Source organism: Lactuca saligna, chromosome 8 (genome assembly GCF_052625555.1).
Source record: "Lactuca saligna cultivar CGN05327 chromosome 8, ASM5262555v1, whole genome shotgun sequence".
Lineage (NCBI taxonomy): Eukaryota > Viridiplantae > Streptophyta > Magnoliopsida > Asterales > Asteraceae > Lactuca > Lactuca saligna.
This window is the reverse complement of record NC_136424.1, coordinates 839,086-911,174: the sequence shown is the minus strand read 5'-3', so window position 1 is coordinate 911,174 and position 72,089 is coordinate 839,086. Positions and strand designations below refer to the sequence as shown.

The 72,089-nt window shown below is 35.0% G+C and overlaps 3 protein-coding genes across 4 annotated transcripts; 2 read left to right on the top strand and 1 right to left on the bottom strand.

Moving 5' to 3' along the window:
* Positions 1-24,633: 24,633 nt before the first annotated feature.
* MKK9 (MAP kinase kinase 9) lies at positions 24,634-25,798 on the top strand. The gene has a single exon (XM_078969424.1). It carries the CDS (start codon positions 24,673-24,675, stop codon positions 25,618-25,620), a length of 948 nt encoding a protein of 315 aa, XP_078825550.1. The 5' UTR covers positions 24,634-24,672; the 3' UTR covers positions 25,621-25,798.
* A 15,214-nt stretch (positions 25,799-41,012) lies between these two features.
* LOC145011754 (protein C2-DOMAIN ABA-RELATED 4-like) lies at positions 41,013-42,642 on the top strand. 2 transcript variants are annotated; one of them, XM_078970487.1, is made up of 3 exons: positions 41,013-41,166; positions 42,099-42,194; positions 42,261-42,642. In XM_078970487.1, exons 1-3 carry the CDS (start codon positions 41,056-41,058, stop codon positions 42,552-42,554), a joined length of 501 nt encoding a protein of 166 aa, XP_078826613.1. In that variant the 5' UTR covers positions 41,013-41,055; the 3' UTR covers positions 42,555-42,642. The 2 variants fall into 2 exon arrangements, with proteins under 2 accessions (XP_078826613.1, XP_078826612.1); XM_078970486.1 differs by having other exon boundaries at positions 42,090-42,194.
* A 1,793-nt stretch (positions 42,643-44,435) lies between these two features.
* On the bottom strand, positions 44,436-54,129 carry ABCD1 (peroxisomal ABC transporter 1). The gene is made up of 25 exons (XM_078972029.1): positions 53,945-54,129; positions 53,666-53,812; positions 51,839-52,103; positions 51,540-51,764; positions 51,264-51,461; positions 50,715-51,169; positions 50,512-50,647; positions 50,344-50,422; positions 49,711-50,254; positions 49,514-49,631; positions 49,263-49,421; positions 49,037-49,136; positions 48,848-48,956; positions 48,632-48,722; positions 46,940-47,064; positions 46,658-46,807; positions 46,463-46,535; positions 46,159-46,339; positions 45,873-46,031; positions 45,657-45,806; positions 45,293-45,541; positions 45,045-45,211; positions 44,905-44,957; positions 44,761-44,839; positions 44,436-44,664 (listed from the first exon to the last, which is right to left on the bottom strand). The coding sequence occupies exons 2-25, from the start codon at positions 53,728-53,730 to the stop codon at positions 44,578-44,580; spliced, it is 4,017 nt and encodes a 1,338-aa protein (XP_078828155.1). The 5' UTR covers positions 53,731-53,812; positions 53,945-54,129; the 3' UTR covers positions 44,436-44,577.
* Between the last annotated feature and the right edge of the window lie 17,960 nt (positions 54,130-72,089).

Sequence of the window (72,089 nt, the reverse complement as noted above, 5' to 3'; positions counted from 1 at the left end):
TAATTAGGTTTAAGATCATACCTTGATTGTTATGTAGCAATAACAATCCCAATTCCTCCTTGAATTTGCTTTGGAATGCTTAGAGTCACAAGTGTCACTCCTCTAATGGCTCACAAACACCATAAGCAAATGGAGAAGGTATAAAGAGAGAGGTGAGAGGTTAGAATTCGTATCTAGGACCTCTTGGGAAGGGATACACGAATTCATGACCCTAGGGGTGTTTATATAGGTGTAGAGATAGGGTTTCAGTCATTATCCTTATCTAGTTGATTATCCATTAAGCAACCAATAAGATAATCCTTGAATCCTTATCATACTCGAATTCTAAGGCTTTCCAACCTTAAATTCGTCCACCATATAAATAAGATAATCCTTACCTTATTTTGTAACTATCACATAATTACAAATCAGCCCCTCTAGTTTAATTAATTACATTTGATCACAAAACTAATTCTTAATTAATTATTGACCAATATTAATTAAACAAATATGATTTCTCCTTTAATATATTATTCTTATAACATATTAATAAATCATATTATCCTCTCTCTCTTTATTCATTTCTCCAATCAAGTTGCTTTGGTGAAGGCAACCCAAAAGGACCATGCACCATCGGGTCAAGTACATACCAAAATAGTTATGGACTTAGACACTAATCCAACATCAACACCCTCATTTAGCCCTGATTGTTCAGTCTTAACTGAAACTGGAACAAGGGGTTGGCCATACTTAAGATGTGCTTCATTTTCAATTTCTTCCTTAGTCAGAGGGGTGAAAGTGTAGTGATCATTGAAAGGAGGTGGAACATCATGATACCCTAGACCCACGTTTTGATTATCTTTAAATGTTAATTGTTTTTCTATCATGGACACAACTACCTCACTTGACACATCAAATTTCTTAAAGTTGAATTCAACATCTTTATATTTGGCTTTTAATGCATCAAGTTCGGCAGTCACAGCATCAAAATCTTTCTTAAGATATCTATAATGGACACAGTTGTCACTATATTCTACCTGTAATTTCTTATAATCATTTGTTTTGGCCTCTAATTAATCTTTCAATGGTTTCTGGCCTTTCCTAAGTTGGTACCCTTCGTATTTTAGTTCCTCGTTCTCTCTACGTAGTAATTCGTAATGTTCATGTAAATTCTCCAAAAAATTTCATTGACATTGATTTTTGAAGAACTCATTTTTATCAAAAATTTTCCTTTGACTAAAAACTCAAAATTCAACATAAAAGTCAAATTTAAAAAGTCCAATTTCAAAAGTCAAACTTGAAAAGTCAAACTGAAAAGCTAAATTTGAAAACTTGAAAATTAAACTAGAAAGTCAAAGATTAAAGTCAAAGGTCGAACTTGAAAGTCAAAGTTAAACGGTTGTTTTGGTAGAAATATGATGGGTATTGTTGTAGAAACATCATGGATAGTGTTGTAGAAATGTCGTTAATTTACAGGATAGGATGGTCTCAATAGGGTGGTGAAACGGTTTTTTTGGTAGAAATATAAAACTTATAACATGTCTGATTTTTAGTTGTATTAGGATATACTTCAACATGCAATCAACAATCAAACCAATGAAAATGCACTTGTCTGGCTTGACAATATTGCTATTTCGACAATTGCAATGTACTTTTTCCCTAAATCATGTTTCAATGCTTTGATAGTTGATATTAATAAGTTTGTGTTAAGGTTATCGACTGTTACACATGATTTACCGATAACGACTGTCATTGAGGTTATCTATGAGCAGGTGCAACAAGTGTTAATGACTCGATTCAACATGGGTAAAGAAATATTTAGAAAGTATTTTCTTATATTTAATGAAATATAACTACTTTGTATATATAGGGAAAAAAACATGGTGTATTGTGTGAGCACGCGATAACGATGATGAGATTATTTAACATGCAAAAGATTCATCAACTTTTTAACTATAATTTGACTTTTGTCGTGTATCGAGATGCATACTTTACTAAAATAGTGAAACATCTACAGCCTCCTCTTAATGGGAATTAACAAATAATGTTATCATGGTTTTGTCCCCTAACTTAAATATTTATATATCTTAAATATACATGTAATGTTATATGGGATCCACTGGTATGTGTAATGTTATATGTTATCCACTAATATAATATTATTTTAATGTGAACTCTAACAAACAATCCCTTAAAGAATAACACAACGAATAAAAATCCAAGCATCACAGACCATCGTAATTTGGAATTTATAAAAATATGACTTTCTGATATCTAAATATGGAGTGTGATGTTTCCATTGATATTTCTTATTACAAAGAACATATTGAAAAAGAATGCAGCTCAAACAGAGTTTGTATGCGAAATTTATGAATGATCAAGTTGACTTTTTTCATATTGCTTAACGAGTTTGTATGCCAAATTTATGAATAATCAAGTTGACTTTTTTCATATTGCTTAACAAGTACCCTATTGCAGAACTACATTAGTATGACTTTCGAACATCCAAATTAGAAGTGTGGTATATCCATTGATAACCATTGAAACAAAGAACACAATAAAAAATAAACTCAAATGTATTTCGTATAAAAGAGTTATAAAACTTCAAAATTCTAAAAAAAAAAAAACAAAAAAAAAAAAAAAACAAACAAACAAACAAACAAACAAAAACAAAAAAAAAAAAAAAAGATTTTCACAGCCTAGATTTTCGCAGACCATATGGATTTTCGCAGGCTGCAGCATGGTGCTATGTAACAAAGATGGCTATTATATATATATATATATATATATATATATATATATATATATATATATATATATATATATATATATATATATATATACTAGCCGTTACCCGCGCACAGCGGCGGGGACAAATAGCTTCTTTCAACGATATTTTTTTAACGAAAAATGTTATGTTCCAAAAGAAAGTTCATGTCGTGGGTGAGAGGAAGAGCGGTAGTCGTGATAGTGGTTGATTGAAGGCGAAAGGAGGCAGAGCGGCTGTGGTGGTGGTGGTTATACTGTCTTGGTTACTGGTTAGGGTTCTTCGAGAGAGTGTGCGTATATTTCTTACTTTGAAGGGATTACGAATATAGATATTCTGAGATTGTTTGTTACCAATGTGAGAGAAGAGATCCTCTATAAATTGTTGACATTTACCGCTTCAAATGGTTGAAGTGTTGAGATTGACGGGTTCAATTTGCAAATGAATTCTTCTATTAATTTGATACGAGATTTTTAAGGGATAAAGGATATGGTTAAAGTTTTAATATTATTATATTATAAATGGGTTGTACTTCAAGCTTAATAGTTTGGACGTCTTAAAAAAATAATATTATTATATTCAATCTATTTATAGAAATAGTTAGATTTCTTTTATAAGTAGTAAAGATATATATATATATATATATATATATATATATATATATATATATATACTATCTTATAAAAGATATTTCACTATTTCTATAAATAGATTGAATATAATAATATTATTTTTTAAGACGTCCAAATCGTTTAGCTAATAGTACAAGTAATCATCAATATAATATTCTTATATTTAAAATAGTCCAAACTTTATAACTCAAGGTACAACTATTTGATGCATAGAAGAATTGATCCGTCCCCTTAATTTGATTGAGTCTATGTTGAATACGAGATTTCTGCAAATATGGGTGCTTCCGAATCCTTTTTCGAACTTCTCCATCGTATCTCTTTCTCTCTCACACACATACAACCTTCCTCTGTCTCTTTGTACTCCCTCTAATGAAAAACCTAAATGCGACCATTTACCTCTATTTACCATCATCACAGGAATTTCATCATCACCATCAATTGTAGTCACACGTCGTGACTACTGAGATGGTTACCACCGTTTCTTAAAATGGTCAACGCTCCCAATTCTGTAGTATTTTCCAACATAAACCCTAATCCATTTTTCTCTCGCACACAAAGACGATGAGTGTTTTTATGTATATAGTTTCGATTTTAGTTTATTCTTATCATTTCATTTACTGTTTCGATTGGTTACAGGTTAGATCTATGGTGGGGTGAAGACAAAAAGTTGAATCCAACATATATACATCCTTTGCTTCTTCGTAATCAAATCCAACGATTCACTTTCTCTCTATCTCTCGATTAAAACCCTCATTACAGATGAATACCTCTCCCCTCCCTCATTTGAAATAATCAATTTTTCTATGTAAACACACGCTCTCTTTACCATGTCTAAAAACTCAAAACCCTAAACGCAACTCTCACCCGATAATCGAAGCTTCTTTCTCCTCTTGTGTTTTGGGGGTATTAGATTTATGGGGAAATCCACCGAGGTTTGTTTATATATTTGATGATTCTCTCAATCTCCAGGTATTCATCCATAATCTTTTATTTTTCTTTTTGGTTATGGAGATCGACTATCGCCTCTTTCTTTCTCATTGCAGTGTTTGTCACCCAAAAATTCAAATCATAAATACATGTACAAATTGAATCCATTATTTTTTTCCCGAAGGAAATAAGAATGTGTTTCTACTAAAATAACCTAATTTTGTTATGTAATGTAAGGTAATTTGTTCTAAAAGAAGCGAAGGAGAAACAAGTCAGATGATCATCTTGATCCATGTACCTTTCTCTGTTTCTGAAAGGTAATACACTAGAATTTTTTAATTTTAATGATGGAATGATGAATTTCCAAGCGTTTATAGATCTATGGAGTACCGGAAGCTTCAAAATGAGGATACAATGCTCTTTCAGATGAGCTCTCTTTTTCTTATTCTTTTTTTTTTTTTTTTTTTTTTTGTAAATTACTGGTCATATAATATTTCTAAGTTTTTATGATCTATGCATAAATCATCTATCATGTTATGTTGTTTAGGCATTTCGTTTTGAACATATTTCCTGATTTCATGAATTTCTTCTCCATATTAGGACCTTGCTTGAGGATTTAACTTGAATCGATGGAAATTCGAATATCTATGTACTCCAGAGGTATGTATCTTTTTTATTTTTACTTTCTTGAATATAGGTTATGTTCTTATAGGTAGTTCTCTTTAAAATATGTTTTGAGGAACTTCGTATATGTTTTTTTTGTTCTTTTTATTGTAAATTATGGGTCATAATAATATTTTTATTTTTTTCTGCTCTATGCAAAAATCATCCCTTATACGGTTTTTAAGCAAGTTTGACATATTAAAATAATTAGAATCCGATAATATGTGTTTAAAGAATTTCATTTTTGCTCTAAGGTTTCAAAAGTAAGTTCTATTGGAATCCGATGATATGTGTTTAAAGTATTTCATTTTCTGGTCTATGCTCATTCCATTACATTTCTTATTCCATTCCAACAATTCCTTATATAAATAGATTTTCTATTTCGTGATATTTTAATAAGTGAGAGGAGTTCCAATTGGATGATTTCTTCATTTTTTGTGGAAAAGAGGTTCAAAATCGTGCAAATATGCTTTTAGAGGTTTACCATTACATCTTTGAGAGGTTTACCATTACATTTAAATATGCTTTCAATTCCATTGTTTCCTTGTTCTATCTTTTATAAAGTTTTTTGATTGACTTTTTGTACACTTTGTGTGTCAAAAATTAATGGTGGCAGCCAACATTAATGTTGAATTCATCAGAAATGCATTCGGAGCATGAAGCTGTGGCATTGACCGTTACAAAACAATTATTGGAATCTTATTATACAATTGTTAGGAAAAAGATCCAAGATTTTGTGCCTAAAGCAATCATGCGGTTTTTGGTGAGTGCTAAATTTTGATAGATAGGTCATGTTTGATCTTTTATTTCAAGATATTTTTGTATGTGGCTCTTTGTGCGTCAAAGTAGTTGTGATTACAACTAATTTTCAATAGTCTGTGATTTTCTATTCTGTTAGGACTTGAGACAATATTTAAAATCTTTGGTTCTTGAGTTGATTGTTTTCAATGAATCATTCTGAAAAATAATAATGATGTTGTTTCTTTGGTGTTTTTTCTCGTAATTAGAGGTTATGGTTTACAACTTATTGTACTTTTGATAATCCGGTGGCTTTTTGGTATCTGATCTTTTAGAAATTTATTCATCTTAGTCGGTATTTTGATCAATTTTAGGTTGTGTGTTTTTTAAGGGTAGAGTTGAGCACTTGAATAAGTGAAACCAGTAGAAAGAGTTGTTGATGACAGAAAGTCGCCTCCATTCATTTAACAAAGTCTAATAATATATTCTTTGGATACAACATAGGCATTGTTAAATTAGTATTTTTTTTTTTTTTTAATTCCAATGACAATCAAGATGCGAGCTTACCTCTAACCGGGACATGAGTGGTAGTCAAAAGCTTTGGTACGGAATTAGGGTTGCAACAACTTTTTCATGCAAGGCTTGGTTTAATGACAACCATTGTAGTTTAATTCTATTTTTTTTACGTTTATTTTCATTTCCTTAGTATTTTGAAATTTGGTAGATAGACACATATATGTTGATTCTTTATCTAATGTTATGATTTAAAAGTGCTAAATGGTTCCATGAAATTTAAATAGCAATAAATAGCATATTTTGACGCCATTCCTTTGTCCAAAATCTCCAAACCTTATATTTTTATATCTTTATGTCTACTATGTTTCTTGGTGAAAGGGTATTTAAAATAAGGTTTTTTTTTTCTCCAAATCTAAAAATTGGCTCCATATATAATCCTCTCTCAGAAAATAATCGTATCATTTCCTTTGCTTCAAGATTACTTCTCAAGTTTTTTTATGTATTTATTTATTATTATTCCTTTTTGTGATAAGAGATTCCTGGTATATAATACCAAATTTTAGATCAATTTGAATAGTGGTAGTAATCAATTACGGGAGTAATAGCATAGTAGTTCGATTGATTTAAATGGGTTACAATAATAACCAAATCAAGTAGTAGCATAAGCTTTCAATCGACTTGAGTTTATTTCAATTTAAAAACACAAACCTTAAATTTGTTAACGTTTAAAATATATAAATTTTTTTCTCCGGTTCTCTAAGAATAATTTAAAAACATGAAGCACAGAAAGCCAATTTTAGAATGTCGTATTAGGTTATTTGTTTATTTATTTGATTAATTCCAATCAGTTTGTATCAATCATTACTACTATTCTATTATATATATATATATATATATATATATATATATATATATATATATATATATATATATATATATATATATATATATATATATTATTTAAAAACCATTTTTAATAGAGTTTTAGTTGATAAAGTTTTAATTTAATTTGATGAAACTTGACTAATATAACTGAGCGGGATTATCTCAAATGAAAACGCAAACATCAAAATACATAAAAGTGGAACTAAAACGAAAAAACTTAAGTTAGACTGAAAAACTTGAATTTGAACCGAAAATGATAACGTCAAAGGTCGTTGGACCAAGCTGCACTATAATGAAACCGAAAAAAATAAGCAACAAAATAAAGATCTGCCCCAAAAAAGGGGTACGAAAAAACTGCTGAAATTATATAAATGGTCCATGTGGTTTTCCATATATTTTGTTTTCAGCCTGACCTTTTTTTCTTTTTTTTTTGTTATATATATGGCCAGATGGTTTTCATTTCAAATAGAAACTAATTGCCGAAACATGATATTCGTCGCACGTCACATTCGCAGGTATACTTATCCATATTTTCTTCACAAATATTAACTAAAAGGGGACAATGTGATATTTTTTTTCTCAAAATACTTTTAGTTAATGTCAAGTTCATAGTAATTTTTTTGATCAAAGTTTTATTTTTTTTATCGATGTACTTTTGGTTATTAGCATTTAGCCCTTTTAAATGTGAAATCACAAGAAACTAAACATTGTCTGTCGAAAAGAAATATATATATATATATATATATATATAGGGAGTGGTTCAAATGAGAACCAAAAAATGTTAAGAACCATAAGAACCTCTAACTTTAGATGTTTATAAAAGGTTTAGGGTAACCCTAAACCCTAAACCCTAAACCTTTTATAAACACCCTAAACCCTTAACCCTAACCCCTAAACCATATACCTTTTATAAACACCCTAAACCTTAAACCTTAAACCCTTTATTAACATCTAAATTTAAAGGTTCTTAGGATTCTAACCTTTTTTGGTTTTCATTTGAATCTTTATATATATATATATATATATATATATATATATATATATATATATATATATATATATATATATATATATATATATATATATATATATATATATATATATATATATATATACACTAAAGAATAAAGTAATTTATTTAGAAAAAAAAACAAAATAAAGATATTGTTAAAATGTCGCCATCTATTTATTTATTTAGTTATTTATTTTTGTCATGAGTGAGACGGACGAGTTACGACGAACTTGCGTGACGCATGAGTTGTTAAGTGGCGGTAGAGAAGACAAGTTATGAAGCCACTTGCTCCTTGCCCAGCCCACGGCCCGCCAAAGTTGAAAAGACGCCTCAACAAACTAATATTTTCACAAAACCCCTTAAGATTTATCTTAAATGTATTTTCCACCTTATACATTTTCAAGTTTTTTTAAGTCTTATGTGAGTAATAAGTTTATTTTGGAATTTTTTTCATGACCCACGTTCCAAATAAGTGTCGATTACGGATGAACAAATAAGTGTCGATTACGGATGAATTATCTTCGACATAACATGCGTTTATATTATATACTAAGCGAGTAGAATATTATAATATAATTAATATATTATTAAAAATAATTATGCCTATATCATTGATTTTGAAAGAATATTTTTTACATTGTAATTACGATAAATATAGAATAAAATAGATACATATTTATACTAACTCATATCAATAACGTTTATTCTTAGATAACATAAAACTTCATTAACTTTTTGATTTATTGTATTATTTATTATTATGATAATTAATCAATTTGTATTACTATCTTTTAGAATTGTATTATTTTAATGACATATCCAAATATGCTTTTGTTCTCTAACAATAGTAATTGGATCTATCATTTTTTTCTCATAAAATACATCAATAAATATTTTTTTCTATTCATCTACATAAATATAAATTTACAATCTATATATAAAATCAATTAAATTTGAAAAAAATATTTAATTACATGTTTACATAGAGACAAATGTAAGTAATATTTTACCTAGATAATATCACACCACCAAATATACTTCATGTCATCGTGGCATGATCATCATGCGGGTAAGTCAGATTTCGCGTTATCTGTTTGATGTTTATCACTTAACCGAACTGTATTACTTCTGTTAATTCGCTTTTTCGTTATCTGGATCTAGTTTGAACAAATTTGGTTTCGTTACTCGAATAACACACTAAATCTAAATTGTTGCACTCGTCTTCTCTTACTCACGTAATCTCATCAGCTTGTTTAATATCATAATGGTTGTTATATTTTGGCAGTCATTAACTTTGTCAAGTTTTACACTCGCATACATCGAGTCATGTATAATTTACTATCATAATACTTAATCAATTTATATAACTATCCTTTAGAATTTTATTATCTTAATGATATATATGCAAACATACTTTTGTTCTCTAACAATAGTAGTTTGATCTATCAATTTTTCCTCTTAAAATACATCAATAAATAATTTCTTCCATTCACGTAAATAAATAAAAATTTACAATCTATATATAAAATCAGTTACTTTGAAAAAATATTTCAGTACACATTTACATAGACACAAATGTAAGTAATGAAGTTTTTTACATAGATAATATTACACCATCGAATATACTTCATGTCATCTAGGCATGATCGTCATGCGGGTAAGTCAGATTTCGGATTATCGTTTTCATGTTTGACACTTAACCGGACCGTATTACTTCTGTTAATCCGCTTTTTGGTTATACGGGTCTAGTTTGAACAAATTCAATTTCATTACTCAAATAACACTAAATTTAAATTGTTGCATTCGTCTTCTCTTACTCATGTAATCTCATCAACTTGTTTAATATCATCTTGGTTATTATATTTTTGCAGCCATTAGCTTGGTCAAGCTTTAGACTCGTATACATCGAGTCATTTAAATATATCATATATCATATATCATATATCATATATCAATATAGAGATATACTATATATAGTGAAGCATACGTAAATACTTATTTATGTAAAAATATTAAACCACCAAAGTCATGTGTTTTAATGAATTAATTAATATATTGCTATAACTTTTTTCAATTAAAAGTAATTATATAAACAATTATCACATTTTAAACATATAATGTATTTATTCAAGTAAAAAAAAATTAAGCATACAGACTTAATAAAAAAATGCTCTAAGAATGAGCAATCTTATGATTCTACTCAATTGGAAGAATTAATAATTAGAATCCTAATTATTATCTTAAAGTAAAAAAAATCTTATAGGTAGATGAATATATGTCTTAATTTAGTCGAAGTTGTTATCAATGCAAGTATAAGTTTTTCAAGATGAGAATACCTGGTTTCAAGATCCAGGAGGCTTTTACTTACATAGTATATAGGATGTTGGTCCCCAGTGAGATCCTTGTCTAGTACAACGCTTACTTCGTTTGAGGATACTGAGAGGTAAATCAAGAGAGGTTCCCCATCTAGGGGTTTTACTAGTAGGGACGGTGAGCTTAAATACTTTTTAAGCTCTTGAAAAGCATTTTCATGCTTCTGGGTCCACTCCAATCTTTTTTTTCTTCTTCAAGATTGTTTTGGTCAAAATTTACACAAATATTAATCAATCAAATTGAATGAGAGGTTGTGATGTTCGAATTGTGCAATAAAAAAGAGTAAAGAGATTGACACGATTGTTTACAAGGAAAGCCCTTGATCCTTGCTAGGATCTCCGACATAAAACCTTAGGAGATGATAATGATCACCTGTCTTGATGATTTTATTAGTATAAAGTGTTGATTACAGAGAGTATTCCAGTAAGAACTAATGAAAAAGTTCACCGAGTAAGCTAAGAGTCAATAGTGTGTGTCGTATGTGAGATACATGTGTCAATTTATAGTCCAAACTTGCTAATAAGATGTCCGATATTTCCAGGAATCTCTATGAACAACTTTGTGAACATTATTTTGACTTGGTATTCTAGGTCTTTAGCATAGTTGAGATGATTCTCCATTGAGAGTAAGTCTTCTCTTGACTATTTCTGCACATGTGTCAATTAAGAAGGAAATATAACCGTTATAAATGTTAGTAAATAATAATAACAATACTAGTTAGGATCCTGGATATTTGAGGATCTTGAATATTTTCAGGATCTTGACCCTAACAATTGCCCCCAAGTTATTCCTGAAAATGTAGGGGTTAATTTCAAGAATATTTAAAGGAATAACTTAAATTAAAATTAACGGAGGGAAAAAATTTATCCCTTAATGGATAGGTTTTATCCTTATCGAGATAATCAAGAAACAGTCAAATCATCTTTGTTATCTTTTCCTGGTTATAAATGTCAGTTTCCGGTAACTTCTTATTTACTTTCTTCAGTCCTCATCATCTTATTGTGAAGGTAAATTTATTCTTACTTATTTCCTATTGTCCCTCCAATTTCTCTCTTCATGGACAAGAAAGCTACGTTCTCGACATAATGTTGTTACCTCTCCTGAGAATGATTTTAGTGATCAAGCAATTTTAAATTGTGATGAGGTTTGCTACTTTAAGAATGAGGATATAGAATCATTGAAAGCCATTAGGGCTTTTCCTTCCGACGTAGTTTTCCGTCCTTTCGAGGCTACCGTTCAACCTGATTTTGTGTCTCCGACGTGGGCCTGTTTTCCTGAATACCCATTTACTCTAGGTTTAATCTATCCTTTTACTGTCATCGTTCGTGATTTCTTTTTTACTACCCAGATTTCTTATATCCAAACTATGCATGTGGTTTGGAGGATCCTATTTTGGATTGACCGCTTGAATCGTCTAAGAATATGGACATTGGATCGCCTGGGTTGGCTCTCATTATTGATCTCTCTACTTTTTGTTCTTCTCGTTTCCTTCTGAGAGTTAAGAAACAAACCCCACCTCATTCTGAAGTCTAAACAAAATGATGGTGCTTGGAAGGAAAAATACTTCTTTGTGAGATGTGACTCGATTCCTGAGGGGGATTCCCTACCAAAAACATGGATTAAAAAGGGTTGGATTTTATTTAGACTTTAAGGATCATGAAATTTACTTCCCTTATTTTGTTTGTTTTGATGCAACTTTTAAATTTGAGGAGCATGTTCCTACTATTAGCGATTCCGAGGAAAAGATTTCCAAATTTCCTGCGCCGCACTCAAGAGATCGTTCAGGCTCGAACATTCAAGTCTCTAAGAGGGTTCCTCCACTATTGCTTTTATGGCTACTGGTAACATTATTTTTCTTGGATGTGTTTTTTAGAGGATCTTGATTTTATAGGGATCTCTGGCAGGTTCTAAGACTATCGTGTCCAAGGCTCGTTTTGGTTTGGCAGATCTTGAAGATGATATGACCAGTGGTTCGATCAAGTTTAAGCAAGAAAAATGTGTCATTCTTCCTCCTCCTAATAGATCTCACATAGTCCATACAGGTAAGGCTTCAGGATCCCGAAAGCGAAAGACTTTTAAGGCTATAGACTTCAACCTAGAGAACCTCAACATCGAGGATGCTCTTGGGAAGTTGTCCTCATTTTCCCAAGCTGTAAGTATCCCATGCATAAGCATTACTTGTGTTAATCTATCATACCTACCTCTTCTCTTGCTAATGTTTGTGTTTCTTCTAGGTTTCCACTCATGTTTCTCAGTTCACCAATGATCTCAGGATCCGTGTTGAGAAAGTTGATTTTGTTTTAAAAGAACATGAGAAAACATGGAGGGCCATCAATGAGGATCTCTTTTGAAGGGTGGAGTTGTTGAGTAAACAGAAGGCCGAAAAGGAGGAAGAGCATTTTGTAGATCTCGAGCAGGGGATTGTTGATGTGAAGATAAGCTCCGCGATAGCCATCTTGCAGGCTAAGATCAAGTTGGCAGAGGATCTGGAAAATGCAGGTTCCTGGGATGTGGACAGTTGGTGGGAGGCGCTGGCCAAGTTAATTGACAAGCCTGCTACCGCCAATCAGGATCCTATATTGCTACTGAACGAAGGAGGGGAGAAGAAGTACATGGCCGATGATGACCAGGCTAAGGTCTAGGCCTACAAAAATTTAGTCTAGATAGTTTTTGTTTATGTCAGTGATGTAAAACAATTGAACTTTTGGTTGGGTTGGTATGTAACCCCTTTTCGAATGCAACAGTTGTTTTTTATATTTCTCGTCTTTGTGACTGTTATGATATTATGATTCTTTAAAGAATCAGGATCCCTAAAAACTCAGTTCCTACAAACAATCTTGAGACAAAATTCCCTTAATGAATCATTCTTAAATTCCGATTGCCAAGTGATTTTGCTTAGGATCCTAAGATTTAGAGTTTTTCAAGAATAAGGATAGATGGAACCTGATTGTCTTCAAGTTTTTCCTTAAGCTCCATAAGCTTTTCAGCCTTATAATTCATTGAGGACAAATCTAACCTTAGGAAAGAACTTAGGTCCAATGTCGACTTCTGGTGATAAGGTTCTTACTAGTGAGGATCCATGTCGATGAGGATCCTTAGTGATGAGGATCCTTGATTTTGAGGATCATTCGGGGGAATTCCCTTCTTAAGATAACATGTTTAGGCTATAGATTTTGACATAATTCTTGGGCAACACCATAAGTTCAATTGATAACATGTTAATGTTATATACCGGGGAGGATCCCAACTTGGGGTGTATTTCATGGTAAATATCCCTCCTTATGATAACATGAAAATGTTATGATTCATGTGTATTTTCCAAGGAAATATCTCGACGTGTGATTACATGAAAATGTTATAAACCTTATGTAATTTCTGGAGTAAGATCCCAACGTGTGATAACATGAAGATGTTATAAACCTTATGTAATTTCTTGGGTAAGATCCCAACTTGTGATAACATGAAGATGTTATAAACCTTACAGATCTAAACTTATGTTCAAAGATAAGAGGGCTACCAAGCTACTACATCGTGAAATGATCCCCTTATCAGTATCCCATAGTTAGATATCGTGCTTTCAAGCGAGGTGTATAAACCTTGGTTCGTGTGAAAGGGGTAATTAGTTCTTTAAACCTTAGAGGGGATTAAGTACCCTTAAGCGTACGAGAGATGATCGGTCTATAGCTTGTGTATATGATAGTTTAAAGATCATACCATGGAATTGTTTAAGTGTTAAGATGTTGAGATCTTTATGTGTCAAGATCCTTATGTTTCAGGATCTTCAACCTTGAGGATTCCTATGTATCAGGATCTTAAGGATCCTTATTATTCAGGGTCATTACTTATATAGATCTTTAGCTATACGTCGTTCTGCATGGCAAACGTTATCTAGGGTGGGCATTAGTCCAGCTAACGCTCCTTTGATGCTTAAGTTAGTAATGTATTCGAGGAGAAAATAAGTAATGATGAAAAGTTTAAGGTAAAGAACATGTGAACCTTGGTTTTGATGAAGATCAGTCGATCCTATGTACATATGGTATGCTTTGAGATGTATAGTATTCCAGGATCTTGGCAAAACATCTCCTTTGAGTGTTTCTATCCATTATGCTCCTTTTCCTGCTTCAGCATCTATAAGATATGGCCCTTACTATTTAGGAGCTAATTTACCTGAACTAGGATCCTTGGTGCTTTGGAATTTTTTCCTTAATACCAAGCCTCTTATTTGGAATCTTCTGAATTTTATGTTTTTATTGTAAGCCTTGGTGATCCTTTGTTAATGAGCAGTAATGCGTATCTTGGCAACATCTCTGAATTCGTCAACAGTGTCAAGATCCTAGGCCAGGATCATGTCATTGTTTTCATGGTTTTGGAATAGGTATCTCGCCTTAGGGATTACTACTTCTATAGGGATCACTGCTTCTATTCCAAATGGGGGCCTGTCTTGTGGCTACTTTGGAAGTAGTCTTATCTTCCCATAAGACGAAAGGAAGTTCTCCTGTCCATCTTCCGTTCTTCTTATCCAACATTTTCTTTAAGTTGATACTATGATCTTATTGCTAGATTTTGCTTGACCATTAGCTGGGTGATGGACATGAGTGGACATTATCATTTTGATTCCCCAACTTTTGCAAAAGTCTCTTGTCCTCTTGCTTATAAATTGGGATCCATTGTCGCATATGATTTCAGCCGAGAACACAAACCTATTCATGATATTATGTTTAATAAACGAGACTACCTCTTTGTCTCTTACTTGAATGAAGGCTTTGGCTTCGATCCATTTCGAGAAGTAATCGGTCATTACCAACATGAAGAATTTTCCTCCTGGAGCTATTGGTAATTTTTCTACTATATTCATTCCCCATTTCATGAATGGCCACAAGGAGATAATAGGATATAAAGAGGTTCTGCTGGTTGATGTAGGATGTTGTTGTGTCTTTGGCAGGCATCACACTTTTGAGCTTGTAGAAAAGAATCTCTCTTTATGGTTGGCCTGTAGTACCCTGTTCTCAATGTTTTGGTTGAAAACTACCTAATTATTAATCTACCAAATTGAATGAGAGGTTGTGATGTTCATAATACGAGATTGCAAGTGATAAAGGAAAGTGGCACGATGATTTATAAGGAAAGCCCTTGATCCTTGTTAGGATCTTAAGCATAAAACCTTGGGAGGTAATAATGATCAGCTGTCTTGATGATTTTATTGATATAAAATGTTGATTATAGTGAATTGTAAGTAAGAATGAGTGAACAATTTAGTAAAGTAAGCTTCTAGTCTAAGAACAGTGTGTCATGTGCAGATTATAAGTGTCAATTTATAGTCTAAACAAGCCAAAAAGATGTCCGATATTTTCGGGATCCTCTATGACCAGCTTCATGAATGTTATTTGACCAAGTATTCTGGGTCTTTAGCATTGTTGAGGTAATTCTTCGTTGAGAATTGGTCTTCCCTTGACTACTTCTGAACACGTGTTAGTTATAGACAAAATATGACCATTATAATTATTAATAAAAGTAATATCGGTAATTAACCGGGATCCTGAAGTAGCTGGGGATCCTGGATATAGTATGGATCTCGGTCCCAATAATTTCCCTAGAGTTATTCCTAAAAATATAGAGGTTAGTTCCGTAAATATTAAAGGAATAACTTAAAGTAAATAGATAAAAGGAAAGAGAGTGGTAATTTTCAATTTTAACCCTTAACGGCTAGGTAATTTGAAATCCAAAGGATAGTTTACTAGTCGTTAGCAGTCAAATCACATTCATTGGTTCAGTATAAATACGAGTGATTAGCCTCATAATCTTCTATTTGTTCTTCTTTGCTCTTCTTTTGCTATCTCAAAATCAGAATGCAATTCTTTTTCTTTTAGGCTTTTATTCTTTCCACCATGGGTCGAAAAATGGTTGTCTCTCGTAAAAACATTTTGGCCTTCCTCGATGACGATTTTACCGATCAAGGGATCCTCTCTTATGAGGATTCGTGCTCTTTTGGTGATGATGACATTGAGTCTTTAAGATTTAATGGAGCTTTTCCTTGCGAAGCTATATTCAGACCCATTCGATCCTCTTATTCAGTCATACTTTGTTTCTCCCACTTGGGTGTGCTTTCCTGGGTACGCTTTCTGTGACAATCGTCAATCTTGAGTCAAGTCAAGTCATCAAGTCAAGCCGGTCAACTCGATTAAACCTTGTGTATTAGGGTTTGTGTTATGTTCATACTGTATAACTTGCTATATTAATGGGAAAACATCACTTGAGAAAAGTCTTGTGTTAAAAATTTCCTAAGCCCTAGTGCTAATCAATGAACTAAACTGATAAAAACAATGATGCATACTCATCGGGAGTGTGTAAGATCCTTAAACAAGGCTTAACAGGGTTTACGAACCATGCATTGCGATGCCGGACACTCACAATTGTCACACATGGATCCTCTCTCAATCGTTTTCACTCTATCTCTCTCTATGTCAAATCTCTCCCAAATCTCTCCAAGTATGCGAAATCTCTCTCAAATATCTCTCTGTATGATAAATCTCTCTAAGAATGTCAAATCACTCCCAAATCTCTCCAATTATGTGAAATCTCTCTCAAATACCTCTTTGTATGAGAAATCTCTCCAAGAATGTCAAATCTCTCCCAAATCTCTCCAAGTATGAGAAATCTCTCCCAAATCTCCCTCAAATAGTTCCCGTAACTTTTTAGAATCATTCGGGTCATTCCGGCCCTTAACCGGGTCAAAAACGGCTTAAAACGGAGCGAAAACGCGAAAAACGGATCTTAGGAACCGAAACCCCTCTTAGGAACCGAACCCTCCTGATGAAGAAGGCTGCTGAACCGAACCGAAGGTACTGTTCACTACAGTTCATTCGGTTTTTGACTTCTCGCCTTCTATCTCCGAACTGAGCCTCTGTTGGCTAAGGGCGCGAGGACCGAGCCTCGGTTCTCGGTCGCCTCATCTGTTCCGCCTCTCTGTCTCTTCCCTTCTCTCGCTCTGTCTCTACCCGCCTCTCTGTCTCTTCCCTTCTCTCGCTCTGTCTCTACTCGCGCCCCTCTGTTCTCTCTTCTCCCCTCTCGGTTCCTTCCCTCCTTCTTCTTCCCTCTCGGTTTCTGCCTCCCTCTCTCTCGGTTCAGCACCAGAAGGCCGAACCTCGGCCAGACTTCGGGAAATTGTCACTTTTAGCCCATTTTTGATATTTTTAACATTTTAAGCCCGTTTTTCGTGATTTTAAAGCGGGATTTTCTCCAGAAATTATATTTTAACATAATAAACTCTAAATATTCATAATTTAAACATATTTTGATGAAAATCATTATTTAAATAATAAAGATCTAATGGGGGATTTATTTAAGGTGGAGTGTTGACTTTGCCTTAACTTATGACACAAGCAACCACCCCACACCCACTCTATGACCAGCCATACCTCCCCACCTTACCTATGTCACTTCAATGTCCCCTTACACTCAAATTTCACTCACTCCCACGTTTTTTTTTTGAGCTGGAACAAACAGTCACACTCTTCATTTTCTCTCATTTCTCTCATTCCACTAAGTAACAAACACCACTTTTCTCTCAAACTTTTTCTACACAAATTTTCGAGATTCAAGGCTGATTTCAAGTGTTCTTCCACTCTTGGTAAGTAAAAATTCATCCTCCCTATTATTATTTCACTTCCTTCTACTCAAATCTTTGATTGCTTACACAAACTCCATAACTATAATGTTAGATTCTCGAAAACCTTCAAGGCATCTCCAAGTGTTCTTGAATTAAACACTTCCATTCTTCAACAATCATCTACTGAAATCACTTAAGGTGAGTTCATACCCCTACATTTTCATGTTTTCTCAAGTTTTCAGAGGGGGGGGGGGGGAATACAAGTTAAAACACTAAGAACATAACTAAATTTTTCTAACAGCCTTCATCAGAAAAGTTCAACTCCATTCACGGACTGTTTTGGGCATCTTAAACATTTTTGTTTTCAAAACTGTACAAGGTGCAAATATTTCAAGTTTGTAGCTTTAAAATGACTACTTGCACATCTCCATACAATTTTTCTACAATTTATGGTGATTTTTACAAAACTACCTATCATTTCAAACAACAATCCGGACCAGTCTGTGATTATGGACATTTTCACCCAAGTTGGAGGTCATTAAAAATCGTGATAAAAATTATGAGTAAACTAGACACATTTTGTGAACTCTCAGAATTTACGGATCTAGTTTTCGACTTCGTATGATTTTTCTATGATTTTTCCAAAACAGGGCAGAATTGCTAAAGTTAGCCAACAGCATGTAAATATCATAACACTTTGTAATATGTTGAGCAAAGTGTATAATCATAAGTTCTAATATTTGGATGTATTTCCTTGTTAGTTTATCATTATGAACTGAAACTAAGTCATTCATATTAAATATTATTCATTCATTTAGAACACGTATTATGTAACTATAAAAAGTATAGTTTGATAAATTCACAACACTAATACATTTCCATAAAAGAATTCATACATATTATATACATTTTAGATAAACTATAATAGGTATAGTTTATGATACATCACTCAACACACTCGTACAAAAAGGGTACATTCATACAAGAAAGATTTATATCCACACACATTTCACGTAAACTTGTTAACCTATGTTGTGAGACTCTCTCTCTCCCCGTACATCCGAGTGCGGGATATAATTCCTGGTAGTTATAATCAGAATCTCCTTGAGGGAGAACGTGATACTTGTATGTAGATCTATATTGGGTTTGACACCCCACACCTTGCTGCTAGCTACAGTGGGACCTGCAGGTCTACGGGTGACTAATGTCATTTCATTTTCGCGACGCCTGAGAAACGTTGTGGCAGGTTCACATAGTCACAGTATGATTATAGCGACTCACCTAGGGAGATAACAATTCATAAAGTTTACGTGGTTTCATAAAACCGAAGTAGGTTTTAGGTTGATAAAGAAATTTACTTTCCATATCATTATAAACTCACGACATTTCTACTAAGAAATGATGATTTCTTATACATTTTAGTCTTTGGTTATAAGGCTACATTTTTCGGATTTCAAGGAAAATATCGGATTTTTCTGAAACAAACGCGACATTTACATGTGAAAGACTTCTACTAAGTTTATTAATAAAAGCTTATGAACTCACCAACCTTTGTGTTGACACTTTTCAAACAACTTGTATTCTCAGGAAAACACTAAACAGGTAATCAATTGCTTTTGAGGATGGGACGTTAAGGCGTCAAACTTTTCATATTTTGTCAACATATTGTAATTGATTTTGAAACATGTAATTCATACAAGTGATGTAACTTTTTCAATTATATATATGTTGGTTGTGTTTGCTTAAATTACTATTGAAATTGTGGTTATGATACTATACATGAAGTCCTCCACCCCCGGACGTTTCCGCCATCCTTGGTTTGGGGGTGTGACACTTTCACCTTGGGCTTGAGATATCCTTTCCCTGGGATCATCTCCAAGTTCTTTATGGTGACAGGGATTTCGTATATCCAGGACATGCCAATTTTCTGGAGGATCCTATATTAGGTCGACCAGATAAATCAATCAAGAGGTCTTGACATAGGCCCTTCTGAATTGGCTTATGTATACGATCTCACCGTCTTTGGGAATTCCCGCTTCCTCCTTTAGTTCAAGACTCTCAGATCCCCTCTAGTCTAAAAAACAAAGCACAATGAAGGAGCTTGGAAAGGGATATACTTCTTTGTAAGGCATGACTATGTTCCCAATGGGGATGTCTTACCCACAAATTGGGTTAAGAAGGGTAGGATTTCAATGTTTTTCCTTGTGATCTTGGAATATTATTCTTATTTTTTGTTTCTTTTAAGCCTTCAAATTCGAGTAACTTGCCCATGTCGCTGAGGATTTTGAAGAGAAAATCGAGAAGTTATTGGCCTTGCCTGAAGTTAAGAGATCCTTCCGCTTTGATCGAAGTGCCTTGCAGGAGAGCTCTTCCGCCACTCACCTCATTCTGACATGTAAGGATCTTTAATTCTTTTTGTTTATGATAAGGATCCTTAATAATCTTTTTACAGGATCCAAGGTCACTTGCTCCAGTGCTCACTTTACTCTCCCTGATCTCGATAAGGCCTTGTCAAGAGATCATTTGGCGGTGAAGAAGGAGAAGAGTTCATCTTCTCTTCCTTCTAAAAGATCAACCGTAAATTTGATAGTGAAGACTCCAAGATCTCAGAAAAGGAAAACTATTGAATCCACAGGTTTATCTTTGGAGAGCCTTGGAGTTGAGGACGCACTCCAAGAGTTGGAGTGTATGAGAGGCTATGATGTTGTAAGTGAAGTGAATATATAAAAAAAAAAGTGTATGAGAGGCTGTGATGTTGTAAGTGAAGTGATTAATGAAGTTAGAGTAAAATTACACAGGTGGTTTTCAAGGAATGCCCTTGATCCTTGCTAGGATCTCCGACATAAAACCTTGGGAGGTGATAATGATCACCTGCCTTGATGATTTTATTGAGTGAAATGATCGATTACAGAGAAAATGTAAAGAGTGTAAGTACAAATGTTATTGTTCTGCTAAGTCTCGTGTGTAGTGAGATGAATACAAGTACTTTATATAGTCAAAATATAATAATTAAAACTCCGAAAATTATGGGATCCTCCGAGATCAACTTATAGTCATTGCTTGACTTGGTCATCCGAGTCTTTTGCATAGTTGTAACGACTATTTGTTGGGAGTGTGACTTTGACTAGTTATTTATGCACATTTGAGAAATACAAAAGTATATATGGTCGTTATAAATAATAAAAATATTAGTTACGATCCTGAAGTATATTTGGGATCCTGAGATTCAAGGATCCTAAGACTTTGTGGATCCTTAGACTTGAGGATCTCAAAGTAGTTACGAGATCCTAGCCTTAACAATTAGAAGCACAAATTTTATCATAAAATTATCTTTGTAGTTACTTTTTTTAAACCCATCTTTTATTTATCAATCACATATTATTATAGACATAAACAATCCACTTTGTGCTTTAATCACATATACTTGCTATCTTTTATGTACAGACATATATTCAATCATATGTGATTAGTATCTGTTAAGAAAACATACATTCTATTGTATAGTTTTTTAAATCATTATGATTGATATATATTATAATCATAAATGTTTTTGTTGTTAATCACATCTTTTATTGTGTGACAATATCCTTTTCAAGTGATAATAAGTCATCATAACCAAAACTAGAGTGTTTCAGGTAAATTTTCTTTTTAACACTCTTTTAATCATATATGATTATATAAGGATTTTTTTTGTGTTAGTAGAAGTGAATATGTGTGTTAATATGTTGTTTTGGTATTAAATCTGCTTAAGTCAATTGTTAATCACAAGTGATTATTCATGTTTTGGTGTTCAATAAATATTGACACATGCTTAATATGGACACATGTTTAGTTGATCTATGCTCAGTTGTCTTATATAAATAATCAACATCAATTTAATATATTATCATAAAAAGACAAAATACTATAACAAAATTTTAATTTGGTTTTACCTTTTATCGGACAAAATTCTAAAATCTCCTTTAAATAGAATACAATTTCTTCGTTAATTTCAAAAGGAAATAAATCAAAGTTAATTTTAAAATATCACAAAAATAAACAAATATTGAATTTTTATTCTGAAGTATAGTTCTGAACCGTTATTCCGAAATTGATCTTCGTATTCTGAACATCGTTCTTCATATTCCGAAGTGATACTACCATTCTGGAATCACTTGTAATGGCTAATGTACATTTATCTCTCATTAAAAAAAAATGAGGTTGAACACATTTTAAGGTATTTATATGGTTCTTATATGTCTAAAACATTAATAAAAAAAAATTTAAAATTTTAAAAAAAAAACTGCAAATTTAGTCCTTGCGGTTTGCAAAAAACATTGGATAGGGTCCAAAAAGTTTCCGACTTGCATGAAAGGTCCAAAATCAAAACATTTCTGTGATTTGGGTCCAAAAAAACTTGAAAGGATAATTATGCCCTTTGATTTCTTTTTTATATTTTTTATAATTAATCTAATATGATTTTAATTAAAAACTAACGAAAAAAAAAGTATTCGCCGCCTCACCCACCGTTCTCTCTCTCTCTCTTTCTCTCTCTCTCTCTCTCTCTCTCTCTCTCTCTCTCTCTCTCTCTCTCTCTTCGTCTTCTCAGATCTCATGGACTTCATCTTCTTAAGATTTCCCTAAATTGATGAACAATATCCAAAATCAAGTCATAGAAAGAAATTGAAACCCGAACACACAGACACACACATTCACATTCTAACGCAAAGCACCCACATCGGTTGGAACCAATCTTATAAACATGATTGAGTCCAGAAAACATATATATTTGTATCGATTTCTTACACATCCCCACCCTAAGCTTTTTCACCTAAAGAAGTAACTGCAATCATCCATTGAAAGTCATCTGAGGAACAAGATTGTAGGGTTCAAATTTGTGGATGAAATCGCATATAAACTATACACACCAACAACAAGTACCAAAGAAATTAAAACTCATTCATCCCAAAATCTTTCCTCCCTTCTCTCTCTCTCTATCTCTCTCTCTCTCTCTCTCTCTCTCTAAAACCCTTCTTCTATTACTAATCCATGTGACAATCAATTTTCAAAAGAAACGTCGTAATACCGTCGATTCCAAATCAAATCCATGTACAATGGTGGAATTGATAATCATAACAGAATCTAGACAGATCTGTTTTTAGATGTTTCGTCTGCCACCTCCGATCATCGGATCATGGTTCTCAAACGAAGAACCCAAACAAAATTTTAAGGAAGTGCTTAATCGAAGTGGGTTTTCTGAGAACTTAAATAACTGAATCTATATATAGATCGATCGGAGATGGATATGTAAGGTTTATTTGGGTTATTTTTTCAGTTGGGTTTTTTTGTTAATGTGTGTGTGTAAGTTTTGTTTATGAAGATGATTTGCACGTGGTTATTCATCCCAAAAATCTAGAGAAAAAGATAGAGAAACATGAGTCTATGGTGTTACTTCTTGATGACATATCCAAAAAAAACTTTGTTCTTCATGGAGTTTTGTAACTTTAATGTGTGTGTGTGAGAGAGAGAGAGAGAGAGATGGGTAGGCGGGGTGGGTGGGGGATACTTTTTTTCTTTTTTCTTTATTTTTTAATGAAAATAGTATTTGATTAAATATAAAAAAATAAAAAAAATAAATAAAATAAAATGGCATAATTGTATTTTTCAAGTTTTTTTGGACTAAAATCACAGAAATGTTTTGATTTTGAACCTTCCATACAAGTTGAAAACTTTTTGGACCCTATGCAAAGTTTTTTTTGCAAACCACAATGACTAAATTTTCAGTTTTGTCAAAAAAAATACAAAATTTAGATATTCCAGATTAGTTCTTCGTATTCCGGAAATGATCTACGCATTCCGAAGTACATATAATTGTTTGTAAAGTAAAATGCAAGTAAATTAGAGATTAGAACTCATATGGTTTGTGTAATCCATGGTAGATAAGTTTAAAAACTCCGTCTAAAATGCGGGTAGCAAAAGCTTCAAAACTTCACTTTCTGGAATGTTTATTACCATTGTAGGGGTATGGGTCCCATATATATAGCATTAGAGGTTTTGCTCCTTTTGATACGATCTGAAATAGTTATTCTAAAAATTAAAATAATAACAATTTCTTATACAAAACTAGTTATTTTTTAGCAATAAACTAAAACATTGTTAGATTACTCAATTTCCCAAACATCAATGTCACCCAATAAACAAACACTAAATTTTCAAAAAAATAATAATAATAAATTAAAAAAAAAAAAAAAAAAAAAAAAAAAAAAACTTCAGGGGAATAAAACATATTGACAAAATAGTTTAGGGGCATGATTGTAAATGAAGTAAAGTGAACCACTTTGGCAACTGGCAACTGGGCAAGTGCACACATGTCATAAATGCTGAATAAAAACAAAATCCACGTATTTTTTTGATATTTTATAATGGGTATGTTCAGATGTATCTGTGAATTATTTGGGTCCCACGTGCGCATCCGCATGCTTTCCTCGATCTTTATCCTATACAATTCAAACAAACACGTGCTAATCACGTCCCACTTATATATGGCCTAATACTTGCCTCCCGATAACCTCACTCATCTTATTCTTATCATCACATGGCCCTCGTTCGTGAACGACGCCAGTCAAAACTCGGCCTCCGGTTGCAGGAAATCTCCGAGCGCCGCCCTCGTTTCCCTCTACCCCTCCCTCCCACCACCACATCCCAACAATCGACAACCACCACCGTCGCCGAATTGGAAACTGTTCAAGTTCTTGGTCACGGAAACGGCGGCACCGTCTACAAAGTAGTGCATAAGAAAACGTCTAACGTCTTCGCTCTCAAGGTTGTACATGCCGACAGTGATCCGATGATGCGCCGGCAGATATTTAGGGAGATGGAAATTCTTCGAAGAACGGATTCACCTTTTGTGGTTCACTGTCATGAAATATTCGAGAAGCCTGACGGGGATATTGCGATACTGATGGAATACATGGACGCCGGGACACTAGACTCGCTACTGAAAAACGGTGGGAGTGGAACGTTCACGGAAAAGTCGCTTGCCGACATCGCGCGTCAGATTCTCAACGGACTTAACTACCTCCATGCCCACAAGATCATTCATAGAGATATCAAACCAGCAAATCTTCTCGTGAACAAAAATATGGAAGTGAAGATTGCCGATTTTGGAGTAAGCAAGATCATGTGCAGGACGCTCGACGCCTGCAATTCCTACGTCGGCACGTGCGCCTACATGAGCCCAGAACGGTTCGATCCCGACACTCACGGTGCCAACTATAATGGTTACTCCGGCGATATCTGGAGCTTGGGGCTGACGATGTTCGAGCTTTACATGGGTCATTTTCCGTTCTTGCCGGCCGGTCAGAAACCTGACTGGGCGACGCTCATGTGTGCTATATGTTTTGGGGAACCACCAAGCCTGCCGGAAGGAGTTTCCGACGAGTTTCGGAGCTTCATAGAGTGTTGTTTGCAGAAGGATTCTAGCAAGAGGTGGACAGCCTCGCAGCTACTTTTGCATCCATTTTGTAAACAACCTGAAAATTAAGATGGACGGCGCCGGAGCCTTACCGGAACGGATGTTAAGTTTTTGTTTTTTTTTTTTTTTTTTTTTATGTATATACATGATGATGAAAGTTACGATATGGGGAACATCGTGATCTTTGTTTTTTCAACTACTTCAATAGTTCAATTGTATATAAAAGCAAATTCAAATTCAAATTTAATTCTGATGAAATTTATCTTACAATAATTTTGATAAGAATATAATCATTTATTAAAATCATCCAGAAATGTTGATTTATGAAGAATTATAATAATAAAAAATAATAGAGTTAATCACTAACCTTTTCTGTCCTCCAATCAGAAGGCAGTGGGCGGCACCGCCTAATACCAAATTCTCTATAGATAATGACAAAACTTTCCAAGCTGCTTAGCCACCTCCTGCTTTCCTTTGCCGCCTCAAATAGCTGAATCATTGATGGTTACACGTAGAGCTTCTTTCAATGGGGCAGTTTTTTTGTAGGTAGGTTTCAATACACAGTCATAAGCTTCCTTGAAAGTGGATTAGGGTAATGTTTTTTTATAATATATTCGTTGGTTCTTGATTTCTTCTTGAGTAAATTACACGAATGGTCCTTATGGTTTAGGGTAATTTGCACGTTTGGTTCCTAATTTATTTTTTTAACTCGGAAGGTCCCTACTGTTTGTTTTTGTTACGCACTTGGTCCCTGTCTTACCTAAAAAGACTACTTTTCCATTGATTTTTTAATTTATTTAAACAAACACACCCTCAACCTCACCCCTTTCACTTTACCTTACATACCCCACCATTTTTGCTTATTTAAATAATGGTATTTTTAGATAATACAGGGACCAAGTGCGTAACAGAAACAAACAGTAGGGACCAAGTGCGTAACAGAAACAAACAGTAGGGATCTTCTGAGTTAAAAAAATAAGTTAGGGACGAAGCTTGCAAATTATCCCAAACCATAGGGACCATTCGTGTAGTTTGCTCTTTCTCCTTCCAACGCCTTGAGAACTTGAATATCAAAAAAAAAAAAAAAAAAAAAAGGTTTACACCTTGCCTTGTTTCCGAGTTCTTTTTTAAATTTATTAAAAGAACCTGAAGGAAAATTTTGAAGGAAAATTTTGACAGAAAAAAATAATGGTAAAGAAAATATTTATTATTCCGTATTTCCGAGTTTGAAGGAAATAAAAAGAAACGAAATGAAAATTTTAAGTTTTTGTGTTCCTGAGTTAGAAAAAAAAAAAAAAAAAAAAAAAAAATCCTTTCCATCCCTTCACTTTGTGACAACCAAAAACTTTTGATTCAAGCAAAGTATATCTACAAATTGTATAAAACCATATCACAAAAATTGTTGCGATAAACATTGAAAATTTATTAAGAATGATCAAAAGTTTCTAGGAATTCAAATTTTGCATGAACGATGTTAGGTTTGGATTAACAATTTAAGAACCTCAAATTGTGATTGAAACACTTAAGTTGGACCAAGAAACCTTCGGACCGAGAACCTTATGCGAAGGGAGGGTGATTTCAGTCAACCCCTTGGTTTTCGGTGGCTAAAAACCCGAGGACCACCTCTTCGGTAGATGGGTTGCCGGTTGGGTGCAAGACCCGAAAAATTGACCATGAGATGTGACCACTAAGTTTTACACTCTATTATCCTACATACATCCATGAATGACACCTAAATAACCACCAAACATTCACACCCCAACTTTACATTCTATTACCCTTCAAACATCTATACAACACATCCCAATATCCCCCAAACATCCATAACTCATCTTTTCCTCCCTCCATGAATACCATGGTCGAGAGGCCATTTTTGCCACACTCCAAAGGCTTAAAATTCTTCCATTCTCCATATCTCTCGAAGAGAAGTTAGAATCTCCAAGAGTTCTTCTCCATCTTGGAATTTTCGGGTCTTAGGTAAGATAGTACACGAAAATTTAGCTTTTCTATGAAATTTTATGATGTTTCCATCATTTTTACACACATTTTCGTGTGTTGAATTACTAAGATACTAACACCCCCAAGAAGCTCTTCAAGTTCATACCAAAAGCTAGGTTCGAAAATCCTCATCACAACCACTCAATGTAAGCTTCATACCCCAAGTTTTCGTGTTTTTCATGCTTTTAGGGGGGGGGGGGGTATACAAGACAAGTTACGTTTACCCAATGGATATTTGCATGCATCATCTTGTTTGTGATATAAAATGTGCATTAAATGTTAAAGAATAGTATATTTATGTTCATAAAAAATCGTGAATTATATGTTTATATATGTCTAAGTGTGTTTATCTTTTGAACATTTTCATGCCCTATGGTTAATTGTTGATTATGGAACAAGTTCATGTATTAAAGTAGATACTAATTGCTCACTACATAAAAATCGAGATATAGATGATTATTATCATTTTTATAGCACAAAAATCATGTTTATGGGTGATATACATAAATATAACAAAAATATACTTATATTTGTATTTATGTCAAAATACGTTGATTTTTGTATACTTACAAGTCTCACTATGACAAATTTATAATTTGTATGAATTTTTGGTATAAAAATGTTGAAGACTCCACATTGTTACTCTTATAAAAATTGTGACTCATAAAGTTTAGATAACAATTTGATAAATATAAACTATTTTTGGTAATACTAACATAAACCGATAAAACATATGAAGTACAAAATACAAAATTATTTTTGCTAAAAATAGTTTTTCTAGTAAAAGTGGACATATTTTAATTATCACTATTTTGATGAGTAAAGCCCAAGAAAATTATGTTTTAACGCCTTTACAAATAAATATTTATATAACTATTTATATGAATAAGTCCACACAAAAACATAGAAGGCAAATTATTGATAGTATAAATTGTTTGTCATAAAACGCTTGTCATAAAACTCCAGTTGTAACTATTTCATGATACAAGAAAATGAGTCGTAGTTCACGTAAATCTGTTAATGCTCTAGTGAGACAGTCTATCTTCATTGTACCTACCTAACGTACACTTTAAGTCATGCATTATAACCAAAGTCTCATTGAGGGAGTGTGAGACCGTTGTGTATAGATCTATACTAGATTAACAACCCCGCACCTCAGTTGTTCGCTATAGTTAGACCGGCAAGTCTAGGGTGACAAATGTCTTCCCATCTCCGACGCCCGAAGAACGTCGTGCGGGCCACTAGTCATATTAACATGGTTATTATAACTCACATAGGGATTAACAACACTATCTTGGTTTACGGGAAGCTCACACTTCACTGGTTTTATAAAATATAAAACTACATACTATTTTTCAGTACACTATTCTGGTCTTAGTGTTTTAGACTACAGTTTTCCATACATCAGGGAATATTGGATTTTCTAGGGACATACATTTACAAAATACAAAGAAACATGCATACATACACTTTCAATCTTTGGTATAAGACATACAACCCACTTTTATAGAAAATATCAGTTTTTCTAAAAGCATACAAAACTTTTTACACAAAGCAGATACAAACCTTTTTCATACAAAAAATTCTTATGAACTCACCAACTTTATAGTTGACGCTTTTCAAAATGACTTGTATTCTCAGGGAACCAGTAACAGGTATTCAACACTTTTAATAACAAGCATGTTGCATTATGGACTTTTACATTTCAGTCGTTATTATGTAACTTTTGAAACAAATACATTATGTAAACATTGTAAGTTTGTATTCTTAATGTATGTTACTTGGGTTACTATGTTTCATTTATATTCAATTGTTGTGATACTATACAAAGACGTCATCCGCCCCCGGACGTTTCTGTCGTCCTGGTTCGGGGGTGTGACAGATTGGTATCAGATCATTATTTATAGTGAACTGGTATATCAAACCATACAGGATATACAACTATAAATACAATGGGACTAAAACACTCTGACTAAAAATATATTTTTTCTAAATATAAGTATGTTTATAAAAGTACACATATGTGCATACATACTAGGAATAGTGTCATAATAAACAAATTATAAAAGTAGTATGATAATTTGAGCACTACGGGTAGGCCTCGAGATATGTAATTAGACCTCTAAATATAGTTTGATCAACTATATTTATCCGAGGTGTGACTAGCATATGCTGGGAAATAGTCGTAGCGAACAACAAGTCTAACACCTACCAATACCAAGAAACTTTGGAATCAAACATAAACACTTAAAATACTATAAAGGTATTTTAGGATACCATAGAACCACACTCTTAAACCCTCTATGTATTTCTTATACCTCTATTCTCGCATAGACGACATGGCCGAACTTCACCACGAAGACCCCTACTACCCCGCCATGGCCACCAACGGATGGATCGAAGGGGAGCTAGAAGAGGCTCATGAGGAGAACCCATAAGAGGGTCCTGAAGAATACCAAGAGGTGGATTATGAGGGGGAGGATTGTGATGAGGAGTCAGATGAGGAAAAAGGCGATGGATAAATCATTAGCGAACCTTACCCCATCGGGAGCAGGAAAAAGACCCTTTCACCTCTTTCCTTCCCGGTATGTAAGCACCCAATTGGGGTCCTCTTCGGATGAGCATTCCTAGTAAGAAAATATTTCCCATGCAAGGTAAAGCTTCATTTCTGACATCTACCTCTGTCCAAGATGCACCTCCACAAGGGGTAACCTAGCCACATGTTTGGGCTAGAGAAAACGGCTGACGATCCGCGTTAGGCATGTACCCACTACACCATGCTCCGAGCCCCATCGCCCTCACAAATCGAGCACCACCTCCGAGTGTACCACAAGTGACCTAATTAGATACCCAGATCCAGGCTCTCCCTCATGGGGTAGTAATGTTGATCTTTTTTTGGCGTCAAGGACATTCGGAATTTTTTCTCTGATGATACTTTTTTAGTAATGGAGATTTGAGGTGAAGCCCGAAATGAGATAATGCGCATTCAACGCCCCCACGAAGAAAAAGAACACCATCCCGGAGTCATGTTGAACCAACAAGCAGACCAGGAGAACATCATGAACCGTATACACTCCTTAGAGGAGGGAGTGGACACCATGAGACAACAAATCCTTGCAGCTGAAGCAAGGGCATCTGTAGCGGAACAGAGACAGAGAGAAGGAGGCCACTTGCGAAATGAATGAAATGGCCAGACACCTTGTGCGCCATTTTGGCATATGATAGACTAGTATAGCCGAGTGAGTTAGTGACTACATTGATCACATTATGTATTAGGCTTATTGCATCTTTTATCACAAGTAGTAGTAAATCAAGAGAGGCACGCCCTCCAAGACCCATGTAACCCAAAACAACTTAATGTATTGACGTATAATACCTACTACTTACCACCATAAGTACATTTTGATGATGTGATCGAAACATTTGGGAACCATACAACAAACAATGTAATTTATATGCATATGTATATACATAGATGAGATACAACTAGCAACGACCATAGTTACTTACGGAATCGTTTCATACCATACAACCAAATCATGCCGCAACAAGGAAGTAAACAGCATACCGGTGAAACACCAGTTCTACAAAGGGACCTCACTACATTCCAAGCCACTGTAACAGTCGTCGTGACAGCCATCATGGTACAACTTAGCGCCAACAACACAAACACAAACGGAAGCAGTGCCAGCAGTACCAACCCCGGTGGCAACCAAGAACACCAGCGGGTGTGTTCCTGCAAGGACACCCCAAATCACAAACACAAGAACTCCCACGACAATGGATGAGTACTACCCAGGAAGCGAAACTTCTGGACCAAGCGAAAGGTCTGTTCGGCTCAGGGACCTCCCAAAAGACAATAAGTTGTGGAAGTCCATACCACCGCTACCGCTACCGCCCCGGTACCAACGAGACCATATGCTGGAAATCTACCTGAATGCCACAAGTGTAACTTCCATCACCAAGGATCATGCCAAGAGATGCACTGCAAGAATTATGACAGAAAAAGGGCATACCACTCGCTTTTGTAGAGTGCCAACCCGATAGGCCACCCAAGCCGCTAAAACAAGAATGAGTCAGGTTTGCTACGAATCCAGAGAGGCAGGGCATTTCAAGATGGAGTGCCCAAGGACTAAGAAAAAAGATGTCAGAGTCGTCAGAAGCATTGCAACAATGGAACCCTAGGAAGCAGTAAAAGACCCTACTGTGATTACCAGTACGTTTTGTGACATCCCCAAAATCATGGCCAGAAAATACCGGTTTTGTTTATACTTTATTTCAAAATCAGAGTAACCTTTTAATAAAAGAGTTGCGGAATTTGTCCCAAAAAAATAATATGATAAAGAGTTATCAAAAGCATTTCCTTAGAAATGTATTTCATTAAAAGACTCGGGATGTCATGTTCGATACAGTACATAAGTATAAACAATACAATATAAGCCTTACTATATTATTTCACATCTACAGGCCTATATTCGTAATCCCTCATCCCAACACATCACAACTATGCTCGAGCGCCACTACCTGTACTACATAAAATTAAGTGGGTCAGGCTTGGGAGCCTGGTGAGCACATAGGGTTTTCAACCCACAATAAATAAGTTTATAAATTTCATCGACCAACAATAACCTGATTACCCGTTCCCATTATCCTCACATTACGTCCCTAAACACCTATCCTAAGGATCATCATCGGGATGGACACTACTGCTAAGGGGGTTCCTCAACAATAAATATCCTAAAGGCAACCATGAGGGGGATGGAGTACACCGGTGAACACATCGTTCACAAACACCTACAGGTTGCGAGCCTGCCAGCGTTCCACTGGACTGTCTAGAAGAGTCCGTGGTCGTCATCTGTACTCCGCTAGATGACTGTATCAACAACAACAACATCGAGGCCTCTCATCATTTTAGCACACATCGTCTTATTACATCTACCCATGTTTTACCCCAACATTTTTGTAGATATAAAATACATATACAGTTTAAATCATTTAAAACTTGTATAAAAAATTCATCCAGCATAGATAGCAAGTATACAGATAATATGCACACATAGCACGTAATATATAAAATACTTCATATCTATGTGTAAGATGAAAGTAACTATGCACTCACTTGAAAAGGTGGTGATTCGGTACTCGGACAACGCTTCGTTTACTTTAAAATAATTTCCTTCGACGAAACCTAGTATTATTACCACTAGATTTTAGTCTAATATTTACCATGACTAACTATTAGTCTTATTTTTATTATTATTATATAAGCGTTTAAACAATACTTTCCAACCACTATTTACAGACAGGGCCAAACATAAAACACCGGAGGGCAGGACCATTTTGGCGTATAGCACTTCTGAAATCCAACAATCCTATGCGGCCCTTTAAACCAGATTCCCCGTACCGCGAGTAGTTAAAAAAATATTATAAAGACACTTATATAAGTCATAATAATAGCTCAAATATTTATTATAAGTTCATAATAACAATATTAATTTTAAATATAAGCTATATTAAAATAGGGTAAGCATAATTTACTTACAAGGGGATTTTAGCTAGGAGTCGGGCTCTGCAGGGGCAGAACTTCGTTGCTGAATCTTTCTAAGAAAGATTCATGCAGCGCTTCAGCGCTCACCTTACTATACTAAAAACTACAGAAAGAGAACTCGAATCACGAGGGACCGAAATTCTCGGTGGATAAGGAGAGAAAAACTCTTGAATCAAAAGAATGGTGCAAGAAATATGAGAGTCCAAGGATCTTATTTATACTAATTGAATTTTCAAAAACTACCCTCCATAGTTACTTAATGACATTTTAGTTATATAAACAACTAAACACCCCTCTATAATACTATTTTAAATGGATTTAATGATATTTGTACTAAACTAATGTCGAAAGAACTCAACATTAGTCTTATAATGACCGCATCGTCGATACCTTTCTAATGATATATACATATGTGTATATATATATATATATATGTGTGTGTGTGTGTGTACGTATATATGATTCATACTTTATTTTAATACGTAAATATGCTATTATAACTTGTAACTCGTTCATACGAACTCCATTTTTGACGTTCTTTATATCCACGCGTAAGTGGAGACGAACTCTACAACTTTCGTTTGGGCTCCGTCGGCTAATTTTGACTTTATTTTGAAAGTTGTATTTTTAATAGGCCGGGACAGGATTGGTGAATTAAAATCTCATAACTTCTTCATACGAAGTCAGATTTGGGCGTTCTTTTTATGGACACTCTCAGTTTAACATATTCTACGACTTTCGTTTAGATTTCTAATGCTAGAAGTCGCTATATCGTAAGTTCACTATTTACGCTTCCCGGTGTCGCGTCGGTTCCGTCGTGAAACTTCGACGGGTCATAACTTCTTCGTTATAACTCGGATTTCGGTGTTCTTTATATCCCCGAAATCCTTGTTTCGACCACTACAACTTTATGTAGAGATATCGGGCTTATCTCACACTTTGATTTTGACGCTTATTTTCATTCTTTATTAATTATACATTTATAATTAAATAATAAGCACATAATTCGCATAATACTCAAATATTTCATCTTTATTAATTCAAAAAGAGTTACAATAGTTGACCTAGACTATTACATTGTCAAAAATGCTTAGCTCCAAACCCGGACGTTACAATTCTCTCTCCATTTGGATGATTCCGTCTCGGAATCATGCATCAGCAGACAGATGTGGATAGCGACTCATCATGTCATCCTCTGTTTCCCAAGTGAGATTCAGCCCATTCGAATGTTTCCATCGGACTAGCACTAAGTCGGCCATTTTGCGTCTTAACTTCTTAGTCTTCGGTCAACAATTGCCTCAGGCTCTTCGATCAGCCTCTTATTCTCATCCATCTTTAATTCTAAGATTGGAATTATGTTGGGAACTTCTCTCTTGAATTTCCTTAGATAACACACGTGGAAGGTGTTATGAATACCATCGAGTTCTTCGGGCAATTCCAGCTTGTAAGCTTGGTTCCCAATCTTCTGAAGAGCTTTAAATGGTCCAATAAACCTGGGACTCAGCTTCCCTCGTTTCCCGAACCTTATAAGTCCCTTCCACGGTGAGACTTTAAGCAAAACCGAATCCCCAACTTCGAAGGCCATCGGTCGCCTTTTTTTGTCAGCGTAGCTCTTTTGACGATCCTGAGCTACTAACATTCTTTCTCTGATCACCTTTAACTTTTCAGCAGTCTCATGGACTATCTCAGCGCCCATAAACTGCTTTTCTCCAGCTTCAATCCAACAAGATGGCGTATGACACTTCTCTCCGTACAACGCTTGATAGGGGGTCATCTTGATGCTCGAGTGGAAACTGTTGTTGTAGGAAAATTCTACCAAAGGTATGTGCTCATCCCAGCTACCTTGGAAATCAAGGGTACAAGCTCTCAGCATATCCTCAAGTGTTTGAATCGTTCTCTCACTCTGACCATCATTCTGCGGATGGTAAGCTGTACTCAAACACAATTTTGTACCTAATTCCTCCTATAGACTTCTCCAGTTACTTGACGTGAAATGACTATCATGATCTGACACAATTGTTAGAGGAACACCGTGAAGTCTTACAATTTCCTTCACGTAAGCATTTGCAAGCTTATCCATAGACCACTTCTCGTTGGTTGCTATAAAGTGTGCACTCTTGGTGAAACGATCCATAACCACCCAAATCATGTCGTCACCGTTCTTCGTCCTGGGTAGTTTAGTCACAAAATCCATCGTGATGTCTTCCCATTTACCCATGGGTACAGGTAAAGGTTCCCCAAACATGCAATTTTGACCAAACCATAGGGATGAAAAATGCAACAAAATCAAACCGTAGGGACGACCCGAGTGCAAAAAAAAAGTTAGGGACCAAACGTGAAATTTTGACCAAACAATAGGGACAATTTTAGTAATTTACTCTAACTTTTTTTGTATCTTTTCTTGTAGTTTTAATGGGCAATATGACCATTGTTTTTTCTTGTATTTTCTCTTATTCTATTTATTGCATATGCTTTTTGATTTTTATCACACTAGATTTTAATCTTGTGATACTTGATGTTTGCAGAAATGGACCTTGTTGATAGTTGTTAAACTTTCATATCATTTATTATTATAGGATCATATCAAAACCTCATTATAGGCTATAATTAGATAGCAAAAAAAAAGTGTTTATTTTATCAGTCGTATTTGTTAAACAAAATGTTGTTGGAGCTTCACCTCATTATGCTTTTATGTGTCTGATTCTAGAGTCGTTTCTTGTTGTTGGTTTAATTTATTGATTGTTGGTGTGATCATTAGTTTCCTTTCTGAAATTCAGCAAGTTTGAAAATGGCCATCATTATTTCTGTCCCACTGCATCGTTTTATATTTTAGATCCTAAGATTGTGAACACCATATTTGTATTCTATTCAGGTAGATGCAACAACATTAGGAAGAAGAAATTATAGTGATGCTCGAGAAATTCAGACCTATTATAAGTATTACTATGGAAAATACATTTAAGGATTGCAAAATAATGATAAAGCTGATTGGTAATCATCTTCTTGGTTATGAGTATTATTTTTATTTGTTGTTGTATCCTGATTGTAGAAAGATACTACTAATGTTAGTAACCGTCTTGCGAAAGCTTATCAAAATGTTATTGCATTGTTTGTGGTTTTGAAGGCTGTCAGTCTGGCATAATCTATCGAGGTGGCGGATGAGGTAATTTTTGGATATTTATATTCCTTTATAAAGTTCATTTGTTGATTACATATACTTGATGCAGTTTTTTGTAATTATTATTGTGTATGTGTACATAGAAATTGAAAGCACATGCACATGTTGTGGAGAAGACAGAAATGTATACTCATAATATAATTTCACTTGACACTAAAAGTTCAGATCAAGTGTTACCTAGACATCTAAAGGTTAGTTTGAGAAATCATGTATGTAGATTTGTTCTTGTTGACTGGTTCAGTATTAATTAGTACAAATCATGTCACAAATGAAGCAATTAAACCACCTCAAAATCCTCCTACAAGTCATTAAAAATTGTATGCAAGATTTCGACAAAAGAAACTTCATTGGGAATGGTGGATATGGAAGGGTCTACATAGGGATTCTCTCCTAGGTTGATTGTATGAACCAGCTAGTTGCTTTAAAACGGTTACATGTCATTGGGTTTCATGGTACCAAGGAGTTCCTTACTGAGGTAACAATGCTTTCACAGTATCAGCATTAGAACATTATGACCCTTATAGAGTTTTGTGGTGATAACAACGAGATGATTCTTGTGTTAGAATTACATGTGATTCACATGTAAATCACATATGAATTACATGGAGTCACATGCAAATCACATATGAATTACAAGTGATTCACATGTAAATCACATATGAATTACATGTGATTTTCATGTAAATCACATATGAAATACATGTAAATCACATATGATTCATATGTAAATCACATATAAATTATGTCTATATGCACACATGCATTTTGTGTGAGTGTTCTTAGTTAATTATTTTTTAAAATTTTCTTGTGAATTTCACATTTGAATATTAAAATATACAATCACATGTGAATATCACATTATATAATCACATGTGAATCTTAAATGATATAATCATATGTGAATCTTATATGATATGATATGATATATATATATATATATATATATATATATATATATATATATATATATATATATAGATGCATTTTCAGGAGTGCTCTTGCATTAATCAATTTCTTTTTTAATTTTCTTGTAGATTTGGAAGAATTTATGAAAATTATTAAATACGTCAAAATGATAAATTGATGAAAATGTGGCAATCTTGACAGGAACACATGAAAACATTGAAATTTTGTAGCATTTTTTGTTTTTTATGTTGTATTTTGTATCAAATAAAATACTTACTATTTCTGTTTATAAATTAGTAAATAAAAATATGTTTTTTTATGATTTATTTACGAATATTATAGTATAAGAAATATGCATATATGCACTTGAAAAAAATATGCATATATGCACCTGATGAAAGGTTGGGTTTTTTGGTTAAAAATATCATACTATTTTTTAAATATTGCAGTTCTCTAAAAAATCTATTTCTTTTTAAAACTTTACTTTATATATATATATATATAATTACATTTTCACTAGATGTTCACTAGTTTTTAGAAATGGTTATCACTTCATATTATTTACCTTTTTTTTAAATTATTGTAACATTATATTAGATAAAAAACACAATTATTAAACATACATAAATATTTTTTTAATAAATAACATTAACTTAAATAAAAATATTTTTTTTTAAATTCAACATACATTTAACTAATAAAAAAACATTAATAAAACGTTGAAATAAAAAAAATACTACTCCTCGTCATCGTTGTCCTCACCGACGGCCTCATACTCATCGTCCGCATCATCATCCTCCTCATCGTCGTTGTGGTCTTCGAAATTTTGTTGACATATGTGTTCAGTCAAATCTTGACATAATTTGTGATGTGTTTTACTGTTTTGTATTTCCAAAAGTCTTGTAAAGTATGTAGGACTGTCGACTTGTATTATTGCAGGTGGATTAAGCATATCGTTCGCAGTATATGTAAAAATAGCCCTACCCTATTCTTCTATTATCACGTTATGTAAAATAACACACGCTTTCATCACGTTCATCAATTTTTCTTATCTCATGTTCGTGTTGGATGTTTGATTATGTGTTACTTCTATTTGAGGACTCTCAATGTCCGATTTACATCCTTCCTTGCAAATTCCTGTGATAACTTGAAAAAATTTTGTTTTTCATCATTCGGATATGTGTATGATTTGACAAATATAGCGTACTCTGGATATATCTCATCACCAAGGGAATGTCCATAATTGTATTCATGTCCATTTACAATGTATGGCATGTTTGGTGCTTTACCCTGCAAAATTTCATTAAATAACGGAGATGCTCCAAGCACATTCAAGTCGTTAGTTGACCCTATCATACCAAAAAATGCATGCCAAGAACAAGGGTTCTGTAAAACAACTACTTCTAGTATAACAGTAAGCATACCATGATCACCTCGAGTGAATTGCCGTCGCCATGCATTGGGACAATTTTCCCACACCCAATGTGTACAATCAATGCTACCTAACATTCCTAGAAATCCATGTTTAGCCTAATGTGCGGCATACAATTGTTCGACATCAGTTCTAGTCGGATTTCACAAGTATATGCAGGGTCAGTCCAAACGTATATGGGGATCGGGGCGAAAAGAAAAAATGTCCCCTTAAAGACAAATATAATAAAGATTCAAAAGAAAATCATTTATTCTTCACTATAAACGCGTTCAATTAGTAATAACAATCAAGCCAAATTGTTTATGTTTTGAGCTAGTTTGAGTTTAACCAACTTTAAGCCCTAAAAAACATTTAAGTAATAATATATATATATATATATATATATATATATATATATATATATATATATATATATATATATATATATATATACACACACATTATATAGCCCAGAAATTTTGGGCCCCAAGGAGACGTGGGCCATGGGCGGTCGTCCGGGTTGCCCACCGTCTAGACCGACCCTGAGTATATGTCACCGTAAAGCTCTATAACATACTCGCAAAAAAGATATGTGCATTCTCCACCAATTCTCGCAGCCATTTTCAAATATTCATCTGAAGCGTCTGCGGCTATGCCGTACGCCAATTGTCTAAGAGCTGTTGTGCATTTTTGAAACGTAGTAAAATCACGTTTACCTCTAGCATCCCATCTCAATTGGAAAAACTCATGATTGTTTTCCAAATCTACAGTTATAAGTATGAATAAATTTCTACTAATACGAAAACGATCCTCAAATTTCGATGGGTCGTATAAACTATTAGGGCTAAAGTAATCACGTACCGAACGTTCGTTCGCCGCGATACGATCCCGGTTGATCGACTTTCTTTTTTTCTTCTCGGCATTTGAACTTTCGCCTTCCTAACGTACAAAGTCGTGTGTTGCAGACAACAATGTATACAAAATCAACTCATCATCATCGGAATCATCATCAGATGAAGAAGAAATGGCACCCAAAAAATTATTCATATTTTTATTGTTAAGTGTTTTTTTTTCTAGTTGTAGTAAAATTTGACATAGTAAGGCGGGAAGGCATGGGCAAGGCACTTACAAGGCCTTTCACAGCTCAAATCCATGCATTAAGCCGCTAATCCCTTTTATAGCAAAGTCCCAGCAGGCTACCTCATCGGGAAATCTAAATTCTTTCACCGAACCAAGGGGCACGATGAATACATTGATTATCTGGGTCCGATCGTCGCTAGAGGTCCGTCAACTAAAATACACTGGTCGAAGTTTCTTCGTTTCTGCCGAAACAAAACGAGATTAGCTATCTTAACCTTAGCAGTTTTGCGAGCAAACGTAGACGAGTGCTTGCAAGAGCAGCAAAGCCCTACTTATTGGGAGGGGACTCTTTGGCACCTTAGATAAATTCCTTTACCTAGGGGATCAAGTGGTAGTTGATCAATGAACTAATATCTTTCGGTATAGGGCGAAGGTAAGGGCTTAGGCATAGCACGAGGGTTATTAAGATCACATCCGTTGTAAGACTATAAGAAATGATGGATTGTGTCCTCCGAGCAGAAGGTGTCCTCAGGGCTTAGTTGGGTTTGTTTGAGTCTAAATATTGATTACGTCGAGTAAAGAGGCCTTAGTGTTCAACGCACCACATCGATTCTTATGCAATCCATCTATATTTGATGTATATTGTGTTTGTGTATATAAGTGAGGTTTTAATATTAAAAAGAAAAAATAATAATAATAAATGTTAACGGTCAAAAAATGGGAATAAACGGTCAAAAAACGAATAACCAATCACATTGAACGTAAGTCTCCGTAACCAGTACTACTCTGCGTCACACTCACCCTAGCTAGGGGCGGTGTTCACGCGTGAACACCCCTTGCCAGCTCAGTTTCACGCGTCAAAATGTCCCTCATACCCTTCGGCCTAATAGTTGAATGTGCATTAAAAAAGATAGATGAATCTGAAGTAAAAAGTAATCATCATTCGTGCATTTAGAATTTCGTTTTTGTATGATTGTGTATGCTTTTGAAATGGAAGCTAATCTATAAACAATAATTTATGAAATAATAAAAATCATTGCATCCCTTTGCAAAGATGCTTAACACTTGGTCTTTGTGTTTGTTGAAAAGAAATTATGTTGCGATTTTAATGGATTAGAATTTAGACAAAAAGAATAAGTGAAATATTTAAATGCTTGAATAAAAATAACATGACATGACTCATGAGTTTCCAAGTTTAGTAGCATAAAAGAAAAACAAACAATTTATAAATAAAATTTATAATTTTATTTAGTGGGATGAGAGGGTTTCTAGGCTTGTGTGTCTCGGGACCAATAAAGTGGCATAACATTAGCATTGATTAATTAACAGGAAAACTTATAGAATAGAACTAGAAAGAAAGAGAGATGATATAATATGATATAAATGGACAATCTATCGGGTCTGTTGAAGGTTAAGGTTAAAAGAGGTCTGGATCTTGCAGTTCGTGATATCACCGACAGCGATCCTTATGTTGTCATCAAAATGGGCGATCACGTATGTATATAATATATAGATATTGCTTGTTTACCTCATATTCTTAGATTTTTCTATCGAAATTAGATATTAATACACACCCAACCAACAACAAACAAAGAAGAACCCAAACCCCTCCCTTACCAATCGAAAATGTGGATGTACAATTATTGTGCGTACGTGCGGACAATGTTATTCTATGAGAATTACTAAAAGAATAAGTTATTTAGTAATGCGAATACGTTTAATTCTTCCAGTAGTATCGGCCATTTACCCCACTTCCCTCCACATTTCATCAAGTGGTCATGCTAGTACGAAGTTTCATATTTGATTTTTAAATAGAGCGATAGAGACTTCATTTCACTTAGGTTAATCTAGGCCAGAGGCAGACCTACGTCAAGATAACCCCCCTTGAAAAACTTTGGTAGTGTTCCTGAATCTGAATCCACATAATGACTCAGAGCACATGGAGCCATCTCCTTATTTTTCGGTAAAAAATTCAACCTTACAAAAATATCGTCATTTTTATGCATTCTCACTAATTCTTATTCATTTTTTTTTCTCACACATCGTTTTTCACTCATTTTCATTCTGACAGAATACAACCCAATAAGCATTCTGACAGAATAAGAATAATAATAAAAAATCAATAATAACCTTATAGACGATGATATTAGTGAGAACGTATGATAATGACAATAGTTATGTAAGATGGAACGTATTCATATTATCAAACAACATATTTTATTTGTTATTTTCACAGAACAGCACTGTCAACACGTCCGCACAATAGATGTTAATCCACATTTGAATATATATATATATATATATATATATATATATATATATATATATATATATATATATATATATATATATATATATATATATATATATATATGTCCTTAAGTTGTTGCTTTGATCTAATAAGAAATCTTGATAAGTTGTGGCAGAAACTGAAGACTCGGGTTGTGAACAATGATATTAATCCGGTGTGGGACGAAGAACTGACTCTTGCTGTTGAAGATCCAAATCTTCCAATAAAACTAGTAAGTTATTTTATTAATATAAAATATAAAAGCTTATCCGGTAATTAACATAGTTGGTGGGTGCAGACGGTGTACGACAGCGATTTGTTCTCAATGGATGACCCGATGGGAGATGTAGAATTTGACTTGAAATCGTTTTTGGAGGCAATGAAGATGCCTCGTCTGGAGAGGCATCCAAATGGAACTCTTCTCAAGAGAATACAGCCTTCCAGGACAAACTCTTTGGCTGAAGAAAGCTGTATAATATGGAAAGACAACAAGGTCCTCCAAGACCTATCTTTTAGGTTGCGACATGTGGAATCTGGTGAAGTTGAAATCCAACTGTCTTGGGAACATCTACCCGGTTCTAAAGGATTCTAGACTTGTTTTTTTTTTTTTGTAAAACTGATTATTGTGAGATGTACTGTGGCTACACTTTTCAACTGCTTTTTGATGCTTTGTTTCGTTAGATGCGTGATTATTAGTAAATGTCACGAACAATTGAAAACCAACACTAGCATATGCGTAATGTAATGTGTTAGAATCTCATCCCCCTGTTATTAACTTATCAACCCTTGTACCACTACTCTAACTTAAAACTGCTTTTTCGTTTTCTTTTTTCAAATAATCAAGACTTGCATGTATCGTATTCTTCAAAGTAAATGATTCCTAGATTCCCTCTTTATAGAGTCGGCGTGTTTGTGTAAGCTTACTTTTGTTGGGCTTAACAGCTAAAAGCATAAAAATAAAAATTGGATTAGCTTATGACTTACTAGCTAATAAGTTTTCTTTTTATTTAGATTGTTTTTGTAAAATAACTAAAAAGGAGAATTATATAGTGTTGGGAAAAAAAGAATTATCTAGGGCTGAGGGTAAATACATAAATATATACAAATAAGCCAATTATTTTAAGGAAAAAAAAATTGTTTTCACCTCACTTATGAAATTCGGTAAACTTAAGCTAATAAGCTAACCCAAACACTAAATTTTCATAAACCCAAAAAAATAAGTTGATAAGCTAAAAAGCTTCAAAAATAAACTAAAACGAACACCCCCATAAATATGCATCTCTCATTTATATATATGGCACAAATGATGATGCTGATTGCTAAAATACAGGTTAAAATTCATTTCAAACAATAACTAGTTGTAACCATTTTTAGCATTTAAATGACAGATAGTAATGGATATGGACTACCATAAAGGAACATTTGTTGTTAACTCAAAAGTAAAAACCAATCAAATTCAGAAACAAAGACCGACCATAAATTAAGTTTCTGTATCACATTAGAAAATATAATTTGTTTATCCTTACATCAACTACCTACTTCCAATTTTAATTATATATTTTGATAGGAGAAACTCAAGCATATGACGACCCTATATATTTCTTCTTTTCAAATATACATATAAATAAGAATCAACTCTTCAATTCCATTCATGGTAAATAAACCTGAAATCCCATTTAAACCTTACAAGATTTGTTTAGTATGATGAAATTGAATGACTAAAGAATAGAATGGACAACGAAATAGAATGAGCAAGGTATTCAAATGGATCATTACATTCCATTTTCATGTTTGGTTTGCTCAAAAAAAATTAAATGAGTCATTCAAACATGTTTTTTTATCAATAAATATAAACCTAAGTAGTATAAAATTGGTTCAAAATACATGTAATATACTTTATATATAGTTTAATAAGAATTATCTATTATCTAAAAATTTTATAAAATAAAAAGAACCACAAAGCAATGAAATCTTGAAATATAATTACAAATAAAAAATATTTTTTTTAAATAACAAAACTCTATTCGGTTGAAGCTTTGAAATTTTTTTAAAAGATTAATACTATTAAAAACTATATGAATAAAAATTATATATATATATATATATATATATATATATATATATATATATATATATGACATAATAATATATTAAACTATTATTATAATCCCACCCAAAATTTGAAAGAGTTCTCTTTCAAGCAAGAAGATTTGTCCATTCCAGTCGTGGCATGAGTGTTGTGTAGTGTGAGAATTATCAAATTTATAAGAAAGCACAATTAGTCTAAATAGCCCTAACCAATGGAAATCGGTTTCTGAAAAGAAACAAATGAAATCTAACATGGATACAGGTCGGAATTTATTTCCTGGTAATTAATACTACAGATTTACAACAAAAACAGATATATATATATATATATATATATATATATATATATATATATATATATATATATATATATATATATATATATATATATATATATTAATGTTTGTTATGTTATGTTATGTTACATGAAATAATGAACATATACTTACTTGTATACCCACCCTATTTGTTGGCTTCCTTTATTTGATTTAGTTTTTGCAAAAGAAGGGAGGAAATTAATTAATTATTTATTGTTTGATTGAGCGAAGCTCCCACTTGCCTTCACCATCAATCAAGCGTAATTCCATGGAGTGAAATGGTATTAATGCAGGACGCTGAGAAGCAGGCAGGCAGCAAGAAAAGGTATTAAAAGGGTAATTTTTTTGTGAATAAAAATGAGAGGAGTAAAAGATGCATAGGTAGGTAGGTACCTGTGAAGATGTAATAACTGTGATGCCCATGTCACGTGCAAGCCGATAAAGGTGCTCTTCAACGTCCACACTTGTAGCACTGAAACAAACAGGATATGGCATTAATTCAAATTCTTGATAAACATGAGGATAGCTTTAGCTTACTTGGTGCATTCATCTAGGACGCCAAACCGAGGCTTGTGAAAGAATAAGCGAGCCTTGAAGACAACAACAACAACAAATTACTGAATTAGAATATACAATAGCCGTAGTAATTAATACATACGATAATGATGGAATCTCACCATGCCTAATCTCTGTTGTTCACCAAGAGACAAGATGTCTTCCCAGTTCTGACTAGCATCCCACCTCCCTTCTCTTTCAAAAAGGTACAACAATTTCACATTCTCTAGAATCCTTTTTAAATGCATATCCAGAATATTTGCATCAGCAACACCACCATCTATTTGCCCTGAAATGAAATCACGACACATTTACATCATAGGTCGTACTTGAAAGTGGGAAAATGAAAATGGAAAGAATTGAAATTGACCTTGTTGATACAAACTTAACGCCCTCTTTTCGGCTTGCTCATGTGAAAGGGGATAGATAATTTGATCACGTAATGTTCCTAAACAAGTATACGGCTTTTGAGGAATATATAAAATACCAGTGCCACAACCAGATTCAGCCTCAGCAACGTCATTAACATCATGGCATGGTTTAACAAGTCGTCCATCCACTATAGGCCAAAGACCTCGCAGAGCCCTGAACACCGAGCTTTTACCACTCCCATTCGGACCTTCATTTTATATAATATATATATATATATATATATATATATATATATATATATATATTTTTAATCCTCACAGGTATTTATAATCATAATCCATAATAATCTGACTAACACTAACCGGTGAGAAGAAGGCTTTTCCCTGGTACTATCTCGCAAGTCAACTTTCTGGCTAACAACTTCTGTGTTGGCGTGATAATATCAACCTCCGAAAAGGAGATAACATCCTCAGATTCCTCATTGGACTTTGATGAAGTACCAGCGTTTTCATCTGTGCAATTTCCATCAGATTATTAGTAAAAATTGAGCAGCCTAAAAGATTAGATAAAACACTAACCAGATTGTGCAGCATCAAGAAGTTCCTCAAGTTCAAAAATCCGATTAACACCACCAGACAGTTCAATGAACTTTCTATGCAGCTCCAAGATGTCACCAAAGGCCAAGAAGCTTTGAGATACAACTGATGCCAAAAACCGCAATGCATGTGCAAGCTCACCTGCTAACAAAAAAATCCACTCACATCCAAACCAAAGCATAGAAAAAAAAACCACCGATTCACAACTACTAAACTATTTCCTATTGTGGTAAACAAATGTCATGATGAATCGGAATTGAGAATTGACCTTGAGTGGAAGTCAATGAACGATCAGCTTTGTGCTCCATAGCATATAACAAGCTCAATCCCCAGGTAACATTGTGGGGTAGTTGCTTGGTGACAAAGTCATCCAGTACTCCAAATAACCATTTCTTCCTCAGAAGTATTTTAGCATGAGCAAGAAGCTCATTAAATCTTGACTCAATCATCTGCCAGACAAACCATATTCAAGTATTTATATTAGTATTATATTCCAAAATTCTCCTTTGTGGAAGGAAATATTTAAAAAAAAAAAAAAAAAAAAAAAAAAAAAAAAAAAAGAGAGGAGTTACCGCTTTTTCTCGAGCACCACCTCCAAAGAAAGCAACAGATTCAGCATGTGTACGCAGCCTCTCGTGCATGAACCTACGTAGGTAAACAAAACATCCTCCTTAAACTTAAAGCTCTGTTATTTTGTGCAATAATGAATGGAATGACAAGTGACAAGGAAGGAGAAATAATAATTAACAAAACAAAAAGATGATCACCTAAAGCTCCCTTCAAGTTCTTGTTCCCGATTTCCCAGGTCACCAAAATCAGGAGTGACACTCCTTAGAAAGCCTAACCCTAGCAACATATATGCATATAGTATAGCAACACCACGCCGACCTGTTAACATCTTCATTCTCCATGTGAACCTACAAACACCATCAACCATTATCAAATTTTAAAATACGCACCAAGATTATTATGCCTTTCGCTTATTTATTGCCTGTGCAAAATAGCCCTGAAAAGCTTGTGTTGTCTAAGGTAAAAAAACATAGACTCACCATAAAATATCAACAGATGGCTTTACCATTCCGGTTACCAGCCCTGACAAATCTGTGCTCAACTTTTCCAAATCTTGTGTTATTCTCTGATCTGCATCAATGCTAACTCCTGACATGTGAAATACCTGAAACCACAAATGAAACTTTTCTACATCAAAACTACAAGATTAATAAAAAAAAAAAAAAACAATTGCCACTGACCGGCTTATTCCACACACTGAATTTGGATTAATTTGAAGTTAAAACTAGCTTTTCAAAAAATATAGATAGGCTTTAAAACTAGAAAAATATCCGGTTATACATAAAGAAAACTGCTATATTTGTTTGCAAACTTCATATGATTTATGCATTGATGCTCTTCAGCTTTGAAATACAATTAGATCCACTTGATCTTATGCATTGTCTAGAAAGAAGCTGAACTATAAAGTTTCAGACAGATAACAGAAAACAAAGACTTGCATTCTTCACGGAGAAAAATCCAATTTAAAGAAAGAAAAAAAGCTAAATGAAGACAACAAGGTCAAATTCAAACATTCAAGAATATGTATGTATGTGTTGATTTCCTATAGCCATTGCCCATTGTCTCTCACTCATGCACTTAATATGATTTGTCAAAACCCAGTAACCAAATAACAAGTTTTTGTTAGCTTTTATTAGACACAATTATCATTACTATACACAATTCGGCTCTTTTTGGTTTCTTGCTACCTACTCTACCTGAAAAACTACTAGGTTTACTACAACCAGGGCCAGCATCGACTTTGTCATCTGTTTTCTTGTCGCAAACAATTATCGATCAAGGCTCTCATCGTTGCTTTCACTGCCGATGAAAAGAAGACTCATAGCTCTCACATGTTTCCTTTTAATCTCACTACAACCAACTATATCTAGCTTTGAGCACAAGATGTTTGACTAGAGAACTACCATCAGGTGCCACATGTGCAACCGATCCCGATCCCGACCCCAAACCCAAACCCAAACTACTAAACCTGGATCCCCAATGATGCACATGTTCGCATGGTGACGTCCAAGGTACAACTTCTCATGAACTTTGGTCTTCTCTAGAAAGTGCCTTTGCACCACATTCATCTTCTAGATAATAATAATACACTTTTGCGAATAGAGATGAAAGGAGATGAAACTATCTTAATGTTCCGATGCCCTAGCTGCTATTGGTGCCCTGTACCAGATAAAGATCCTGTTATGCTTGTTGTCTCTTATTTACAAGACGTCTAAAGTCCACCATCACTGCCCGTACAAAACATGTAGAGCTTGATTTTCACTTAATATTATGAAGGAAAAAGTTGGATCTTCAAATACAGCTCATATCAACAAACGATCAAATTGCCCACATCTTCACAAACTCCGAGGTCTGGTTTCTCTTCCTACGGTCCAAGCTACAGCTCCCTGTCCTTAGCTTGAGGGGGCGCATTAGACACACACAGTTATCATCATTACTATAGAATACAAGGTACTAAAGTGTAATATTACGAGACAATCAAATACAAACACAATTCTGCTCTTTAGCTTTCTACTCAATCGGTCATGTTTAAGAGAAAGAATATCAAATTTCACAACATGGGTATCTCAAATCTGAAGAGTAGATAATTTGCAACTACATTGAAAAACTATGTTGAAGTTGGAACACTTTCAAGAAAGAAAATAACAAAACTTAAATTACTATAGATTAACCTTGTAATATGCGTTCTTCCTCAAATAATTTTTCAGTAAGTGTGCAGTCAAGCGTATCCTCCATCCGAGTGCAAGCCTGGCAGTCAAGTGCCTTCACATAACAAATAGAAAGTCAGTCAAACATTGATTGATCAGTAATGTAGCTTGCTTAGAAGATCATATGTTTAAATACTTGGTTGGAATCTTGTTAGTTATTTGAAGAAAGATCATATATACCTCAAAGAAGGTGCAACAAATGAAGAAGCAGCACTCTGAAGGACACTAACACCAATTAACCGTACAAAGGCTGCTTTATCTTGCTCCAAAACGTACTTCACAGTTGTTCCTGACAAGTCAAAGCATCGATTGATCAGAGGTGGGGTGGTGTAAATAAAATCATCAAGGCGTGAAGCAGCAAATTCATACCATTTAGAGAAGCTATACGATCTGAAATCCAAGTTCTTGAGACTACAAGAACAGCGACAGCAAGAAGTTGTGCTCCCTGCTTGTCAAGTACTGTGGGCACCTGCATTAAGAATTTCAAACCATTTAAAGAAAAATCATATAGCAGGGAGTAACCAGAAGAAGAATAGAAAAAGAAATGAAAACTATCCATTCCAAACAGAGAGTCAGGAATTAAGATTACACTCACCAGTACTTTAAACATGGCTGCTATTCTTAAAGGCAGTACGCGGGGATCATTTTGCAATTGTGGGACAACTGGCAACAAGGTACTGATTTCCTCAGATGGAGACGCGGCTATTAACTCTGAAAAATATGACTGAGACTTGGAACTAGAAAAAGTAGAATCCTGCAGATACAGTAAAAAACCCACAAGGTTTGAGGCATGTTACATTAGATCCAAGTAATTAAAAATATAAAAAAAAAAAAAAAAATCCACACGTTTCGTGTATTTGAGAATGCACGTTGAACTGCCATGGCATCATTCTGACGTTCCGTTTCAGAGGACTTCAATTTAGGAAAGTCAGCGTCGGCGTCGGCATCAGCAAGTGAATCCTCCCTGTAGTAGTAGATTGTTTTAAATTGTAAAGAAGAAGCAATGATATGCAATCCAGAAAAGCGAGAAGTGAGAATGGAACCTTTTGTGGTTAACTCTCCAACCCCCTTCCCCATCCAAGGATAGAACAACATCATGAAATGCAACGAGAGCAGGTCGATGAGAAATAGTGATGCATGATGTTCCCATAGCTCGGACTTTAGCACAGAAGCGTTCTTCCATATCAGTTGTCACAGCACTGGTGCATTCATCAAGAATTGCAAATCTGGGTTTGTGATAGAAAAGCCTCGCCATTCCCAATCTTTGTTGCTCTCCGAGAGACAACTCCTCCCCCCAGTTAATCTCTTTTTCAGGTGGGTAACGATTTAGCAAATACTCAAGGTCAACATTTTTTAACAGGTCAACCATTTCGCTGTGGGTCAGAGGTTCAACTTCTTGATCAGAGGTAAGAGGATAGATCAACTGGTCACGTAGTGTCCCTACAGCTGTATATGGTCTTTGGGGTACATAAAAGATCTCTTTATTCAGATCCGAACCAACCCCAGGTTTTACAATATGTCCAGACACCAAAGGCCACAGCCCTCCCAACACTCGGAACAGCGAGCTTTTCCCACTACCATTTGGTCCTGCATAAAGTCAAGTGTTTATACTTTATATCTATCTACACTTTTTTTAAAACCAAAAACATAATACTATAATTTATAAAAACACTTGCCTGTGATTAAAAGGTTAGATCCTGATTCGACCTTCAAAGTCAAGTCTTCCACCAGGACATTACCACTTGGAGTAACCACCTGACAACAACAAATTAGTTTCGCTTTCACAAGCAAGCAGATAAAAGATATATATATATATATATATATATATATATATATATACCTACCTTGACTCCATCAAACTCTATGTAGTCTGCCTGAGTTATATAATTCTTACTCCCTCTTTTCTGTAGGGATGGTACGTCTTTTGGACTTAACTCTCGAGATATAGCCATAAGTTCGTGAATGCGATCCGCATACCCACTGCAAATAATTATGCATGTAACAAATCTTGAAAGAAAGAGTGAAAGCAAATAATAAAGTAGAGTACCTTAGGCGATTGAGGCGTCTGGAACTGATGGAGAGAGTTCCCAATGACTGAAATAGCGATATAATGACACTGGTATGATATCTGAGATTGCTCAACATCTCTGCACGTCCTAATGTTGAGGTGTCGGGCCTCAAAGTGCCAGAAAAGAAAGGCTCTATGATTAGGATAACAGCAACAGTAGCACCAAGATACTTCAATAAGAAATCCTGAACCATGCCAAACCACCAATGGTCATGCTGGACAAGTTTCAAATGATTGACAAGTGCCTTGAACTTGTGCTGGATATGGGATTCCTCTCTAGTTTCACCACCATAAAATGCTATGCTTTCTGCATGAGTCCTCAACCTTGAGTGAAGTTGTCTATACTCGCCTTCAAGTTGTTGCTCTGTAGACATCAATTTACCAAATGCAGGAGAGAAGTTTCTGATAGTCGCTCCTGCTCCTAACACGTAAGCCTGATGAAGGTGACATTATTAGATGACAAGTCACAAATATGTATGTATGTATGTATGTATGTATGTATGCAAACGCAAACGGAAGGCCTCCTACCAATATCCAAACTATATATTTGGGGCTTGCATAAGAACAAAGGCGCCAGGAATATAGCAGGCCATCAGTAACTGCAGTAAGATCTTCCTGTATAAGATCACTCAATTCTGAACAGAACTTTGGTACATCACTTGCGATTCTTTGCTCAGGATTAGTTATCCGTCCATCAACATGGGACATTTTGTAGTATATCATATTCTGGAATCCAAACACACATCACATTATCAGTTACTAGTTATTACATTAACTAATGTTTGTCTGTAATTAGCATCAAACCTGAAAATACTGTGCATGAATAAGCTTTGTGAGTATCTTTCTGAACCTCAAGCTTAAGGTCCCTGTTATGTACTTGGATGTAGAATACAAAGCTGATTGAACAAAACATAAGGTAATGTTTTCAATGATCAGCTGAACAAAGGTCGGCACGCGCCGAAGAAAAGCAGCACGAAACAGGAATCCTTGGACTTTTGCTAATCTATTGCTCACAGCAGTTCGTAACATCTGAATATAACACAGACTCACATCATATCTAATCCAAATCAAATACTGGAACTTATATCAACAAAATAGATTACCACTGTGGCCAGAAGAGCTAAAAGGTCCTTTGCACCCATTTTGCCCATATGGGATAACAGAATTGCAGCTAAAACCTGGAGTGATTTCAGTCCTTTCTTTTGCCTGCTTTTTTTTATAACACTCTTGTTCCTGCTCACTCGTTCATTTTCATGATCATCTCCCAATCCATTAGTTTCATTGGGCCTTCTAACCCTGCTCTGTGAATGCATGTATGCAGCAGTCCCACCAGCAACTATAATGCCAGTTGCCAGCAATAGAGTTTTCCTACAACCACATGTAACCATAATCAACAAATTTTCTGGGAATAAGGCGGCATCACAATAGCACAAATGCCTGACTTCTCTTAATAGATAGTACAACTAAAATGAGAGAGGAGAGGAGTGTCATTTATCTCTTCCATAAAGAATCTAAACTATAAAAAATTGCAGTTAAACGCATATATAACTTGACAAACTATATGAACAGAGATCAGTGAATTAACATGATCATTGGTCACTATCATTTACCAATTAGCTTAAAAACTGCAGTTAAACACTTAAAAAAAGTAACTGATTATTCAAGCACTCACCTTTTTAGTTTTAGAGCACCTATAATCACATTGTTTGAATAAAATGATTCTATTTGGAAGAAAATGAATTGTTGCGGTTATAGTACAAGTTATTTATAGATACACTGATAATTGATGCGTAAAAGAATTTCTTATAAATGATTAAAACAAATCAATTTTCATATCTTAAAGTGAATAATTTAACGATATATAAGAATGTCCATTTTGGTCATTTTACCTATAATTCTTTAAATCACCATAACTTGACAAACACTGAAGCAATTCAGTATCTGATTGTTACAACTTCAAAAAAAAAAGCACATCCAATCGCTAACTTCTGCAGCCCGTTTTGTTACAGTTTATTATATGATTCTGATTATTTCGTATGACAATCATTTTTTAAATTCACATCCAAACACCCTCTAGCAATTGTTTCAACCCCATGAAAACATACCATACAGATTTTAACCATATGCTTTTTCCTTTCCAAAAAATCAAGAAAATTATTCAATATATCTGGTACTTAATTTCATATTCTTACGGGTAACTGGAATTTGATTAGACATGAGAACCAGCAAGAAAATGGAGGTGATTTCTAGTTTAAAGAGCATTGGCATCAATAGTGTAGAACCGTATCTTTTGCATCTTTAAAAAACATGTTCATGAAACTAAGGCATCCAATATATTTAGTAACTAACTCCATATCAATCTGGATAGCTGAAATGCTGAATTGTGAAAAAGGATAAGTAGAGAGTAGAGACCAACTTTAGAAAAGTGAGGATGTGAGATAGACTAGCTGTTGTATCTCTTGATTTATTAAATTTCACCAAAGCGCATAGAATCAACTTCAGGAGAATAGGAGAACTGATAGATTAGTAAATAGCAAAATCCTATGTATATATCTAGTGTTTTGGATCCCACATATGTCACATGGATGCAGCACTTGTACCATATATGACTCTTGAGAGTACAGATTTTATTGAGATACAGATAAGTAAAGTAAAATAGAAGAAAGTGCCACTTACAATTGCAGTGGTGAATAATGAAGTTACAGCTTAAAAACTCAAGCGATATGCACATACCCCGACCCATAATAATAGCATCTATAGGATATCATATCAATACTAATCCACAGTAATGGAACCACGAAATTTCTGAAATAAGTGCATCCAAAAAAGAAATATTGTGCCTCGCTATTGATCCAAGTAGTAAAATATGAATCACGAACTGGCAGTTAAACTAAGCACAGAGAAAAGTAGAAAAATAAAGATGTAAATACCTGCGACCTGACGAAAGCAGGCTACGACCCCGCTCCGTCAACTGTAATAGCTGCAGAGAAGCCATGGCTAGCTATAGTTCAAATCCCCCAAACTCCGCCAATTAATGATACCAGCAATGATGTCAATCGCTATCTCCTATACTATACCTGCAAAAGGAAAATTCCAAAACCTATTAGGGTTCATCATAATTAAGTTGATAGGTACTTGCGAACAACAACAAGAAGAAAAAATCAAAATTAAAGACATTCAAAGTTGAGAACAGAACAGCATGATCGTACTAAGAGGGGTGATACTGAAATCAAGTGGAAGCATCAAGAGTGTGGTTTTGATCGGAGTTTTGAGAGCAGAAATAGATTTTTGTTTATGCTACTTTTCGGGTCCAAGGGTGGGTTGGATCGGTGTTTTTGGCAGGTACGGAACCAACCAGGGCAAAATGAGGGGCGAGGGAGAGGGTAAGTATGGTATTTTGGTATTTGGTATATATTACTAGTATTATTAGTATCAGCTTAGATGCACCCATTCCAAGAAAATGGTCATTGCCGTTTTATCCCTTTTCCGGTATTATTCTATTCTTCTTGTATTATTTGTCCAAACAAATTACAATTACAAATTGTGGTGTACACATTAATGTTTTTAGTATATGTAAAGTCATGTTATCCTAACTTTTATTTTTATCATTTAGGTTCTAACTAGTAAAGTGACTTTTTTTATGTTTGGCGGGTTAGATTAATATCAATAGATTTTTTTAATTGAATGATATTAAAAGTACATAACCAAAAGACATTGTTAATATGAATAATTTTTTTTTTTTGTTGCATCATTTTATTTAATGACATAAATTGCTAAAATCTTAGGAAACAATAATTTATTTATCTTTAACTAATAATAGTATTCTATTACGTTTCTATACACATAGACAGAACTTAGTCACAATTTCTTACCTATAATGCATTCATGGAGTCATTCTTCGAGTCTTTACTTGTTACATCTACCAAAGTTTACGTCTTTCTCTCCTTAAGAGGGGTCGCCACTCCCCCGTGAATAGGAAAGTTCAATTGTTATTTCAATGGAAATGAAGATTCCTGTGAGGCAGCGGCGTCATCAGCATTTGGATATCATTTGGTATTTATTGGGGAAAAACTAAATTTATTTTCAACGAATAGAATTAACGGAAGCAAATATATAAGTAATAAGGATATTTTGATTTATAAATGTTTATTCTCTTTAGGTAAGTGTAACGTTCTAAAATTTAAAACTAAAAATTCAATTTTTTATAATAATAAACCATTATCCAAAACGTTTTTATAAAACCATAACGAAATCAGAGTATGTTAAAATCATCCAAATACACCAGAGTCAAATAAAAAAGCGGAGCAATATGGTGTGTGCAATGCGATCATCTCGAGCTCTTCCCCTTCGATCCAGAAGTTCCTGAAACACAAACTGGAAATTGTAAGCACGAAGCTTAGTGAGTTCCCCAAAATACCGCATAAAATACATGTATGCCAGCTCAAGGCTGTGTCGGGTCTATTTAAACCCTGAGTCTATTTCAACTCGTGTGTCGACCCAAGCCATACCTGGTCTATTTCACCCCCAAGTCTATTTCAACTCATATGTCAGCACAAGGTTATATCAGGTCTATTTCACCCCCCACATACATATAGCAAACAGGCACACAGGCATATAACACATACAACAGGAGTCACAAAGACTACAAGCACATAACATAGCCTACCATCCTACAATATAGTGAGCAAACTCACATCAGTCTGCTGAGAGTCAAAACAATTAATAGGAATGTTGAATCGGAAATTCCCACTAAATCATAAGTAAAGAAACCCTAATTAGAAATTAGGTCAATAATTTAGCCCGAGAGTCCAAACCCTAAATCCTGGCCTTAAGGGAAAAACTTATTCCTTGCCTTATTGGGCCTATCCCATCAAGGCCCAAATTCTACTAGCCACGAAGCCCAAAAGATAATCTATGTCCAAAATGGGCCCAAGCCCCAAAGGCCCATCATACAAAAGCTTACAACCCAACAAGGGCCCAAAGTCCCTAAACCCTACACATGGCCCAAAACAAGCCTAAGACCCACTCTGATGAGTACGCTCAGCGTACCAACCAGTACGCCCGACGTACTCACAACCCTCGCATCATCAGGACTTCAGACGCGTATACGCAGCGTACCCCAAGGTACGCCCGGCATACGCTGCAGCTATCCAAAACCTCAATCTAAGGTCTTAATCAGTTAAGACCCAGCATCCAATTTCATATATATGCTTATTAAAGTGCATTAAGCCATAAAGTTGCCAACTTTATGCTTTTGCATGTCTTAATGGGGAAAATATTGGATTAAACCACCTTTAATCCTTGCATGATTTAACTTAATCCACCAAGACTCCATTTTTATGTTCAAAGGACATTAGAAACACTGGCATTTAACATTATAACCTTCTGGAGTAGCTCATACTCTCTATAACACCTTCAAGGACCATTTTATGAATAAATAAGGCCTAAAGTACAAACTAACACATGGAGTCATCAAGGTAGAAGCTTTTTACCTTAAATAAGCTATAAATGATGAGAAAACTCTCGATCTACAAGATCTTTCTAATCCAATGGTTCTTCACAACTCTTTTCTTCTTCTTTAAGCACCACACACACCAAAAACACACACCAGCTTAAACTTTAGGGAAAAAAGATTAGGATTTCGAGATATGACTTAAAAGGCTGGGGAGGTTGAGAAGTGATGGGTTTTGAGCATTCTAACACTCATATGGTGTGCATGCAACCCTATAAACATTAGATCTATGTTTTCTCTATTATACATGCAAACTTTCTTTTTCCAAGGGTTCATCCTAACTAGCATGTGATTGGGGTATATGTAATATAAAAACTAGTAGAATGACATACCTTACTTGTAGCTTGGATTCCTTAAGCCCCTGTGAGCCTAGCACCCCAAATGTAATACCTCAAGTGTTTCACACAACACCACAACTATTGGAATAACTTGAGAGAAGAACACTTACACTCAAAAATCGGGTAGCCCTCACTTTCTAGTCTTAGTGGCCGATTTTTCTTACCATGACGTTCTTTATATAGTGTGTCACATGTAGGGTTATACCATACAACCCGTAATGTGCATGGCTTTTCATTTCCTCCATGATACATGGGTTTTACCCTCCATGGAGCATCCATGGAGCACCCTATGGGTTTTAGCCAAATCCAATGAACCATGGATCATAAGCCCACTATATAAGAATGAATGATTTACACAATCAATCCCCATATATTTAATTAGCCTATTTTGATCACAAAATTAATTCCAAATTAATTCTTGATCAATACTAATTAAATAATATTATTTCATATTAATATATTAGAGCTTATAATATATTAACAAATCATAAGTGTCATTTTCTCATTTTGTCTATCCAATTGTTACGATGTCAGGCAACCCAAATGGATCATGCCAAATCAGGTCAAATACATACCAAATATAGTTATGGACTTGGACACCTTATCCACCAGTCTCCCACTTGGATAAGTCTAATATATATAACTGCAAGTATGACTTCAGGGTCTGACCAACAACCGTAGCTCTTCCAAGGTCTTGTGGAACTAAGATGACCTGTTATTTAAGCTAAGTGATCATATAATCCTCTGTTCAAGATATCATCCGGACAAAGACATGGAACAATGTCGTACTTATTGTCCAACAGTTTGTTTCCCGATTTCCGATTTATTTGACATAAAACTTAACCGAACACATCAATTTAGTTCTGACCAGGCCTGACACATAAGTCAAAACAAAATCATCGAGGGGCCCAAGATATCGCTTTTAGTCCTCCAAGAACTAAAAGGAACAAATAAACTTCGACTCGTATGCTTGTACCAACTAATCATCAAATTTTACACAACAACACATTTTATAACATCAAGTTACTGATGCGTTTTCGTACTATCAATGTAGAACCAAGTCATAGTCAACAACTCATATCTCTTGGTTTGAATACTTATATGATATTATCGTTTCACGATCACTCGAGATAAATTCCATGAAGTGATACAAGTGAGCGTGGGTTGAATCCAATACTCGAATCTTATTTCAGAAGTACCCATGAACACTGCAACCCCTTTGTCTCAGACAAACTGCAGACCCATTCATGACAGTCTTGCCTCAATACTTACTTCCAAAGTATGATCGACTGTGGATGGTTTAAATAATATGATATACCATAACATAATTATTCTGGAAGTCAAAACATGCAAATTTGAAACAATAGTAAACGACTGACACAAGATAGTAACAATTTACTCATAAATAAACAACAACTTTTATTTAATCATCAAATGTCAATTACACTTTACAATATTCAAAAAAAGTTATCTAATTAGTAAAACTAATATCGTCCTTCAGCCTGATGCACCTTGCATGCTGCAAATGCTTAACCCTACACAATCCCTTCGCGAGGGGATCCACTGGGTTTTCATCCGATGATACACTCTTTGCCACGAGGAGTCCTTCTATTCGGTGTCTGATGAAGTGGTATTTTCTGTCGATGTGCATGTATCTATCGTGATCCCTTGGTTCCTTGGCTAAGGCAACTGCACTTTCACTATCACAGAAAATCCCCATAGGCTCCTTTATAGCTGGTACAACTCCAAGGTCTCTAATGAAGTTCTTTAGTCATATCACCTCCTTCGCCGACTCGCTTGCTGCTATGTACTCTAATCGCACGTTGAATCAGCTATCGTCTACTGCTTGGAACTTTTCCAATTAATTGCTCCTCCATTTAGGGTAAAGATCCATCCTGACTGAGAGCAGAAATTATCTCTGCCAGTCTGAAAGCTAGCATCGCTATACCCCACCACTATAAGTCATCACTCCCACCGAGGGTAAGGACCTAGTCCTTAGCCCTCTGCAGGTACTTAAGAATGTTCTTTACCGCAGTCCAATGAGCCTTGTCAGGGTTCCCCTGATATCTGATGACCATGCTCAAAGCAAAGGCTACATCAGGATGAGTACAAGTAATATCATACATGATCGAGCCTACAAGAAAAGCATATGATACTCGACCTATCTCAGCTATCTCAACCTCTATACTCAGGCGTTGAGTCTTACTCAATTTAGCGTTATTCTGGATCAGTAAATCACTTTTCTTGGAATCCTGCATGCCAAACCTATTCAACACCTTATCCAAGTAGGTATTTTGACTAAGTCCAATTAGTCTCTTACTCCTATCTCTCAATATCCTTACCCCTAGGATATAGGAAACTTCTCCAAGGTCCTTCACAACGAAACACTTCCCAAGCCAGGACTTAACCTCCTGCAGGGTTGGGATGTCGTTTCCTATGAGTAGTATGTCATCCACATACAACACCAAAAAGCTAACTATACTCCCACTAGCCTTAACATACACACAGGACTCATCCTTGCTCCTCGAAAAGCCAAACTCTTTGACTTTCTCATCGAAACAAAGATTCCATCTATGAGATGCTTGTTTTAATCCATAGATGGATTTCTCAAGCTTACACACTCTATTAGGGTACTTTGCATCGACAAAACCCTATGGCTAACTCATGTAAACATCCTCAGCCAACTTTCCATTAAGGAAAGCGGTTTTGACATCCATTTTCCATATTTCATAGTCATGAAATGCAGGTATAGATAGCATAACCCTAATAGACTTAATGTTCATTACTGGTGAGAAGGTCTCATTATAGTTAACTCCCGGAGTTTGAGTAAAGCCCTTCGCAACCAGTCGCGCCTTATAAGTGTGTACTTTTCCATCCATTTCAGTCTTATTCTTGAAGATCCATTTGCACCCGATTGTCTTACGACCTGGTACATTGTCAACCAAGTTCCAAACTTGATTGTCATACATGGACTGAATCTCGTTGTCCATAGCTTCTTTCCATTTGGATGACTCAGGGCCTACCATGGCTTCCTTGAAGTTGTTAGGCTCGTCCAAATTTACCAGTGTACTATTACTGATAAATGCATCACCTTCTATATTAATATGGAAACCATAATAAAACTCAGGTGTGCTCCTAACTCTTGTGGAAGGCCTCAGAGGTACAAACTCATTTATTGGCTCAATGGGAGTTTTCTCCTCAGGTTGATTGCTAGTGTTTGAGGTTCCTTTACCGCTTGACTCTTGAATTTCTTCAAGGTCAATTTGCCTCCCACTATTTCCTTGGCTTATGAATTCTCTATCATGAAAGACTTATCTCCTCACAACGAAGACAACATATCGCTCGGTCTGTAGAAGAGATAACCAAAAGATTTATGTGGGTAACCGATGAAAATACACCGCTCACTCTGAGGTTCGAGCTTGTTATGAGTCTCATGCCTCACGAAAGCCTCGCAACCCCAAACCTTGATGTGGTATAAAGTGGGAATCTTCCCAGTCCACATCTCATGAGGTGTTTTGGCAACCTTTTTGGTAGGGAATAGATTAAGGATATGAGCGACAGTCTCTAAGGCATACCCCTATAATGATATTGGTAATGAATCTCGACTCATCATGGAACGAACCATGTCCAACAAGATTCGATTTCATCTCTCAGCCACATCATTAAGTTATGGTGTCCTGGGAGGTGTCAATTGTGAGACAATTCCGCATTCCTTAAGATAGTCAAGGAACTTTGTACTAAGATACTCACCACCTCGATCGGATCGAAGCATCTTAATGTTCCTGCCCATCTAATTCTCCACTTCTTGTTTAAACTCTTTGAATTTTTTAAAGTTTTCTGATTTATGCTTGATTAAGTAGACATAAACATATCTACTGTAATCATCAATAAAAGTCACATGGAAGCGGTTAGCATCCCTTGTGACGGTTCTGAAGGGTCCACACACATATGTGTGTATAAGGTCCAACAAACCTTCACCCATAGCACAAGTACAAGTGAAGGGTGACTTAGTCATTTTCCAAGTAAACAAGATTCGCAACTATCATCTGATTTTAAGTCAAATGACTCCAAGACTCCAGCCTTTTAGAGTTGGCCTATGCGCTTCTTGTTGACATGTCCAAGACGAAAATGCCACAAGGATGCCTTATCCAAACTAGTGGAAGAATCAATATGCAATACATTATTTCATAAGTTGTCTACAACTGACACAATTTCATATACACCATCACAAGGTAATGCTTTTAAATAAAATAAAAAAACACCATTATAGAAAGCATTAATACCACCACATTCATTATCAAATGAAAAAATAAATCCTTGTTTGTACAAACCATGAAAAGAAATAATATTTCTAGTCATTTCATATAAGTAACAACATTTATTCAAATCTAACATTAACCCACTACTTAGCAATAAAGAATAAAATCCAATCTTGGTGATAGGTGAAGTTTTCCTATTCCCCATGATTAAGTTTATCTTCTCGTCTTCCACATCCTCACTTATTTTTAGGCCCTGCAAATCAGAACATATGTGAATACCACAACATGTATCAAGGACCCAAGAATTAGTATGTGGTGAGTTATTAGACAATATAGTGTAAATACCTGCATGGGTGGGTTTTACTTTCCCATCCTTAAACATCCTGCAAGTACTTGGGGCAGCTTCGCTTCTAGTGCCCATTTTCTTGACAGTAGAAGCATTGTGCATCCTTCGGGTTGGAAGAGGGAGTGACAGAACCACCTTTGGTTCCGCTCGATGAGGAGCCATCAAGAGACTTTCCCTTGGTAACGTACCAAAGGGTACGCATAGTGTACGCATGCAGATTCTAAAACCCTAAAGTTTAAGGTTTGATCCCTATATAAAGAACCTTATGCCCTTAGTCCAACCTCCCTCTCACCCTTAGACAGCCACCACGAAAACCCTAACCCTCCATTATGTGTTCTTGTTATTTGGTAGCCATTTTAGAGCATTTTAGTGTTGTTTTGGTGTTTGGAAGAGAAAGAAGTTTGAAGGAGAAAGGATTCAAAGGGATCTTGTAGATCCATGAGATTAGCACCATTTCTGACTCATTTGAGGTATCAAGCTTCAAACTAGATCATTGCATGCTTATATTTGATTTTGGGGTGTTTTATGTCACTTTTGGACTCCATTGTTAAGGCTTCTTGTATCTTGATAGTTTCAGACCTTAAGAGTTGTACTTTTGAGCTCTTAGAAGCACTTAGAATCATAAAAATCGGACCTTGATGGTTAAGCCACATCCATGCAAGTGTTTGATGGTCACAAAGTTTGTTTAAGGACCAAAACCATGTTTTGACCCCTAACCATGCATGTAAACACATAAATTTCATGACTTTATGGATTATGATGTCTTAAAGGACTTGGATCTACACCTTGCCAAGTCGTTAGTGGAGAGTGTGTGGTTAACCAACACATTAACATTGGACTAGTAAGGGTGGCAACGGGTAGCTCGTAGTTTGTCATAGATCTATGGAGCGTGTGTGGTTAACCGACACATTGATTAGGTGATAAATGACTTCGAGAGTACCAAGCTAATTTTCATGGTTATTCACACCTTGTTTGTGATCCTCGGTATCCCAGTCACAAACTTAAAGGGCGTAATCAAGATTAAACATGTTATTGAAAAGTTTAATTAATCTCAAAGGATCTAGGAATTTCAATTCATTTAAAACCTAAAATTCATTTTCGTTTTTCATGGTGGAAATTGGTAAATCGTCATTTACCTACCTTCAAATATTTTACAATTGGATTACGGTGCCCATCTTCCAAATTGTAAATTATTGTGTTAGGTCCTAGCCTTAATATTTCATTTGAGTGTTATATTAAGGACTTAAATCAACTAAACTTGAATTTCTCCCTCGTAGATATCTAGTTCTGACAACGATGGTCTTCCCGAATCTTTTGGAAAAAGCTTTCCTCATGAAGATGATGTTCCCCGAAATCATACTTCACTTCCTCTACCTCCTCCAATAGTTCTCCCTCACCCACATGTTCATCAACTTGAAAAGTTCAAGGTCACTCAAACCCTGTTGGCAAGCAAACACCAAGATGGAAGGTCTGTATGTGCACATCTCTTGGAGATGAAGTCACACATTGACAGGCTGGGAATGATAGAAGTCGTTGTCTCGAGGAAGTTGGTTGTTGAATTGGTTCTTCAATCACCTCTTAAGTCATATAGTGAGTTCATTAAGGACTACTATATGGTAGACCACAACATGACCCTCAGTGATCTTACCTATTTGCTAATTACTGTTGAATCATAAATGATTTGGCGCACTGGTAATGCAAGTTTGATTGGAAGATCTACTTACCAAACTTCCATGGACATTAACAATGGAAACATTGGAAGTCCAAAAAAAGTCTTACCTTCCCAATGGAAAGGGATCGGCCATGGTCAAATCATTTGACCGAATGGTAAAGAGAAAGGCTAAGTCTGAGATTTTCTCGTGGACCATTCCGAAAGAGTCTGTTTGTTTCTACTGCCAAGAGAAGGGCATTGGTTGCGAAGCTGTTGTATCTACCCGAAGGATCACCAGGATGGTAAAGTCATAGTGTATGACTCTGCTTCAGGTAAGTCCACTATCGAACTCTATTAAGTTCCTATTCGGAGATTCTTAATACATGATGTAATGTAATTAATTTTTTATGTCTTGTAGGATCGAAGAAAAGAAAGGAAGATTAAAGGAATAGTAAGTTGAATCTGATCACTAAGAGATGGATTTTGATCGCATAGTTCGAGGATCAAATTTTTGAGCTGCTACTTAGAAGTTATGATAGATTGCTTAGAAATATTTAGTAACATAGTATTCATTTGTAGTTGCATTGTAAAGAAAAGTTTTTCTGCATATTTTTATAAATAAATACATTTTTTGATTTTATCTTATTTTACAGTTCCTTGCAATGACATTTGTGAAAATTTATGTTTGTATGTTTCTATTGTTAGCAATGTTGAAAATGGATTTGGTTCTTTCGTTTGTGGTAATGTCAAAATTTGCCAAATAAGGAAAGATTCTCGTCACCCAAGTTTCAATTGGACAGAAACTTTGAATCATGCAACTTGTATTGTGTGATGTATGAGAACCTTAATCGTTGGTAAATTAAGACTAATTCCTTGTTCATATATAAATGTGAGTTAAGTGAAGGACTAAGGGATCGAGTACACATTCTTGTGAACTGGTCATGCCCACCACAAAGAACGATAAGACTATTCGTTATGAATTACTAAAAGTTTAGTAAGTATGATTATGCTTACAAGATTAAGTGTAATTTTGAATCATTGAAAAAGTTTCAATGTATAGCAGAACGAATAAGAAGAATCAATTAGGCAGAAAGATAAAATTTTCTTGAATCTGAAAGGAAAGTAGAATACTTCAGTATCGTGTTTTATGATCATCCTAATGCTTATGAAAACCATATCACAATTCATCCTCTAAGTACACCTTAGTGCACTTGTATGGCTAAGAATAGGAATCGGGAATTGTTAAAATGGTTAAATCAATTAAGGTGAGTCATGCTTCGTTCCAAAATCAAGTCTTAGAGTCATACTCCAAGATTTCAACTTGAGTTACCTATCTTAAGTAGGTTTATAACACCTCATAGAATGTGTAGGTAGTTGTGATGTCTTGGATAATACGATGACTAACTAAGACCAATTATATGAAGTGTTATTCTTGATAAGAACCCGCACTAACTCTTGAATATTTGGTTATCAAGGAATGTTTATTGACAAGAGAATCTTATATGTCAAGGGGACAGTGGGAGTCTTAAAGACCTTGAAAGGCTTCAAGAACTAATCAAGAATAAACCTATCGTTTACCACTAGCACACAACTTGAGGTTTGTAACCTATCGTGTTGACATATTCTTGTTTCTGTGCCCATTCCAATTAAAGTTGATTATGCATGTGAGTTTGTAACATCCTAAATTTTCAAGCCAAAATTTTTTGTTTTAAAGTAAGTAGCTTATAAAATCATTTACCAAAACATAGTCGATAACATATCAATATATAAAAAAACATAATAGTCATGTCTCAAAATCATATCAAGTAGTAATAAAATCATAGTACAATCCCATGAATCACACAATGCGGAAATCTGGAGTGTGTGTGATGTGTTGTTACTGCGTCGGCTCCTTCCCCTTTGTTGAAGAGGTACCTAAAACAAAACTGAAACTGTAAACACGAAGCTTAGTGAGTTCCCCCATCATACCATATACCGTATAATAATACATATTCTTCGGTATCTTTCAACCGGTAGCCAAGAACTAACCTCCCCTTCGGTATCTTTCAACCGGTAACCGAGAGCTAACCTCTCATTCGGTATCTTTCAAACGGTAACCGAGAACTAACCTCCCCTTCGATATCTTTCAACCGGTAACCGGGGACTATTTCACCCCTACCACTACTACACATATATCACAACATCCTAGCACATAAATATAAAAAATTCAACATACCAGATAATTATTATAAAGACAATCATCTTTGCTACATTCTCCTACTAATGGGTCGACCTTGATGCCTTAGACCCATTTCTACTAGAAGGTAACTCACCTTAATGTTGTGTAGTGTCTGCACTATCCTCGGTGTGAAAATTGACCGGTAGCCAAGAACTAACCTCGGTTACCTTAATGTTGTGTAGTGTCTGCACTATCCTCGGTATCTTTCAACCGGTAGCCAAGAACTAACCTCCCCTTCGGTATCTTTCAACCGGTAACCGAGAGCTAACCTCTCATTCGGTATCTTTCAAACGGTAACCGAGAACTAACCTCCCCTTCGATATCTTTCAACCGGTAACCGGGGACTATTTCACCCCTACCACTACTACACATATATCACAACATCCTAGCACATAAATATAAAAAATTCAACATACCAGATAATTATCATAAAGACAATCATCTTTGCTACATTCTCCTACTAATGGGTCGACCATGGTGCCTTAGACCCATTTCTACTAGAAGGTAACTCACCTTAATGTTGTGTAGTGTCTGAACTATCCTCGGTGTTAAAATTGACTCTCCTCGACTCCTCAATCCCTACATGACAACTATTCTAAGTTATCAATTCGTACTCATAACCCTCACAAGGGTCACTCAAGTCCAAGTCAAAGTCAAAGTCCAAACCCTGGTCAAAGTCAACATTTGGTTGACCAGACTCACCGAGTTGGTCTACCAACTTGGTGAGTTCCAACGTTCGCAAAATGCTACAAACTCGTCCCTACTCATCGAGTCTAGCAAGAGCTCGACGAGCTCGCCTTCAACAACACTTCAACCTATCTTTGACCGACTCGCCGAGTTTGTTCTTGAACTTGTCAAGTCCGTCTTCATGTGGTTGGGACATTGCCTTGAGCTCACAGAGTCTGTTCATCTACTCGCCGAGTTCCATGGTTTACAAGTCCCCATTGAACATAGACAACTTAGTGTTCTTCTATCTTAGTATTTGGTCCATCAACCAAAAGAATTTGATGGGGAATACGACCCGACTCGCCGAGTCCCAAGAACGACTCGCCGAGTACCTCTTTGTCCAAAACTATACAGTCGATTTAAGTGGGTCTTAATGCATCCAAATCATAGATCTAGCCTCATAGGGTCCCTTTATACGTAAAGTCACGAACTTGATGTCCATGTCTGGGGTTTTTGGCTCAAAAGACTATGAAATAGGGTTTATGTGGTGCGTGGGCTTCCCATAGCCATAGAGTTGGCACCTTTATGCCATAGGAACCCTCAAAGGTTCCAAATATGAAGTGTAACACCATGATACACACCCAATCCCGAATATGGCCTCACAAGGCTTAGAAAAAGGTAGAAAATATCCCCAAAACAATATCTAAGCAATGAATAGCCAAGGTTTTAGCATGATACCTCAAATAAGCATGAAATATGCCAAGACTTCTGGATCCACTTACTCTTTCTTGTTCTCCCAAGTTTACTTATCCTCTTTCAACCTCAAACACACACAAAAGGCACAAAAAACTCAAATAAGGCTTAGGGTTTTCGATTTAGGGTTTCTCTGGGATGGAAGGAACAATGAAGGTTGTGTTGGTCGTTATAAGTTGTTTAAATAGGGTGCAGACCCTCAATTTTAGGATTTCATCCAGACAACTCCTACTCGTCGAGTCGGTTCCCCGACTCGTCGAGTAGGTCACTTAAATCCTTGCAGAATGTCGAGTCTACTCGACGAGTTGAGCCTCCAACTCGATGATTCCCAGATCAAAACACGAGTTCATTTTAAATTAAAAATACGTACCAGGAACCGGGTGTTACAGAGTTCTATGAGTTCTCAATTGTTTGCATAAGGCAAATCACCTTGACCAGTGAAGGTTCATTGATTAGTAAGGGTGAGTTGCTAAACAACTTGGAAGACATGGTAGGCCCTTGGGCTGCTAAATGACAACAAATTAAGATTGAACAGGTTCAATCCATATGAGTTTGAATTTGTTATAGACCCTATCTAATGATAATGGTTGGAAATGACAAATTCACATGGATAGGAACACATACACCATAAAATCTAAGTGTCATTGAATTTCTCTCCAATTCATGAAAAATGATTTTGAGGAAACACTTTCACTAACTAGATATTAAGGAGATAGCAGTTGTGTTAATTGCATTCTCAAATTTGATTACGGTTACGACATCCCTCTTCATCGTTCGAATTATGAGAAATGACAAATAGTTTGAACATTTGGGACTTACTGTTGTAAGTTATGAAATAGTTTAGACACACATGAGCTTTCTAATAAAATGTATATGAGCTTAGCTAAAGGTTTATCGAAGCATCTCGTATCAGAAATCTAAACTTTGGTAAGAGGGTCAATAAGTATTGATTTCTAGAAGTCCAACTGATTTCTAAGTACATGTCAAAGCCAGTGGGAGCATAAATGTGATGCTAGTAAAAATATAATTATCATGATAGTGGGAGCATGATTATTATCTTAAGTGTTGCAGGTAAGCAATGCTGGTTATAGGAAACAAAGGTTAAGAATTTTGCAAAGTTGCAGAATTTGAAAATTTGTTTCGATATATTAAAGGAGATGATACTTATACTTTATTTCGAATCTAAAAGTTTAGATTGAAGTATTAATCAAGCTTAGTCATGAGTATACACGAATATCATGTTGGAATGTTTCAACATTGAAAATTCTATATGGAAATATTATAGTTAGAGACTAATCTAGTATCACCTCTTTATGTAAGACATTAGGAATTGTGTCCCATATGCTTCAGGTATAGGATCGATTGCATATGTTATAATATTCACGTGTTCTAATTTTCCAAATGCCTAGGGCATTAAGATGACTAGAACCATATATGAATAAAGTTATTAAACAACTGTCAAGGACAATCTAAGGTCCGCTAAAGGATTGGTCGCTTATAGTTGGAAGTATAGTAATGGATTGAGCATATTGACATTATTATGAATAGACATGATTCTATTAATAATGAGTTGTCATATGGAAAATATGGAAATGTTTGCATAATGGGAGATGGATATTAAGAATCTATGTGTAGGTTAGAAACTTTTGTGCAATAAGGATGTTCAAAGGAATATACTTTGAAATTGAGACTTCGCTTCCATGGAATTGTTCTTGTAACAATCTCCAAATGAATACTTTGTAAATTCATTGGCAAAGTCTCTGTGACTTTTATACCTCAACATTACAAAAGGAATCATTGCATGGTAGTTTAGACTCTTGCACTTGTGATAAAGATTTGGAATTGTGAAATGAGTTTCATTGAAAAATGTGTTAAATCCATCTATTTCACAAAGAAATGACCATAGATGAACATAGTGTGCATGCTTGGAGCATGGGATAACTATTGTTTTAATTCAATTATTAAGTTGATAAATCGAAACATTATATAATGAATAAGGTGTAACAATATGGTGATTAAATAAAAGGTGTTTTATTTATATTCAAAAGCTTTAAGACCATATTGGATTCAATTATTATTGTGTTTCACTTAGCATTTTTGACTTCCCGAATAATAAGATTATTCAAACTATCCACAGTCGATGATACTTTGGAAATAGGTATTGAGGCAAGACTGTCATGAATCTAACTATAGATTGTCTAGGTGTTTTAGACATAACAAAGTTTGATACAATGATCATGAGTACTTTTGTAATTAGATTAGAGTATTTGATTAAACCCACGCTCATCTGAATCACTTCATGGATTTCATCACGAATGATTCTGAGACGATAATATCTTATATTCTTGAAACGGAGACATATAGTTGAAGTTTACAAGTCGGTTACGCATTGATAATATATAAACACACCAGTAACTTGGTGTTATAAAACATATTATTGTGTGTGATTTGATGAGTTAATAGAGCAAGCATACGAGTCAAAGTTTATCCGTTCTTTTTACCCTTAGAGTGATAAAAGCGATATCTGTGGGCCCCTCGATGATTTAGTGATGACAACCCTAACCTCTTGGCCAAGCCTGGACTAATTTCATTTGTTCAATTAGTCGGTCGTCATAAATCGGAAATCGGGCAACAACTTATGGATAAAGAGAATGATTATAATCCATGTCTCATGTCCATATGATATCTAGAATGGAGGAATATATGATCCCTTATCTAATGGCGCGTCAAAGTTCGACATCGGATTTTGAGAGCTACGATTGCTAGTCGGTTTTTAAGTCATACTTGCAGTTATAGTTATTAGACTTATCCAAGTGGGAGACTGTTGGATTAGGTGTCTAAGTCCATAACTATAATTGGTATGTACTTGACCCGGGAGTAGCATGGTCCATTTTGGGTTGCATATCACCAGGACAATTTGATAGGATGGATATTTGAGTAAGAGGTTATTTATGATTTATTAATATATTATTAGTATAATATATTAATTGAGGAATTGTATTATTTAGTTAGTATTTATCAAGAATTGATTTGGAATTAATTTAGTGATCAAAAGAAACTAATTAAATTAACGGGGACTGATTTTGTAAATCAATCATACATATATAGTTTGGGCTAGTGATCCATGATTGATAATGGACTAAGTTCATGTAAGAATCCATGAAGAGTTATTCCAAAGGATTTATCATATGGATTATTGGATTAAGGGCCAAGGAAGTGGATTAGGGTTTAACTATTGGAATTCTACACTATATATGTATTTTCCTAAGCCAAAAATTGGACACAGGTGTTCTAGGAAGAATCATAACCGATTTTGTGTGCCTAACCTCTCTCTCAAGTCCTCAATTTTTTCACGGTGTGTTGTGAACCGTTTGAGGCATCACATTTGAGGTGCTAAGTTCTTAAATGCCAAACACAACAAGCTACATCAAGAGGTAAGTCTTCTAACTAGTTTTATGATTCATATGTCAAATTATGTGCTAGTTGTAGGATTCATGTTTTGGAAATTGTTATTGCATGTATAACTAGAGAAAACATAGATTTAGAGCATTAGGGTTGTATGTGCACCAAAGGAGTGTTATAGTACATAAAACCCAACAATAATCACATTCTAGCATGTAGTACTTCTAGCTACTAGTTCCTACTCTAACAATGATCATATTGATCATTTTGATCATCTTTTACTTCAATCATCTGGCTTAAGTCAGATGCTACATCGATCTTGGTCCTCTGCGCCACGTAATATACTCATATTATTCAGACTCGATTTGATATGACCACTAGGGGAATATTAACAATCATCTCCTTAGTCATTACAAAAACGATGTTAACGAAATACATGAACAAAACAAAATAAATTACTTGTGTTGTTAGATTAGTGTCTAAGTCTGTAATTATATTTGGTATGTACTTGACCCGGTCATGCATGGTCCTTTTGGGTTGCCTTCACCAGAGCAACTTGACAAGGTAATTTAAGGAGATAAATGATATTATGATTTATTAATATATTATAAGATTAATATATTGAAAGAGAAATCATATTATTGAATTAATATTGGTCATAAATTAATTAGGAATTAATTTGGTGACTAAAATAGATTAATTAAATAAAGGGGTATAAATTGTCAAATGTATGATAGTTAAGTTTTGGGCTAAGGAAACTTAATGGACTAAGGGGGAACGAAATTATGATGAAGGATCATCATATTTTCGTCCAAGGGCCTTATTCCAAAAGGTTCCTTAGGCTGCTTGATGGCTAAGTTATCCATTAGGGTTTTGACTGAAACCCTAGCATCTAGTAGTATAAATAGGGACCCCTAGCTCCCAAATTCGGCCACTTGCTTCCAAGGAAACCATAGGGCCGAATTTAGCATCCTCTCACCTCTCTCATATAGTTGCCTTCTTTCTTATGGTGTTTGTAAGCCATTAGAGGAGTTACAATTGTGACTCTAAGCTCCAAGAAAGAAGAATCAAGCTTCCATTGAAGAGGTAAACATCTAGATCTGATTCTATATGTTAGTTTTTGATATATGTATGCTAGATTAGGGTTTATAAGTCTTGGATTCATTGCATGTATAATAGAGAAACCTAGATCCAAGAATTAGGGTTTGTATGAGCACATAGGATTGTTCTTATGCAAAAAACCCATCAAGTGCCTTGGTAACCTTGTGACTTTCCCTGATCCAAGTGTGAGTCGCGTGCTTCCGGTAGTATAGGCCTATACTACCATTCACACCTACTCATACTTGTCCCAAGTATTGTCTCGCAGTTTTCCAAGTTTCCATAAAAGAAAATCACATAACAACTTAACATACCAGATAACAAAACCAAGTTTTATATTACTTATTTAAACGATTACACAGATGTTCAAGTTCCACCTATGCTATTCCCTAATAGGCTACATTACAAGATACTTTCTGCACAGTTACTTTATATCTCGAAATTTGGATATATGGATCCTCACTACTGATCCCTTGCATCCTCGCATGCTTCATTAAGGATCATCTGGAATGCCCTTGACTTTGGCTTTGGTGGTATGTTTGGACTTGCAGTTCCTTCCCTTTTTGGGCAGTACTGCTTGTAGTGCCCTTCTTCATTACATTCGCAACACACCCTCTTATTGAATGTACATTCATTGGCGTAATGCCCATACTTTCCACATTTGAAACATGTCACCTCCACGCTACATTTTCCTACGTGTTTCTTCTTGCACTTATCGCACAATCTTGACTCACCTCCTCCTCCTTCTGACCTTGAACCAAACTTGCTCTTCTTGTTGGATTTGGATAATCCATCAAACTTACTTTTCTCATTAACCTCGTCTCTCTCTATACCTCTTTCCTTTAACTGGGCCTCAACATTTTTGGTTGCTATAACGACTGCCTTCAACATGCTTGCCATTTTGACCGTTAAGCCAAAGTCTGATGACAATCCATTAGCAAACTTCTCTATCTTGGTGAGTTCAGTTGGCACCAAGTATGGAAACAACTTCATCTCTTCGATGAATGCAGTAGTATAGTCATCAATGCTCATTCTCCCCTTCTTCAAGTTATAGAACTCATTGTTTAGATCTATCAGAAAGATGTCAGATCTGAAAAGAAAGAAGTTTAGA

Excerpts from the sequence above, each read along its gene's own strand:
- LOC145011754 (XM_078970486.1), top strand. The coding sequence starts at position 41,056 with ATGGACAATCTATCGGGTCTGTTGAAGGTTAAGGTTAAAAGAGGTCTG. Across the intron at positions 41,167-42,089 it reads TCATCAAAATGGGCGATCAC|TTGTGGCAGAAACTGAAGAC; the intron begins GTATGTATATAA and ends AATCTTGATAAG. Across the intron at positions 42,195-42,260 it reads CAAATCTTCCAATAAAACTA|ACGGTGTACGACAGCGATTT; the intron begins GTAAGTTATTTT and ends TGGTGGGTGCAG.
- ABCD1 (XM_078972029.1), bottom strand. The coding sequence starts at position 53,730 with ATGGCTTCTCTGCAGCTATTACAGTTGACGGAGCGGGGTCGTAGCCTG. Across the intron at positions 48,723-48,847 it reads TTTGTTGCACCTTCTTTGAG|GCACTTGACTGCCAGGCTTG; the intron begins GTATATATGATC and ends TGTTATGTGAAG. Across the intron at positions 45,542-45,656 it reads GAAAAGCCTTCTTCTCACCG|GTCCGAATGGGAGTGGTAAA; the intron begins GTTAGTGTTAGT and ends TATAAAATGAAG.
- MKK9 (XM_078969424.1), top strand. The coding sequence starts at position 24,673 with ATGGCCCTCGTTCGTGAACGACGCCAGTCAAAACTCGGCCTCCGGTTG.